The following is a 72089-nucleotide window of genomic DNA, read 5'->3' as shown; positions in this document are numbered from 1 at the left end:
CTACAAATCTCCCCTAACTGATCAAAAAAGAAAAAAAATCACTTCCTTCGAGCATCACACTATAGTACACACTACAGAAGCATCCTTAACAACGGGGTTAACACTTAAAACTCTGACCATTATATGCATTAAAGATATGAACTTTTACCAAGTATAAAACTACCACAATTCTAACACATTGAGCTCCTAATATGAGACTCGCAAAATGCATACATATATAAATAATACCCTCCATTTGAGCAAAAATGTAAGAGAAGTGCAAAAGATTATATAAATAATTCTTGCCAATCACGTAAGATATTAGCATAATGATTAAGAAATATGAAGATGATGATTGCAATCAAATTGATGAAGTTCACAAAATATGAAGAAATTCGTACTGCGCAATATTAAACGTTACTACCATTTGCACACAAATACATATAATTATACAAGTGTTGCGTAAGCTAAATGCTGAAAAAAAAAATGTTACACCAAACCTCTAAAGAACCCATAAGTACAGAGCCTTCATGTAAATAATCTCTTGCATTTCGATGATAAGAACTGCAGAATTTCCGTTAAATTCGTAGCTTGAAAATGATGACACATTGTAGTAGGTAATAATGTGTTGATCCAAATCCAAATGAAGCCACTTGTAACGGCAATTCTTAATGGACGAAATTATGTTCTCAAGAAAGACGTGAAACAAAAAATAATCCGAAATTAAAATGAGAAAGAGAAGAAGTAACAGGAAAGAATGAAAAAATTTTAATTTGTCTTTATAAGAAAGGAAAAGCAATGAGCAACTTTACATTAAGCACAATAAATTTGAAAAGTAGCAAGAAGGCATGTCTAATTAAAGGTTAATTGCTTTTAACACAGAAAATTTAGATATAAGCAAGATGTAAACATGAAGTCAAAAATTGTATTTCGAAATCAAGAATTTATAATTATAATTCAAAAGAATATCTAACACTTGAAAAGGTCAGAAAGACACAAGGAAATCATTTAATCACATCCAACAAACTTCAAGAATATACCATTTTTCAAACATTCAATATATATAACAGAGCATTATTTGCGCAAAAAAAAGCCAATTGAATATGATACACTTTGATATGAGTAAAAAATAGTATACACAGATTACATATAGATATATACTGAAAACAAAACTAATCTTTACACATACTCATCAAAATCATATCTGGATACCAATTTCTGCAGCTTAAGGGTGCGTACGCAATCTGGACAGTCTCTTTCTACAAAATCTGGCCAAATGTCCATCTATATGGCAAAAAGAACAGGTCATGTGGGGGGGGGGAGATATACGTTGATTTGATTGAGATTGTTCAACAAAAAGAGAAGCTAAGGAGATTGGAGAATCTACATACTTAGAATCTTGCCTCTTAGGGTCGTATTTTGTCTTGTGTGCGTTCCATGTTTTTTTGAAGATGGCGATAAGCCTGTGCCCAATCATTAGCACGTTCCGATGACGGAGGAGCACCTAGTTTTGAATCTGACTGCAACTCCCAATGGAAGTTCATAGGTCCATCTATATCACGACCAAACAATATCTGGGAGGGCGTTGTTTGAATACTGTCATGCATGGCAGTATTAAATGCAAATGAAATAGCCGAAACATGGGTATCCCACTTGGTATGGTCTTCAGAATATGCTATCAATGATGCTTTAAGATTGCGGATAAAACGCTCCGCCAGAGAAGGATTAGGATAATATGCACTGGTATAAAAGTGTTTGACCTCAGATTCAAAAATAAACTTATTAAGTAAACGTGAACGGAAATAGGTAGCATTGTCTGAAACAAGTTTGCAAGGAGCACCGAACATAAGAAATAGGGAACAAAGCATACTCATTACCTGATTGGAAGTAGTAGAACGCAAAGGATACAATGATACCCATTTTGAAAAGGCGTCCACAACTACTAAGATAAAGGAATTACCTTTTGATGATCCCACCAATGGTCCGACCAGATCAATATATAAACGGCACCAAGGATGTCTGATAACCTCAGAAGAAAGAAAACCCGGAGGTTTTCGTATGGCTAACTTTGCCTTTTGACAAATGTCACAAGATCTTATATATGACTTGATGTATTTACTTAAAGAAAGCCACCAAAATACAGACAAAATCTTTTTTTGACATTTACGAACTCCCAAATATGAACCGCCTAAAGGAGTATCATGGTAATATCTACAAATAAGGTGCTGAAGAGTTTGAGGTACTACGACCAAGGAAGTTATAGTGCGTGCGGGTTGCCACACCAATAAATCTTGAAAAAGGGAATAATTCTTGCAGGCTTGACCCGCGCGTAATTGTTGTATTATGGGCAACAAGGTAAAATCTTTCTGTTGAACATCAGAAATGTCAGATTTGCTAAAGGGGATTATCTGGAATTTGGGTGCAGCACAAGATATAGAGGTAATAGGAGGTGGAGACGTTTGGATTTCATCAGGAGAATACATGCGGGATAAACAGTCCGCCACAGGGTTATGTCAAGAAGCTATGTGTTCGACAGAATAAGAAAACCGAGAGAGGTAGAGTAAGTAACCACCGACCAAATTTACCGTATTGTTCTGGGTGGCGCTGAAGCCAAGAAAGAGCTTGATTGTCAGTTTGCAAGGTAAAATGCTTCTCAGTAAGATGAGTTTCAAATTTCTTAAATCCAAATACTATGGCACAACATTCTGCCTCGTAAATGGATTGACAACGTTCCAATTCAGTACGCTTACGTGAAGCAAAGGCAATTGGACGTAAGGATCCATCCTATTCTTGTTGATTGAGAGTAGCTCCCAGAGCAAGACCAGAAGCGTCACATTGAAGTACAAGATCCTTTGAAAAGTCAGCTAACGCTAACACAGTGTGTTTAAGAAAAATCTCCTTTAAATGATCGAATTGCTTTTGATCTTCAGAGGAACAAGTGAAAGAAAGACCTTCTTTCTTTTTGTCGGTGAGGAAACTAGTCAATGAAGCATAGGAGGGAATAAATTTCGAGTAGTAACCAAGTAAACCTAAGACCCTCTGGATAGCTTTCAATTTTTTTGGTGCTGGAATATCCTGGATAGCCGATATACGGTCTGTATCAAGAATAAGTTGTCCCTCACGTAGAATGTACCCTAGATACTTAATTTCACGTTGTAACCACTGAGCTTTTATGGAATTAACCTGAAATACTTGGTGGAGATGCTGAATGTGTGTTCGTTCATCAGGAATAAAGACCAGCAACTGCATAGTTAATGAGAAATTTATATTTAAACTTACCCAGAATCTTGTCCAGAGCTCTGGTGAGCAATTGGGTACCTAAATTTATGCCAAATGGCACCCTAGTATAACGGTATTGCCCAAATGAAGTTACAAATGCCGTTAAATCTTTGCTAGGTTCATCTAAACGTATCTGATGAAAACGTTTGCATAAATCAAGGCACGAGAAAACACGTGCTGATTGTTGGTGCTGAAATATAAGGTCTATACGCGGTTATGGAATGTTGTCATAGGCGATCAAATGATTCAGCTGCTTATAACTGCATACCAATCGATGACCACCATCCTTTTTATCTGCCAAAAAACATGGGCTGGAATACGGTAAGGAACACGCTTCTATAATATTTTGGTCCATAAGATCTTTTATTTGTTCTCAAAGAATTGCAGTTTGGATCGGGTTTAACTGAAAGGGTTTAGATTAGGGATGTGCCGAAGCCGATTACAGATGTATGAAAATCGGCAGAAATTGACATATCGGCATCGGTATCGGAATCGGCAAAAATCCGATATTTAAACCGGTACAGATAATACTAAAGTTTTAAATTCTAATAAGTTTTATATTATAGTTTTGTAAGGTTTATTGAAAATTTGGTTGATTCGTCATTATTGTAGTTTTTGTAATAAAATTATTGCAAACTCTCATTCAGAGGATCAACCTAACTATAAATCGGAAATAAAACAGTACATTGCTGAACCAGGATCTGCTGTTGTATTGTAAATTCAAAAATGAGTATTCAAACCTGAAGCAAGTGCTGAGAAAATACTTGATCATACCTGCTGCATCAGTATTCAGTGATTGAGTGTTCAGTGTTGCTGAACAGATTTGCGATAAGAGAAGTCTGTTACTTCCTGAAGTGCTTCCAAATCTCGTATTTCTGAAGTTGAATCTGGCAGAACAGGAATTCATTTTGCATTTCAAAGAACTGCTTGTGTACTAATGTTAAATCTCTAGGTTCACATAACCTTTTGTAGATGCAAATGTACATTTGCATCTCTTGAGAATATATATGTATATACATATGATACGCAATAGAAATGTACATACCATTTTTTTTTTTTGTCATGCAGAAAATAACATCCCATTTCTGTTTTATAATCTTCTGTATCGGAATCGGTTAAATATCGGTATCGGTTCCAAAAATTATCGGCGAGTACATCGGCATCGGTAAATTTTCAGCTTCGTCACATCCATAGTTTAGATCTAAACGGAACATCCGTAATGACTGGTATAGAAACAGGTTCAAGAGTACAAGAACCCACACGAGTAGTAACCACATCCTCATATTGGCGTAAAAGATTTTGAATATTGTTTGGAGGAGGAACTGGAGATAGATCCAAAGGCGGAGAATCAAGTTTAACCGGTTTAGGAAGGAAAGGAATAGGATGTGATCCATAAGGGAATGCCAACATCAAATTCTCAAAGCAAATAGTAGCTTTGGAATATGTAAGGAAATCGGAAGCTAATATAACTGGAAAGGGAAGTGAATCAACTATCCAAAAATGCCATTTCCAGGTAATTGAATCCAATTTTATAGATAGGAGTACCCTAGAATGTAAAGTAAAGGTTTACTATCTACAGTCTGAAGGGTCTGTGTAGTATTTGTTAAAATAGAGGGATGATTCCGAATAGTTGAAAGAAAACCACTACCGATCAAGGAAAACAAACTCCCGGAGTCTAAAAGTACACGAGAAGGTGTAGAATTCAACAAAACTTCCACTACAGGGACCGATTTTTTATGGATACGAAAAGGGTGTTCCACATGAATGAGATCAACAGGATGTGTTGGTGTGGCAAGAGTAGTATCAGAAACCTGTGAACTAGAAAGGGGAAGGGATAAGGAAGAGAGATACATTTGGGCACGAAACCTTGCGTTGAGCATCTTGAACATGCTCCATAAAGGGACAGGGTGATGCATCTTTATTATGAGATACCGAAACCTCATATTGAAGATCATCCTCAGAAATATTTGTCATCGAAGATTCGATATTAGGCACCATCATGGAATTCAATTCCATTGACCATATTTCATGCGGACGTTCATATCCTACTAAATGGAGCCGAGTTGATGATTGTAAACCAACCATTATTGAATACATTAGATTTTCCTCCTTCCAATCTATTGGTAAAATATTAAATGTTTCAAATACATTATGTAAATAAGTAGAAAGAAATTCACATGGATGTTGGCCATGTAATAAATGTTTGTCAATAAGTACTTTAATTAATTCTGGAGGTACCAATCTGTGCCATATAACACGAATAAAAATTGGCCAAGAAAATTTTTTTGTCATAGCTTGACACCAAACTTCTTTAAATGCACCAGTAGTGCAAGTAAAAGCCATCAGAAGTAAAGATTATAAATCCAAAAGATGTAAACTCATGGCCCGATGTAAAAGGAGCAAAACTTGAAGTAATAATTCAGGATCAGAACCATCTATAGAGGGCAAACTTCCCAATAACGATGATGCCGTTGCATATCTTATGTGGGTAGCCACAAAATTTTGATCCGGAGGCAAAAAAAAATAATCATTTGCATCACTGAACAAGGGCGAATGAACAAAGGGAGTTGGGGGATGAGAACAGGTTGTGGGGGAGAAAAATAATTGGGAAATGGAGAATGAGGGGGTAATAATGACTTCTCAAAATAAGGAAAGAGCTGAAAAAGGAAAGCAAAAAGCAAGCAAAAAAATCCTCCAATTTAAAGGGAATGCAGAAAATAAAAATGAGAACTATCTCAAAATTCATGAAAAGTAAAAAAATCGAAAATAAGAGAGAAAAGAAATTATGCAACTGAGTTGTATTTTACAGGAGAAGGGTATTGAAGTTCAAAGAAAATTAAAGAGGAAAAGGAATGAATGCAATACCCTTAAATGAATCCAAAAAAAAATGTAAGTATACCCAAAAAATTCTTAATTATACAGTCACAAGTTAAATTTAAGCAATATTGTCGAAAAACTAAGGTATAAATCAAGTTGGAAAAATTTCAATGTTCAAGTCCGAAAATTTCAGGAACAGCCCCGAAAATTTTGTTTTTGAAAAGTTTGGGTCTAATTAAAAAATTATAAATGTGGTAATTTAGTCACGAACCATGGTCTGCTGCCATGAATTTTGTAATTTTGATTTGATGTTAAAATTTTGGGTGCGTCAGCACTTAGGCTATTTTGCACCCATCACATTATACGGGGTCCAGCCCCTTAACTTTACAAAGAACAACTCTAACGTTGCATAAGTAAAATCTTAAAAGCTTAAAATGTTCCGACTTCCGTTAAAAGCTGGGGCTGTAAAGGGTCCTCAGCACACACAAGGACAAAAAAAACAGGACAACACACACAAAATTATACTGGCCAGAGTGCCAGGGCCTCGTTCGTCTGCAAAACGCAGTCCAGGGTGTACTAACGTGGAAGTGAGGTTGACAGTTGGGTGTACTACGTGGAAAATCACCCCTTACACCCCAATGAATTTCGTAATGTTCCGTTTGCTGTGACTATTAAATGGACAAAGTAATCTACCAAAATATAAATTTAGGGAGGTCCGGGATCTCAAAACTTTGGCAATAGCAACAGAAACGCACAAAACCGCTGATTGGAGACTTTAACCGTGTGGTTCACGATACCTCAGGATTTATCAAGGAATTAGTGGGAAATCGTGAGCAGGGCCCAAGTGTCACCCACCCCTCTTTTTCAATTTTTGGTGACCTTCACAAAAAGAATGCAACTTTACTCAACGTACGTCAAAGATCAGTTACCGTATCACTACCTGGAAAAGATATGTTTAAATCAGTAAACTCTCCAACTTGCGTAAAACGCAACAACAACAAGTATGCACATGCATACGCACAAAGTGCGTAATTTACATCTATCACAAAATGCTCTAACTTATTACTCTTAACTTACAGTTGGGAGGGGAGTTTATTACAAAAGTCAAATGAGGTACACATATATCTTCATTAATACTTTAACAATTTCTATTCAGTTAGGTGTTTTTAACACATCTCAATATTTATGCATTTTTTTTGTGTGTAACAATTTATAACGACCTAGTTGAAACAACGTGTCCTTAGACAAAGCGTGGTGTATGCTTAATTTAACTAGTGCCACATCATTATTAAAAAAAATAAAAATATATTACCAACAAGAAAGTCTTCGATTTCAATTTATGCTATCCAGCGTTCATTTAGGACCATGTGAAACTTTAACATTGGTATAAATACATGCATATATTAATATGTTTCAAGACGCGTCAACATGTCGTTTATGTAAAAATAGTTATAACAACATTTGATAAAACGTGAATATGTATATATTTCTTTTTGGCCAGCAAAATTTACAATAATAATAATACATGCATACATTTCCTGGTCAACTTTACGAGAACCTTGCGATTCGTTTTAGAATCTTTGTTAAGTTTGTTCATTCTTACAATAACATTCTACATATGCTTCTGATATCTTTTACGTTAATTTCTTAATCTTTATCAAGACAAAATAGTTGCTCGTGAAATGAAAGAATTCGTGGGTGTCTTAACAGACAAGGCTATTCTTGTATCACAACTTCGTGATTTCCGCGTTCAGATAAGTACAGTTGCATCAAATTATCATTGTATATTTATCACTTTTTAGAGCACTAAACATTGACAAGAACTTGTGTGATTGTCAATTTGTTTTCTTTGGTTCGTTCTCAGATGCAGTGTAATTACGTGAACAAAACCATTGCTTGCATTTTTACCTTTCTTATGCGGCACAAATGCACGCAAAAAGTACAGAGGAAAAATTATGCGCGAAGGTTTGCAATATTCTTTCTAATCACGATTCATTGGTAATTCAAAGTACATACGTTTGAAAACACTACTGTTCGTTTGTAACCAGCACTAACAACAAGTTCAATACCGTACCTTGTAATGCGAAGTTAGTAGAATTCTGATGACAGTAACACACAGTTACCTCCTCGTCCAAAAATGGAAATACTGCTTTCGTGCCGAGTCGTGGTAGAATCGTCACACAATCTGTCCTTGGTAATCTGGCGTTGTCCTTGAAGAATACGTATTCTTGGGCACTGGTGTTTGTATCTTTGGTTGATGGAATGATTAACTTGTCCCTTTTAATCCTTGCTCAATTGTAAAGTCAAAAACACTGGTCAAAACTTCGTGTTCCTTTTAACTTACAAGACATGAGCAGGTTATGCATGATCAAAAATGAATGGTATTGCACATGCTTGCAAGCAACAGAGTATTACGGGTATAACCGCATTACCGCTCGCTAATGCTAGGGACGTACTGTTGCAGGTGGATGAGCTGAGTCGAGACTGTCTGTCTGTTTCTGCTGGTATTTCGAAGAAACTTTGAGCACAGTGTCACAGGCCAGGTGGCATGATTAAGCCACGGAAAAGGTAGCGAAGTATGAACTGTCCTCTAGTGCGAATCCACATAACTAATCAGTAAATACTTTGCGAACTTAGAGCGAACAGCCCATATCAACACGTAGGTGTTGAGATTGTAGTATTTTATGTTATAATTTTGAATAATAAACCCAAAGTTAACAGAAAATGCTACAAATTGTAAAATATATCCTCAATATTATGTTTTGATCTACTTCGCTCTCAACAGCACCTCTAAATGTAAATTTCTATTACTGGTATTTTTAAGAATAGCTAAGGACTATTTACAGAATAATTGGCGACCAGTTGCTTGCGATCATTTGAGGTTTTTGCCTCAAAAAATGGAACCACCACTGCTATACACCAATGACAAGACTAAAAATGGTAATCCAAATCAAATGCTCCCCCCCCCCATGTTGTTGCCCATATGCATGGTAATTCATTCAAAACAGACATTTTTTTTTCTTTTTGACTGTGTATAAATCATGGCCATTATCGTTTCATGCCCTCTTACATTTTTGGCATTTTCAGACAGTTCTGATAAATGTGATAACTCAGAGAAATGATCAAGGGTAAGAAATTAAAGGGTCCTCGGTTGCCATGGTGTCTAAAAATTTTCACTGAGTGCCAGAGTTCTTTTATTCAGTTGTATGTTTTTACTATTTCTAATTCGCTTATTGAAATTTCCAATACCTACGCTTCATACAAAAATAGAGAGTACAGTATGTGTTTTCTGTATTAGGTGTAACATTAAATCAGAATAAGAAACATAAGGTAAACATATATGTTTGCGCTGTTTCTAGTGAAACTTTAAAATCTGCAAGTATGTGGTATAGTGTTTGTACCCAAAAGGGATGAAGAGATAGGTGACTGTAGAAGGTTACACAATTTAGAACTTCATAATTTGTATTCATCTCCAGATATTACAATAATTAAATCAAGTAGACTTAGGTAGGCAGGCCATACTGCATAATCTGTCTTATGTTAGAATGTATTCTTATTTATGCTGTTGTAACTTCTTTAGGTTGCTACTCCTGAGCAAGAATCAATTACTTTCTATCAAACCTTGTATTAATTAATACATTTCATGGCTTCCCTTAGTTGGTTTTATGGCTTTCATACCCGGAAAAAAAGTGGCTCCTGAGAATAAAAGGCTGGTGCCAGAATCATTTTTTTTAGTTTTGTCTACCTGTGAAAATGATAGAAAGTTGGTAAAAAACATTATTTCAGTACATTTCAAGCTACATTTTATGTCCTTTACCTGTGAATTTCCAAATTGATGTTTTTGGTCTGGAATGACCCAGGCATTTAATTGCATAATATCAAACAGATCTTCTGAAATTTTAGGTGATTGGAAGCATTCAGATCCAGCAATATTGCAACACTGGCTACTTCAGGTACTCTGCTTAATGCATGTCTTAACCTGTTCCGACAAAGCTCTGCCTTACACAATTTTCCACAATGGCATGAAGCCATGACAAATACATGTGTGTGAAGCTTCAATAAAAATGAATGGTTCTTTCCAGTTGAGGTCCTGTTGAGTACAGTGGATGTTCTAAAGTCATTGAATCTGAAAAAGGCTTAATACTACACCATTTCTTTAATTGTGTAAAAAAAAATTCATGAGACTTACCAGAAGGGACTTGAAATATCTAAAATGTTAAAAGGATACAAAATGCACAAAGTGGAGTTGGCATGCAATAACTCTAGAATCAAAAGTGCATGATCACCATACTTATTTATGAACAAAGGTAGGCAATAACAAAATTGAGGTGCCAGTGCTTTTTACTGAGAAGCCAGCATTTTTTTGTTTCAAATATGTCTTAAGATTAAACTGATCATACTGAAATGTGACAATAAAATATCTAATTTATTAATTAATGGAAGATTGTATTAAAAGCCATTCATTCTTGCTATAGAGTGGCCTTCCTAGAGAAGGCTCTGCCACCAACATCATAAATAGTACTAAGAAGTTGTTGAAATATATTTTGGAGGGAGGGGGGTCTTGAAGACGATGCTAAAACCACGAGTATCCAGTTTCCCTCCACTTACAACCAGGAAGCATTTGTTTGTATTTGGCATTTTTTGCACATTCAGGCCTTTTATGGATTTTTGGTAATTTATCAGTATTGTTGACATTTTATTTAGGTTTCTTTTTTCTCCATCCCTGTTTAGTGAATTTTAAATGCATTTGCTAGCGTAACTTCCATAGTTCAATTTCCCAACTTGGTCTTTTTAACAGACACGCCATTGGTCATCAAAATAGCACAACTGAAATATTTGGCAATGGATAAAAGAAGTAATTGTGCTGAATTTATTTTTCCTCCAGCAAACTGAAATTACAGAGAGTACAGCTTTCTTGTAGTTTTTGCTGCACACTGTCATAACTTTAATCTGTGCTTTCAAAATTAAAGTTAGCTGCAATGTACAAAAAATAATCTGATGCAAGCAAAATGCACCTCTTTTATGTAACCTTACAGTATAAACATAGAAGCTGTTTACACCACCGAACAACCGTTTTTATCAAATAATTCCACTACTCTTGTAATTTACCAAAAAAATACCATTGTTTGATGAGATAATTTTTTTCAGGCTGTTAAGAAAATATTGGTAATTTTTAATAATTTTGAGGTATTTTTGTGGGAGATTTTTTTAGGCCATCAATTTCCGAGCCCTAATCATAAATAACTGTAGAACCCATTCTAATAAATAGGGTAGCAACAGGGCAAAAAAATGTTATCATGGCATGATTATTATTCAGATTTAATAACACACATGGTACAGAAAACACACAAACATTTCAAAACATATATTGTACTCGTTTTTTTAAAAGAATTAACGTTAATTTCAATAAATGAACTTGAATTAGCAATATTATTTTAGAACTGGATAAAAAAAAATAATAAGGTTCCATGGTGAGTGGGTGACCTGTATTCTACCCCCACTTATCAATATGTGGCATCAGCAGATAGTAAACAAATGATGCTGCTGTTGCTTGCACCTGAAAATAATTCCCATTTATTTTAGATGACACTGATTGATCATGAAGGTTTTCTATTTCTACGCAAGAGAAGTTTCCAGTTTTGAAATATAAATCCATGGCCAGGGGCTTAGGTTATTTCTAACTGAAAGATTAAAAAAAAACTTTAACAAGTGATTTGAAATTACTTCCACCATATGTAAGAACATTAAGTTCAATTATGCATTTATATGCACTATAAAAATTTCAAAAGAGTATCCAAAATGAAAAGAAGTGAATTCATCTGTTGAAAGCACATGAATATTCCCAAAGGAAAAGAATTTGCAATAATCCTCCCCTTGTCATTACAGTTCAAATGGTCAAGAGTAAGAGTAAATTGTTGCTTCACTTTTCATATATTGTTTGATTGTGTGCTGGCCAAAATAGGCACCTTTTTTCAAATATTTTGTGCTAGTGAACATGGCATATGGCCATACTTGCTTCACCTTGTCTTTTGTCTTTATAAAAACAATGTAGAAATTAGACTATATCAGGTAATGTTGGTTGCAGCAATCTTGGGCCAAAATATTATTTACAAGGTACAGGCTTCAGTTTTAATACTATGTATCTATTGTTACTTTTATTAGTAATACTGCAATTTCAATTGGATATACCTTTTTCAGGAAGGGCACTTAAGACTACATTCCTACTGAAATGACAAGTGACATGCACATGTCAATTTAACCTGTAAGATTGCACATATGGGTAAAAATTGCCAACTGATTTGGAAATATATTTTATTTTCATGTCGAATGAGTGTCTGAGGGCACCCTACTCAGTTTCAGTGAACCTTTTTGAATGCAGGGCCTCCTCGATAGTGCAGTGGTATCATCATTGCCTTTTTATCAAGGGGTTCTGGATTTGATACCCAGTGCAGGCACATAGTGGTTCGAATCCCACTTTAAATTGTAGGTCCAGTCCCGATTAGCATACCTGTGCTTAAAACACCAATGCAACCAACCTTTTAGATGTAAGGACCTTGAATCGACTGTTAGTTCATTGGTTCTGCTTTCAGTGCAATAGAAATACTGCCGTGGCAAATTTCACCGAACTTGCTCTTACATGTTTCACGTTGCTATTTCAACATGTTATTTCTTTCTCATTTTTATCAATTGTGTGGATTCAATGCAGATGTTTCAAATTATTTAAATTACATTAAGCAATGAAGCTATTAATATTTACTTGTGTTAAAGCAATTAAAATGTTGGCTTAAGTGATTCTTCTTCTGAGTAATTCTTTCCCAGCATACATCCTTATGTACTATCGGAGAATGCACATCCTACCAGGTTGAGGAAAATTAATTGTTGAATTTAGTTATATTCAACATGATATGCCACTAAGGTGTTAGAACTTGTTAGTTTATTAGTTCATCAGGAAGCAATAAGCTTGTCAGGTCTATAGGGAACCAGACAAGTAGTGACAAGTTTTTAATTCTTGTTCATGGGAAATGTGAAATAGTGTGTTCAAATTGCAATAATTTGTATTTTTTTCCCTTTCGAAGCAACTTCATGACCACAGCATATTGTGATTTATTCCTAAGTATCTGTTGTTCATGGAAATGTAAAATAGTGTGTTCAAACTGCATTATTATTTTTTTCATTGCAAATCAAACAACACAAATATAGCATCTGATTAATTCCTCATTATGTCCTGTAAATTGCAAATATTTTAATAAACTTTATCAAAAGGATATTTAGCAGTTGATATTATTACTATGTCATAATAGTAAGATTAAAATTGAAAACGTATGAATTTGTATTGAATAGTATTCAAAGAGAAATTTCAAATATCAAAAAAGTATATTTTTAGAAATAAATGTGTAGTAGATATGCATGGTGAAGTGTAATTTGAAAATAGAAAATGTGTACACATTGATGCACATGTGGAATTGTGAAAAACTTACTTCTTTAACTTGATAAATTTATGTTATGCTGCTTAAGCAAGTGACTTCAGATTAATAACAACACTTTTAAGCCTTGTTTCCATGCTTAATAACATACTAAAATTGCTTACCAATGCAGAAATTTATTTAAGAAACACACTATACACGTGTACTTTATGTACTAGTGTACATTATGGTATTTTTGACAATTTGGTAGTGATATGCATGAAGTTCGAACTTATACAGGTTGGATGGTTTCAAGACAAAAAGACAAACCATTAAATATTTAACTGAAAAACATAATTTTGTTTAGCTAACATTTGCTCGTTCCTTCTCCCTTTCAATTTACATACTAATCAGTCTTTCTAAATTTATCATTTTGTGTGTGTGTGTGTGTGTGTGTGTGTGTGTGTGTGTGTGTGTGTGTGTGTGTGTGTGTGTGTGCATGTGCACATGCATTAACAGATTTTGTTCATGATGAAGATCAACCAAACAGCAGTCTTGCACATAATAGAACTTCATACGGTATTTCAGTTTCATTAAGCTTTGTTTCCATTTCGGAAGAGCATTAAAGCTGCTGACTCAAGTTTTAGAACTTGAGGTTTGCTGTGAACATTTAGTGATTTGATGTCAGATATTTATTTATTTTCCACTGTGCAAAACACCCTTAACAACACTAACCTGCCTAACCTATCAACATGCTAATTTCTGCTATTAGATGCAATCACGAGTAAGCTAGACATGTGACATTTGGTGCTGTTAGCATGATCTCCAAGTGGCTGTAGTTGTTACTAGCCAATTGTCTTAACATTTAGGTAAAAAATGATTTACATGTAATGTTTCAACCTTGTATAACTAAGAACTACACTAAAAAAGTATTTCAAGACCCTGATATAGGGACGCAACGTTATGTGTGAAGTATTTTTTTTTTTGGAAATAGTTTCGTAAAGGCATTTCAAGTGCCAGTTTATGGTTACACTGCAGGTGTACAAGTACAAAACAAAAGTAAAAACCTGAATTAAAAAATTCAATTAAAAACGAGAAAATTTTAATAAAATTATGTAGTATGTATGTACTGTATATTGTATTTTCCTTGCAGCCGACTGTTCAATTACTGTTAATGTATTTTTGTTCAATGGAGAAATTGAAATCTGCATGAAAATTTTAACTTTTCCCAACTAAGTACAAAGCTATAACCAATATATACGAGAATTGCTGCATTATTAGTCACAAATAGGAAACAACTATGATTCAAATTTATTGCATTATAAAGTACAGGTTTTCTTAGAAAAAATTTGAATCCATATGATTTATTTAAAATTGTGCTTATTGCCAATAACTTGATGAAGGTGCAAGGAGAAAAATAGAATATCGTATATATTGGTTGTGAAATTTCTCTGGTTAGAATTTCATGCAAGAGGTAATTTCTCCATACTAACAAATACTTTATTTACAGTAATTCTACACTCCTCTGTAAGGGTAATACAAAGTTGGCAACACAACCAGCAGCAACTGCAAGTAGTTCTGTTGGTAATACAGTTAGCGCCACTTGCAGGCAAAATTTAGTTTAACTGTTTAACATGGAGCTTTCCGATCTTTCCCCTAGGAGGACATATGATCTGTCCTGAAACTACATGAAGCAAAACTTTTGCTAGTGCAATGTAAACATGTTCCACCAACATGAATCTGGAAAACTATTGGACGAGACCTTCGTGAATCTGTCTAACCACCTGAACACAACCTACATGAATCTCATGCCATCTCAAATTATTATAAAGTAAATTATCTTCTGATTGGTATTTAGGTGTGCTTATGACAATGTGGCATACCACTTGTGGCCTCGCCGCGTTCAATCTCTCACACACGAAGACACCGAGTAACGTCATGCATATGTCGCATAATTCAAGTGGCAGTTGCACACTGTCATCTACAGAACTGAACAACCACTGTGAAACAGGGTTGACATGTTTAGCATTAGTGTTTAAAAAAAGCTTGTTTGAAAAATTTAAAACACACTACTTTGTTGTTTCTTTTACAAAAGTTTAGAAAGTTTAAAACAGCATTTTAAACATGTTTTTTAAACTAGTTTAAAACATATTTTGATACTTGGCAGTATGTGGAATTTTTGCATGTTTTGTAACTGCGTGAACTCATTCAATCAGAGTTTTTTTTTAATTTTAAACATGTTTTAAATATTTAAGAACAAAAATACATGTTTTAAACAAATAATACATTTTAAACATAATGTAAAGATGGTTTATATTCTGGGAGTAATGATGAATTTTGTATATTGTATATATTTATTATACAACCTATCGAGATTAATCAGACGAAACAGAAATAAAACACCAATGTAGCCATGCAACTAAAACAAAATCCGATAACTTCATATTTTCCTGCAATTTCCAAATTTTTCTACTTACCTAAAACTGGACCTACATTTCCCTGCACCAAGGAACGTTTTTCCCTCCCGACACAAGTGCAACACAGAAAGCAGGAAGAAACAAGATGTTTTCTATTGCCAATGCTCCTCTCAGCAGTGCAATTGACCCCAGAGGCCACATGTTTTTATAGTCACATGTTTGAGGTCCCTCACCCTCCCTGTGTACAAACGTGAAAGAAACCAAGTGGATGGAGAACAATCAGTGATGTACAAAAACCAGTCTAATATTTTTAAATGAGTTACTTAAATTCTGGTTTAGAACATTATTTTAAAAATTTGCATAATAAATAATAAGCAATTTCTAATATGTTAAAGCTAAATGTATAAATATGTATGAAGAAGTTGGTTTACCAGTGGTAGCATGGAGAATACACCACTGGCATAATGCAAGTGATGAGTGGCCACACAAAGTCTTGTGTAAAGATCAAGGAAAAATGATCAGTGTTTTGTATTCACAATACAGTTTGTCCGAAAAATAATGGTGGAGTTTTAAAGTCATAGTTTTGGAACAAAGCATGGTACAGAGATGAACGATACATCAAAGCAAAGAGAAACTCTCCAAGTTTCTGACCTGTTCAGTAGTCTTCGATGTGTGAACCCTTAGTTGCCCTTTAGATGTCAAGACGATATTCAGCTTCTTCCAATACATGGCAGAGAACATCCTTTGTGATGGACAAAACAGCTTCAGTGATCCTTGCTTTTAAATGATCCAGAATTTGAACTTGACAGGAAAATACTTATGTTTTGACATAACCCCACAAATAGAAATCCATGGGTGCATGCTCTGGAGACCATGGGGGACAGACAATCCACCATCCTCATCCGACCCATGGCTGAGTTTTTGTAAAACCTGAATTTTGTACCCAGTGAAACGTAACCATTCTTTAACACCTTGTGAACAGTTGTTTTCGGAATGCCCACCTCTGTATAACACTTCTGCACTGACTTCTTCGGGCTATGCAAGGAACTTGTTCGCAGAGCTTCAATTGTTTCATCAGTAACTGTTGGCCGTTCAGGACAAGTCTGCTTCACTATGCTGCCAGTTCCTCTGAGTTGTCTGTCCCATTGGCAAATGTTATTTTCATGTGGCGGGTCTTCATTGTATACATGCCTAACACATGTAACTTACTCAGACTTAGCAAGCCATAAATCACATCGAACCTTCCTCTGCACCGCAAACACGATGACTCAGCAGCATGGATGACTAACGAGCTTGTTTAGCTTGCGTGTCCTTGAAACACAATGTTAACACCATTAAGCCTTGTTTCCATGATATGAAAAACTCAATATGCTGACCAAGGCAGAAATTTATTTTATTATAAAACATAAACTAAAGGTAATAATTCAACCTTCTAGGAAGGTCCTCTTCAGACTCTGCACCAAGTACAAATGTAACAAGGTATAAAACAGGATGATATATACTCAAAAATTACTCCCCTCCAGACTATTAGAAAGTTATTCTGGAACATTCTAGCAGGTGACTTGCACTTGTCAACTGTACTTTCACCTGAACGGTGATTTAGCTGAACATTTTCTTTCATCTGGAATGTGGTTGGACTCTTTATCTCATGCTCTTTTAACTTCAATCTTCTTCCTTCTTCTCTCCTCTTTCTCTCTTGTCCTTTCCACTCTTCCTAACACCTTCTTCCATTCTTTGTTTATCTTCAGTCACCCATTCCACTTCATTGTGTCTTCTTCACCTTTCTTCTCTATTTTCTTGGCATCCTTCCATTTTCTCACTAGTATTTTCTTCTCCCTTCCTATCTGCTTAGCCTCATCCCACTCTATGTCGTGTCCTGTTTGTCTCGTGTGTTTAAATATTGTATTTCTCTCTCTCTTAAGTCGTACATCAACCCTATTCCCTTCTTGTGACAGCAGCTATACTCAAGAAAGAAATGGAAAAAAAAGAAAAGTAGAAAATTTGAGTCAAAAAGAAAGGGAAGGGATGAAGAAAATCAAGACAAAAAGGATGTGGTGATAGAAAAGGCAGATAAAGAAGAAGCAATTGTGGTGATGGAAAGAGAATGGTACAAGAGAACATATGAAGATCTAAAAGAGAATGGATATGAGGAGATTTGTGGAACAGAAGAACGAACTATAAGAGAAAGGGTCATACAAGACTGTAGGAGGAGAGGATTCAAGAAGTGCATAAAGAAGACAGGAAGACTATCAAGATTGAAAGGCTTTCGAAAGATACACAAAGAGGAGATAAGTTGAGATCAGTAATGGACTGCAGAAACAATATTTTGGAACCCTTGGAAAGGAAATTAAAGAAAGTTATTGAAGTGTTAGTAGCACAGCAAGAAAGCAGAGCAGTTAAGAACATTGAACAATTGGTGGACCTCATAAAAGGATTTAAGTTAAATGAGATGAAGACGATAATGTTTAGCTTAGATGTGAAAAGTATGTTCCCAAGCAACAAGAGGTGACACGTTTTGGAAATTGAATATAGGTTCAAGCCTAAGCCCAGCATTGGCTGAATTGGTTATGAATGAATGAGAAAAGATAGTGGTAGAAAAAGGAGGTGACAAAATGATTCTGCGATTCTGTTTTGCAGATATGTGGACGATTGTTTTGGCATATGGAAGGGAACGAAGTCAACATATTTCACAAAGAAATACAAGATGAAGTAAGAGGGATATTGTTGGAACTCGAAATAGGAGAAGAAGACAAAGTAAGCTACCTAGATATATTGATGAAAAGGAAGAGAGGACAAGAAATTGAAACCGCTTGGCATCAGAAGAAGTGTGCAGCAGGGGTATTCTGCCACAAAGAAGTGATGTAAGTGAGCTGAAAAAAAATAATTTTATAAAGAATATGGAGGACAGAATCAAGAAAATGTACACAAAAGAATGTGAAAATTAATTCAAAATAAATAGCCTATGGAAACAGCTGGAAAAGAATGGCTACAAGAAGGAGGATAGACTGGACATAAACAGAAGGAAGAAAAGTGGCAGGGGAGAATTGGAAGAGAAAGAAAAAGAGGAAGGGAAAGAAAAAAGAGGAGGCTTGGAATAAGGAGTATGGGGAAGACCACAGAAAAGAAATGCAAAGTGCTTAGGAAAGCGGGCATTAAAACTTACAGGAAGGGAGGGAGAAGTATCTTAAGAATAGCAAAGAATGCAGACAAGAAAAAGGAAAACAGAAGAGAAAGGGATTATCTACGAAGTGAAATGTAAAGAATGTCAGAGTGTGTACATAGGAGAAATGAAAAAGGGGCTGAAATACAGGTTGAAACAACATAGGGTTGATGTACGACTTAAGAGAGAGAGAAATGCAATATTTAAACACACGAGAGAAACAGGACATGACATAGAGCGGGATGAGGCTAAGCAGATAGGAAAGGAGAAGAGAATACTAGTGAGAAAATAGAAGGATGCCAAGAAAATAGAGAAGAAAGGTGAAGAAGACACAATGAACTGGAATGGGAGACTGAAGATAAACAAAGAATGGAAGAAGGTGTTAGAAAGAGTGGAAAGGATAAGAGAGAAAGAGGAGAGAAAAAAGAAGAATGAAGTTAAAAGAGCGTGAGATAAAGAGTCCAACCACATTCCAGATGTAAGAAAATGTTTAGCTAAATCGCCTTTCAGGTGAAAGTACAATTGACAAGGGAAAGCCACCTGTTAGAATATTCCAGAATTACTTTCCAATAGTCTGGAGGGTAGTAATTTTTGTGTATATATATTGTACTGTTTTGTACCTTGTTAAATTTGTACTTGGTGCAGAGTCTGAAGAAGACCTTGCTGGAAGATTGAAACGTTACATTTAGTTTATGTTTTATAATAAAATAAATTTCTGCCTTGGTCAGCATATTGATTTTTTCAAACACATTGTGTATGCACTGGCCCTTGCGCATGTAGGCGTTAGCATTTACATATGTAAACTTGGAGAGTTTCTCTTTTCTTTGTTGTATCATTCATCTCTCTACCATGCTTTGTCCCAAAATTATGACTGTTTAAAATTGCACCATTATATTACGGGCACATTGTACATCCATGTAACACATACACATGAGGTATTACAATATCTTAAAAGTTTCTTCTGTTATTTCATTCAAAACCTTGTAACAGTATCTGTAAGACTGAGTGTGTATGTGTACAGAACACTTTTGGCAAACAGAAGTTGAATATCAATTAATCAGATATGCAAAATGAACGTACACTGATGATTTTCACTGAGAATTTTGTATTTTTCAAATTACCTGAGATTTACAGGTTTTCCAAGTGTATGGGAACCCTGCCAAATCTTAACAATTTTTTTCCATAAAGAATTTTGGGACAGGTTGTCTTGTAGGAAAACTGATTGTTTACTAGCAATGCAGCAATTGTGAAGTGGATCTGCATAATCACATAAAACCATATGTGGTCCAAATATCTCAAAGACTTTTGACAACAAGATTTCGAGTTTCCTCTTTTGAAAAATGTAGTTTCAAAAAGCCAAGCAGTGGAACCTAGTCAACAACAAAATGCAGATTAAGTTGATTGACAGTTTCTACAAATGCTATGCCATTAACAGAGAACAACAAAGAGACAACTTCACAAGCTTTCTTTTCCTTTGAGGAATGAAGGCAGGAAGTGAAAATAAACCTAAATAACCTTATACTGCTTCTTGGAATCGTGTGCTTTATTATAATAACACATTTTCTTGGATTTTGAAGTAATTTGGAACTAATAGAATTACATGACTATAAAAAATAAAGATTTTCACAAAAAGGCTCATTTCCCACTTGAAAAGTGAGTCAAATTTAATTTTTTTTATAAATTCGTAAGTCTCCAGTTAGTTTTGTGGCCCATTAATATGTTCTCCAATATATTTACTTAGTGTTAATCTCAGTTTCGCAGTCTGAGTCTCAAGTGTCACGCCTGTGATATATTGCCTCCATTTATGCACATTTAACACAATTTTATGCATTCAGGAACATAACAAAGGTTGACCTATTGTCTTGTGAAGTTAGCGTTTTTACCAATCTACGAAATGTGTATTGTATAGTACAAAGGAACATCATGTCATCAGAAATAGGAAGGTATAGTAGGTACTTTTACTTGCCGATCATGATAATGTTTTATAGATATAAGCCCTTAGCCATGTGAATAAAACAAACTAATTGTAAACCAATGTTTAATCATTTACTGATTGGAAGTATTGAATTATAATGTAAACATAAAAAAAACACATTCATGGAAGCCTGCATGTTACTCACCTTATTTATCATTCACAAATTATGTAAATAAATAACAAACTATATAAGAATTGTAAACTTATGAGTTCACTTTTTTTATGCTTCCTGATCTGAAGATATCCAATTCTTAAGACATCATCATGTAGGTGTAATTACAGTTGTAGGTTCTACTCCTTACGCTAGATGGTGGATGCCCCCAAAATTCATCCTTCTAGGAAATTAATATCTATATGACGAAGTATGGATGATGACAGCCCAAGAACTAGAGGTTCTATGCTTAAGGTGACATAGTGACTGTTAATCCTTGAGTGGGCCCGGAAAAACAAGATAAATTTTGGTCTGATGAAAGAACCTTTCGATAAGGTGAAAGAACATTCGGTTTGTAACACAAACTTCCTTAAAATACAATTTTTTTAAAAAAGAATCACATTTTTCAAATTATTCAGTGCACATTAAATACATGACAGAACACCAAAGGCTACACAAGGATAAAACATCGAATATTTTGAATTAATTGGATTCTGTCAAAATAATTTCTTAAATGTTGAATAGAAAAGGTGTTTAAGTTATATGAATTTCTGAATGTCATCTAAGATGAATTCTCACATGTTGAACACAAAAAGAGCTCTCCAGTATGAATTCCAAAATGTTTTCTAAGATCTTCCTCCTGTGCAAATGATTTGTTACATGTTGAACACACATTGGGCTTCTCTGCAGAATGAATTATTAAATGCTTTCTAAGATGTTCCCTGCGTGCAAATGATTTGTTACATGTTGAACACACATGGGGCTTCTCTCCGGTATGAATTCTTAAATGCCTCCTAAGATCTTCCTTCCGTGCAAATGATTTGTTACATGCTGAACACAAATGGGGTTTCTCTCCAGTATGAATTCTTAAATGTTTTCTAACATCTTCCTTCCGTGCAAATGATTTGTTACATGTTGAACACACATGGGGCTTCTCTCCAGTATGAATTCTTAATTGCCTTCTAAGAATTTCCTTCTGTGCAAATGATATGTTACATGTTGAACACACATAGGGCTTCTCTCCAGTATGAATTTTTAAATGTTTTCGAAGATCTTTCTTCCATGCAAATGATTTGTTACATGTTGAACACAAATGTGGCTTCTCTCCAGTATGAATTCTTAAATGCCTTCTAAGAATTTCCTTTAGTGCAAATGATTTGTTACATGTTCAACACACATATGGCTTCTCTCCAGTATGAATTCTTAAATGATTTCTAAGATCACCCTCCTGTGCAAATGATTCGTTACATGTTGAACACACATGGGGCTGCTCTGTAGAATGAATTATTAAATGTTTTCGAAGATCTTTCTTCCATGCAAATGATTTGTTACATGTGGAACACACATAGGGCTTATCTCCAGTATGAATTCTTAAATGCTGTCTAAGAACTTCCTCCTGTGCAAATGATTTGTTACATGTTGAACACAAATGGGGCTTCTCTCCAGTATGAATTCTTAAATGCCTTCTAAGCTCTTCCTTCCGTGCAAATGATTTGTTACATGTTGAACACACATAAGGCTTCTCTCCAGTATGAATTCTTAAATGCCTTCTAAGATCTTCCATCCGTCCAAATGATTTGTTACATGTTGAACACAAATTGGGCTTCTCTCCAGTATGAATTCTTAAATGCTTTCTAAGATCTCCCTTCCATGCAAATGATTTGTTACATGTTGAACACACATAGGGCTTCTCTCCAGTATGAATTCTTAAATGCTGTCTAAGAACTTTCTCCTGTGCAAATGATTTGTTACATGTTGAACACAAATGGGGCTTCTCTCCAGTATGAATTCTTAAATGCCTTCTAAGCTCTTCCTTCCGTGCAAATGATTTGTTACATGTTGAACACACGTAAGGCTTCTCTCCAGTATGAATTCTTAAATGCCTTCTAAGATCTTCCTTCCGTCCAAATGATTTGTTACATGTTGAACACACATAGGGCTTCTCTCCAGTATGAATTCTTAAATGCTGTCTAAGAACTTCCTCCTGTGCAAATGATTTGTTACATGTTGAACACAAATGGGGCTTCTCTCCAGTACGAATTCTTAAATGCCTTCTAAGCTCTTCCTTCCGTGCAAATGATTTGTTACATGTTGAACACACATAAGGCTTCTCTCCAGTATGAATTCTTAAATGCCTTCTAAGATCTCCCTTCCGTCCAAATGATTTGTTACATGTTGAACACAAATAGGGCTTCTCTCCAGTATGAATTCTTAAATGATTTCTAAGATCTTCCTCCTGTGCAAATGATTTGTTACATGTTGAATGCACATGGCGCTGCTCTGTAGAATGAATTATTAAATGTTTTCGAAGATCGTCCTTCCATGCAAATGATTTGTTGCATGTAGAACACACATAGGGCTTCTCTCCAGTATGAATTCTTAAATGCTGTCTAAGAATTTCCTTACGTGCAAATGATTTGTTACATGTTGAACACAAATGGGGCTTCTCTCCAGTATGAATTCTTAAATGCCGTTTAAGAATTTCCTTCCGTGCAAATGATTTGTTACATGTTGAACACACATAAGGCTTCTCTCCAGAATGAATTATTAAATGTTTCCTAAGATATGACTTCAGTGCAAAAGCATTATTACACACTAAACATACAAAGGGCTTGTCTCCAGTGAGAGTTCTGGAATGTTTCGGTAGACCATCCTTGCTTGCAACACTATGAGTGTTCCAATGCTTTCTAAATTTTTGCTTCAATGCTACAGGTTTCATGCAGGTTGAATACAAAAAAGAATTTTCACCACTATGAACTCCTGTATATTCCATGAGACATTTTGTCTCCTTAAATGATTCCCTGCACATTGAGCACTCAAAAGATTTTGTTCTAGTATGATCTTGCACAGGAACCACAAGTTCACATTTATCATTAAACAAATTACTTCCATCATTCAAAATGACAAAACCTTCAGAGTTTGAAGATTTTGTAGATTCTCCTTCCCTTGTAGATTCAAGAGTAGTTCCAAAATCCTTTGTCACAGAGCAGAAAGTTGTCGCTTGTGTCAAGCTGCAAGAAAGAAATCCTATTGGAAGTGATTTGGGTCTGAAGTTTTGAGTTCTAACCTACGTCTAAGATGTGAATGTATATCATTGTATTTGGTACAGTCAATAAATAATCGGATTAATGCCATGAAAAAGCTGCTAAATAAAAGGACAGAGCGATGCAACTTATTCGATATGTATGCCAGGCTGGGGTGCGATATATGTCTGCACGACGAGTTCCAGACCACGTTGCAGCACTGGTAAAAAGGGAGGTTGTGTATGTGCAATTTGCCTCCAAGGTTCAAAAAGTGGAAACACCCCTCTTCCCCACAACCCAAAAAAAAAAAAAACAGACTTTGTTTCCAAGGTATTGTTCATGTTTCTCTTTGATCATCGTGGTCCACTTCTCGGTTGCTTCCTCTGGCAGGGTGAGAAAAGGATGCTGCTCTGTACTCCGACATCTTGCAAAACGAGGTGAGACATGTAATCAGGCACAAGCGGCATGGCTTCTTGTCATGAGGTGTCATCCTACTGCAAGACAATGCATGTCCCCACGTTGCTGGACACACTATGGACACGATCACACAAATGGGTTGGGAATGCTTAGATCATCCACCCTACATCATGTGTTTAGCCCACTGAAAGGTGCCCTATGTGAAATCTACTTTTTCCCGCATGCACAACTGCAGGAGGTGATCTTACTGGCCTACATATACCATAAGTTTCATCGCTCTTGTCACTTTATTTCACTTTTTCATGGCATTAATCACGTTATTTATTCACTTTACCATATACAAGTATTTTTATTAAAAAGCACATGTCATCAATATATACACCAGTAATAACCTGGAAAAAGATGTACATTATTAAAGACAATTTATGACAGAATATTTAAAAAAATGTGTGCTACTACCTCATATGGTTTTAAAGTTTCTAAGACGAATTTCACAATGGAAATTATTGATTAGTAGCTATAACACAATTATTCTACATTTCAAAATGGTAAGATCATGAAGGATGAAACATTATTTTAAAGTAAAAATACTATAATTGTGTAACACTAAGAATAACTTCTAGTACTGTGGAATACCTTATAGAGTGATTCAGGCTGGAATTCAGACCCAGGTCTTTTGGCATCATAAAATAAAATACTTCATTATTTTTAAAGTTACGACTAAATGAGATAAGAGTGAATAGTGATTTATTAAGAAATACAATTTGTAATTTATCAGTCTCCTTATACATTCTCGGTATTATATGTTGATATTTTCACTGAGGTTTGGAACACTCTGCTTGCAAGAACCATGAGTGCGGACTCATTTTTCCATGGATAAAGCTACTTCTCTATTCTCTGTAACGCAAACAACTTAACTCTTGCATATAAGTGAAACAACTGAATCGAACAAAATAAAGTGTCATATTTCCTTACATTATCAATAGGATTTCAGCTTCAGTACAGTATATCCAAGTGAAGTACTGTGAAACTGACAACATGCAGTTATACCATTAATGCTGACGAAAAGTGTATGTAGGTATTAGAAATTTAATGCAAGGAATTTATAGAATTGCCTTGTATAGGTACCTGATTTAGCTAACCACACATTAAAACAGAAACACTCTAATAATAAAAGCTTCTGAAAGCTCATATACGAGAGGCATCCTGAAAAAAGCTCCAAGGGTGCCTATACACAGCACTAGTGGTCAGAGATAGACACACACACATGCAGGCAGGAAGTAGTGGCATGTAGCTGTAATCTGGTACAGTTGCAATGCAGCCGTTTTAGGACAGTTCTAGGTTAAAGATTGAAGTTCTCAAACCGTGTCCCACCGACTGCGATGTAGCCTACATTGCACGCTCAGAATTTGGCACAGAGCCACAAGCAATCGTGTGAGGTGTGCAGACCGGACGTCATGAGACAGACGATGGTGCAGACAATACACCGAAGGCCAATCGAATGTGCACAACCCCATACAGCTGAGTACACACGGGCCCTTTGCATCACTTCAGGTGAGAGATCTTGGACCACTCGCTGTACAGCCCTGGCCTTGGCCACATATACCATGGGCATACAAAATTTAGTGCCATGCTACGACAAATGCCAGAACAATGGTGGTGATTATGTCGAAAATTAGGTTAGGACTCACTGTTATTAATGCAATAAATTACAACTGACATTCATGTTTTATTTATGCCTAATCGGTAGGGACCTTGATATTTTTTTTACAAATTGGTGTATTTTCTTATTTTTTTTATTTTTTTACTACATTTTTCCCAAAATTCACATTTTCATTTTAGTGCATTTTCTGGCAAAAATATGAAAGTATAACTTCATTGTGTTTTTAAACTATTGTTTGAAATTGTAAGTCATATGACTTACACCTCTTCGTGAGAGTTTGATATCTTGAAAGTTATTTTCCATACCCCTTTTTTAATTTTAAGGTAAGGATTTTAGATAATGGAATTTTCCCAGTATATACTGAAGGGTGCATAATAGGGTGTATCGAAAAAATATTTTTTATGTTTCTTTCATTGAAATTCAATGGTCGCACCCCCAAACCCCCTTCCACAGTTCGGCATTCAAAATTGTACACGGTTGCATGCTCTTGATGTTTTAGCTGGAAAACAAAACGTATCCGAAGTAAATTGCTCCCATAGTGCCTGAGTTACAACAATTTTCCTCCAAAAATGCAAATTACCTATTTTTCGTTAAAAAAAATCACATTTTGGCTTATTATTCAACTTATATGGCACCCAAGAACATGAAACATGTTTCATTCTCTTGAGAAATGTCCATTCTTTGAAAAGAATACTAAAGTTCGCACCCTCTCCCCAAAATAGCGGGAGAAGAGGGGCAAACTCCAGATTTTTATGTTGTTGTTTTTTTTTTTCATTGAAATCCAGTGGTCGCGCTCCCAAACGCCCCTTCCTTGGTTTGGCATTCTGAATTGCACACAGTTGCATGCTATGATGTTTTAGCTGAAAAACAAAACTTATCCGAAGTAAATTGCTCCCATAGTGCCGGAGTTATGACAATTTTCCTCCAAAAATGCAAATTACCTATTTTTTCTTTAAAAACAGAGTTTCACATTTTGGCTTATTATTCAACTTGTATGGCACCCAAGAACATGAAACATGTTTCATTCCCTTGAGAAATGTCCATTCTTTGAAAAGAATACTAAAGTTCGCATCTTCTCCTCAAAATAGCGGGAGAAGAGGGGGCAAACTCCAGTTTTTTATGTTTTCCCATTGAAATTCGGGGGACTGTGCCCCCCCTCTCGAATTTAAAATTCCCGCCGAGAAGCCCGGGCGAAAGAAATTTCTCTCTCTCTCTCTCTCTCTCTCTCTCTCTCTCTCTCTCTCTCTCTCCTCCTGCCATCACTGGTTTATGGTGCCGTGGTTGTGTTGCACATAAAAGGGACCTAAAAGTTGAGGCCAAAACTTGTGGACGAGATTTCCTGTTCCCGTGCAGAGTTCCATAACGATATCTTTAAATAAATAAATAATTTTTTTAAAAAAAGTCAATGAAGACGAAATTCCGTGACATTTTTTTACACCTCAAATTCCCCTGACTTTTCCCGGTTTCCCAGGTTTTCCAGGTCTGTCGCCACCTTGTTGTAGCATCTTGGACATGGAAAGGGTTTCTCTCGAGTATGATATCCAGGATGGGAGATCCTCCTGGATAGCCAAATAATCTCCTGTCCTGTATATCCAGAGAAACTCCCATTTTAGATATATATTGGATATGAGGTATTAAGTCCACATGCTAATCAAAAATTGGCGTAAACGTCTTGATTTAAGTGGATAGTCTCAATTTAGTAATGTTAGGACTCGAATTTTGTGATCCAGTGACTCGCAAACATGGCACAAAGCATTTGCACTGTACATAGGCTATTGTTTGACCAAGCAAGTGACCCATGCGCACAAGGCCAGGAGAAAGTTCCTGGAGTTACAAGACTTTGTCTCACTCACTATGCATGGTTGTACTGAGGGAATAGTTGCAGTCCGGCATCGGACTTAAGCATGCAAATAATAGTTTATCGTATGTGTAGACGAGGTCTTCGAATTGCATAAATCTAGTCCAAGAATGTTCTTTTCATGTTCAAAGTACATGTGAAAAATATCAGGATAATTTCCAGATTGGGTGCAACTTTAGTCCAAAAAATATCCTTGCACACAATGAAATAAAAACATCCAGATAAGGCCGCAATCACGGGAACCAAAGTCACATTGATATCCGAAACATGTCCAAAAGTCATACATACAATGTCCAAAACATGTCCTTCCTGGATTTCTCCCGAGTCCACATATGGATGTTCAGAGGATATTCAATGGATGTCAACTGGACATTCCCAGATATCCAGAATTTTGGCATGAATATCCTAATGATATGAATTAGATGTCTTATGGATATTTGTGTGCTGCATGGGGAGCAGCATTTGATGGGTTTCGGGTTTGGCAATTATGCATGCTAAGTGAAAAAGAGCAATTTTAAGGCAATAATTTCTTAGCTGGCAACACTAGCAGGCCAAATTTTGTCAACAGATGCACGCAAGATGCATGTAAGTATTGGCCACACATTTTATGTGAAATCATAAATCTTATGTTAAGGGGAATAAACAATGCAGTTGATAATATAAGACGTAAGCGAGTTACTTAAGATATATCCGCGAAACTTACTTGTAAATGTTCTATGCATCGAGTTCCAAGTGGATGGTGGCAGAGGCCACCAAAATTAATAGAACATTTACAGGTAAGTATCGTGGATATATCTTTAGGAACTCACTTACGTCTTATACATAAATCTTAATTTTGCACCAAATTTGGCCTTCTGATACAATGCTACGCTACCCCTGGCTACACTGAATTTCTAATTCGTCTGTCAATACACACACACATATATTGTATTATTATATATGTGAATGACAATACAATAACTTTTGTGTTTATAAAAAAGCTTATATATATTTTTGTTTCAAGGGAAGGTCTTCAATGTTATTTAAATTGAGCTCTGGTATGGGACTTCAGGATGCTAATAGTTTAAAATCTGCAAGGTAATCAAGACAAAAGACCAGTATCTGACGTCATATTACTTACGTCCCAACATTTTGGAAAATAATGTTAAAAAACTCAGGAAATTTGGAAGTTGGGTACGTACCCCTATCTCTTAATTGACACAAATAACATATAATGATCCTGTCTCATAGTAGGAACATGTAAATACAATTCACCAAAATTTACTCAACACTTAAATAATAAGGGGGAGCAGTGAAAGAAGGAAAGCATTGTGGTTGGAATAAGTTTTCCGAAATGTCTGCTTTTATTACATGACTAGCTTAATGATTTAATTGAGACACTAACATCAAAACTGTGATTTTTTTAAAAAAAAAAAAAAACAAGAAAAAGTCATGCATTGGGATTAAAGGAATATACAATCTTGACAAAAGGGGACATCTACTAGGCGCATGATATTGCCATTCCACTGGCATGTTCCAAAAGTTGCACAAGTTTAACGCATGAAACGAGTTGTGACAACTGGCCATTCCAGAAGTGCTTCCTGCATTTCACATGACAATGAACTTCAAAAAACATATGAACTCTGAGGCAAGTTAATTGTGTTAAAATCGTCTGTTTGTTGCAGAAACGCAGGAAAACATGTGGAAACAAAAACACATCTTCAAGCTGAAGAAAGTGCTGGGTGGGTAGTGTGAAATGTGTAAGTGTGTAAATTGCAGAGTAATTAGAAAGATAAAAATAAATTATGCAGTATGCTAGTTCTTTCAGCAGGTATTGCAGTTTTGACTCTTCTTCTTCTTCCATTGTTTGTAGAAAGAGGTGGTAGATTATCAAAGATAGACCAAAGCAGGAAATTTTGTGGCAAAACGTAAATTCTTAGATAAGGCATTGTTTATCTAATTTTTCAAATCTCATAGCAAATTTGCTAAGAGAATGCACAGTAAACAACAATTTTCGATGATTTTTATATTGGAGACATGCACAGCAGTTGCTGGGCCAGAGCAAAGCATTTGAAACACGTGGTCATGTGCAAGTAGAACTCGTACAAGTATTCAAGTAAAGAATGAACATTTTTAAGAACTCTTAAAAAGAATGTATTTGAGTTGATCGAAATCTGGGTGTACAGAGATGTGCAGCTTATATATTATTTGTGTAGAAGCATGGACGTTCGCAGGATTTTTTCTAGGGAGGGGCAAATGAGACATATGTTACTGTCCCCATAACAGTGTTGACTCCTGAGGCATATGTCACTGCCCCTTAACAGTGTTGCCTCTTGAAGAAAAAAAACTTTTTCAGACTTATTGAGCTCTTACACTGAAAGGAGCGTTTCTGGGGGGGGGGATAATGCTGACTTACACTTGTTATTAAGATATAGAATATTCTGTGTGAAATAAACTGATAATGGCAAGCATTGGAACATGTCTCAATGGATTAGGCTTCAAAATGCAGAAAACCCCAAGTAAATACAGTCAACTCTCGGTACAATGACCTTTCACAGTTCCCAGGAAAAGCGTCATTATTTCGAAGGGGTCGTTATTGGAATTTGCACCAATTTTCAGCTTAAACAGAGATTAAATGGACACAAAGATGCCTAGGAGACGGTAACACAATTTATCCTTGTAGTTATACAACCTGTTATGCACATGATGTGTGTTGTGAGAAGGAAAATAGAACATGAAAACGTTTTCACAGATAAAGGATTTAAAATAATGTTAATTTCTTTCAACTGTGCACAGTCGTTGCTCTTCCAGGAAATTCTTACAATTCTAGTTCATGAGAAACCAGTTTGCACTGAGACCTACTGAAAGGAAAACAATCTCTCGCTTATTGCAAGCGAAACTCAAAGAATCTTGACACCAGTCACACTGTCATCAGCAAAAGTCAGGAAATAATCGGGCAGAATGAATGTTGGATTTTATACGAGTCTACTGGAGCATTGTCTGTTACAAGATTATCTGGTAAGATAAGATCTCTCAGGAGAAACAACACAACCTTTCTAGGCACCTGACAAAAAAAAAAAAGGCACGGCTGTACATTTTGTCCTGTTTCGGCTGTGTAAAATACAACGTAAAAAAAGTCACATTTTCTTTGCTTCAACCAACTTCATAGTCACCCCCTCCCCCATTCAAGGGAGCAGACAAACTCCTTCCTCGACTTGTATTGTAATCCAGCGTGAAAAAGGAAACAGACAACTTGCGACCTGTTGTCACCCAATACGTATTCTAGGACACGTCATTAAATAGCATCGCAGTCGATAATCATTCGGGTTTGGAATTGGATTTCACTTTAAACTCACAAACCCACCTCCCTCGCATGGCAGTCTACCAACTAGACCACATGAATCTCTGCACAATTTTGGTCCTATTTGGTATATTATAGTAGCAGTTGTACAGTTTCCTTTCATCTTACAATATTGTGATATAAACCAATAGATTTGCATGTCTTTTCTAACCTAACATTTGCTTCAAGGTACACAATTAACAGATATACTTGGTCCAAAATATGACCCCATAGGAGAAATGTAATCCTGAATATTTTCACCACTTTTTTATTCTGAAAACCAGGTTCTATACACACTCAAAAGTAAAAAAAAATAGTGTAACAGCCAATGGCACAAAACCAAAAATTATTAAACTAAGAAAAATATAAAATTAATCAAACCTAACACATCTAATCAAACATAATCTAAAATTATAATCAGCATCAAATGTAACAAAATGAATTTGTTAACTCGTTACCTGCCACATGAGTTGTATTTAACTCACCTAGTTTTATGCCCAGGGCCTAGTGAGGCATACTTTACTCAAATGTTTTTCACCTTGCGAGTCTCGTGGTGCACAGGCAACTCAAACTACCATGCTATTACATACATGTTACGTGAAGAGTAGACCCATGGACAAAACTTTGCAGATGGTTCATGAAAATCTTGTGAAAATCTTATTAAGTGATGCTGTTATTGTTACAATTAATACAAACAATTTAAAACATGTATAAAATGAATAGATGTACATTAACTTCTTTTATATTTATTTTTGCCTTTTGCAATTGTACATTTGGCTTTGATGAATTGCTGGCCAGTGCCTCGAAGTATAATGATAAAAGATATATCAAGTTACAAATAACCCAAGACTCAATGCTCAGAAAAAACAATAACAAAGCTCCAAAAAAAACAATAAAGATGCTGTGAGTGATATATAACACATCTAGAATCAATGTAATGACTCACTACCACCGCCTGAGTTGCATATGACCTCTCACATAAATGCCATGAAATAGTGAAATAAAGTGACAGAGATGAAATTTACTGGATATGTAGCCCAGGCCCCATATGCCACCAGTCTGCGGGATGAGTTCCAGACTGCAATGATAGGTGGCAGAACTGGTAGGAAAGGGAGGTTCTGTATGTGCAATTTGCCTTTAAGGTGCCAGCCAGTCATTCAGTGACATGAGTCATGACCTTCACAGTGTCAGGTGCCACGAAGAAGGCTCAGCGATCCGCCATACAGTGGCAATGGACGAGATCTTGCTCAGCTGGTATACGCCAAAGAGTAAACACCTCAGCAAGGAGTGGAAATTCCCCACGTCCCCACTGAGCCACACCATTTAATTTTAGTCCTTCGTTGATTTCTTTTACCTTCCTAACGGCATATTCTAAGGCAAAATTAAAGAGCAATGGAGATAATGCATCTCCTTGTTTTAACCTATCATGAATTGTAAATTTGTCAGACATATTAATACCCACACGAATTTTACTTTCTGTTTCACTGGTGCATACTTTTATCATACTAACAAGCTTCTTAGGTATTCCAAACTCTACTAATATATTATATAATTTATCTCTTTTGACCAAATCATATGCTTTTTTGAAATCAATGAATAGCTGATGGACATTTTGATTATATTCCCACTTTTTTTCATGTGCCTGTCTAATGTGAAAAATTTGATCTGTAGTTGATCTATTACGTTTAAATCCACATTGATAATCATCTATAATTTCATTAGCATATGGGGTTAGTCTTGTTAAAAGAATTTTAGATAATATTCTATATAGTTTTTCTTGTATGTACGCATTGCTTCCATTGTAGTTTTACTTTCTGTTTTACTGGTGCACACTTTTATCATACTAACAAGCTTCTTAAGTTAGATAACTTTGTTTAAAAAATTGCTAACCATTGCTGTAACTGTATCTTTAGTCAAAATGAAAATAAATGTCTGATGAAGGAAGCGTGTGTTCTCCTGAAACGTCACAACAAAAAACTGTTTTATTATGCTTGTAATAACCGTAAACTACAGGAAAATAATATTTTATATGTTGTTGAGAGTAGAGAAATTCCACGGTAATTATTGCAGTTCATTTTAACACCTTTTTTAAACACAGGAACAATTATGGATGCTTTCCACTGTTGAGGGATTTCTTCTTTATTCCATATAAAAACAAATTAATTTATGAATTTGAAATATTAACGAATTTTCAACATATTTAATTAACTCAGCTGATATTAAATCAATGCCAGGTGCTTTGTTATTCTTTAGCTATTTAATAGCATCTTTAACTTCAGTCAAGTTAGGTTCTGGAACTAAAGGTTCTGCAGTGTGCACTTCATTTACTTCTGATTTATCTCCTACATGAACATTTAAAAGGTAATTAAAGTAGTTCTTCCATCTATTTAGAATATCGTTTGGGTCAACTAGAAAATCACCATCTTTATCTTTTATCAAGTTTAATTTAGGTTGCCACCCCTTTCTAAATTCATTTACACCTTTATATAAATCTCTGATATTTTCATTTTTGTTTTAATTTCGTTAATTTTACTTTTCAAGTAATATATTTTTTTTACTTCTAAAGGTGCGATTATCTTCTCGCTTTATTATATTATAATTGCTTAGATTTGTATCATCACAGTTATTTAACCACCTAAGTCTAGCCTGATATCTTATTTCTATTAGATTATGACATTCATTATCAAACCATGCCTTACTTTTTCTAGGTTTATGGTATCCTATACTTTCTTTAGCTGCTGATTCTATTGCATTATGTATGTGTTCCCAATTCTTATTTATGTCTGTTACAATTATATTTTCATCATCATTTAAATCCTGCAAAACATCAAATCTATTTGACAGTTTACTTTGGTAATCTTTCTTAATTCTTTCATCAGCAAAAAAAAAGTGGGAATATAATCAAAATGTCCATCAGCTATTCATTGAATTTAAAAAAGCATACGATTCGGTCAAAAGAGATAAATCATATAATATAGTAGTAGAGTTTGGAATACCTAAGAAGCTTGTTAGTATGATGAAAGTATGCACCAGTAAAACAGAAAGTAAAATTCGTGTGGGTATTAATGTGTCTGACAAATTTACAATTCATGATGGGTTAAAACAAGGAGATGCATTATTATCTCCATTGCTCTTTAATTTTCCCTTAGAATATGCTGTTAGGAAGGTAAAAAAACTAACAAAGGACTAAAAATGCAATGGTGTGACTCAGTTAGCATATGCAGATGATGTAGACTTATTAGGGGATGATATAAATACAATTTTGAAAAATGCTAAAATATTTTTCAAAACTGCTAAAGAGATAGGTTTGGAAGTTAACAAAGAGAAAATTAATGTATGCTTACAGGCCGAAACGAAGTGTTAGGTAATAATCAAAATCTAATTATTGATAACAACTCGTTTGAACCAGTTTCCAAATTCAAATACTTAGGAGTAATATTAACAAGTGAAAATTATATTAAAGAGGAAATAAAAAGTAGGCTTAATTCAGGAAATGCATGTTACTTCTCTCTTCATAAACTTTTGTCTTCTCGTTTAATATCTAAGAAACTAAATGTTAAATATACAAAACAGTAATTTTGCCCATAGTATTATATGGGTGTGAAACTTGGTCCCTTATGTTGAAAGAGGAACATAAATTGAGAGTATTTGAAAATAAGATCTTCAGGAAAATATTTGGACTTTAGGGATGAGGGGATAGGTGAGTGGAGAAGGTTACATAATTTAGAACTACATAATTTGTATTCATGTCCACATATTATTAGAATGATTAAATCAAGAAGACTTAGGTGGGCAGGTCATGTGGCACGAATGAGAGAGGAAACAGGAATTTACAAGATTCTTGTTGGGAAACCTGATGGTAAGAGACCTGTGGAAGGCCAAGATGAAGATGGAGGGTCAACGTTGAGATATACCTAAAGGAAATTGGTAGGGATGGAAAAGAGTATAGAGATCTTGCTCAAGATAGGGACAGATGGAAAGCCTGTGTTGCTGCAGCCATGAACCTTCAGGTTTAAGAAGGCTAGAGCATCTTTAGTTAGCAAATTTTCCTGTGTTAAATTTTATAACTCTTAGATTTTATTCCTTATGATTTATCACTGCGAGTCTTTCTCTTAATTTAGCAATTACTAAATAATGGTCACTTGCACAGTCAGCACCTCTATGTGTACGAACATCAATTATACTAGTATGCCTTCTCTTATCAATGAGAATATGATCTATCTGATTATGATTACCATCTGGAGAAGACCAGGTATATTTATGGATATCTTTATGTTTAAAAGTGGTACTTTTCACAATTAAATTCTTTGAGGTTGCAAAAGTAATCAATCTTATACCATTATCATTACTTAATTCATGAAGACTTTCTTTAGCAATCGTGGGTTTAAATGTCTCTTCTTTGCCAATCTGTGCATTACAGTCACCTAACAGAATTTTCATATCATACTGAGAAAATTTATCAAAGACCTGTTTTAACTCTGTATAAAAATCATCTTTCATTGGTGCATGTATGTTTATTAAAATAATTTTACACCACCTACCCTATAAAACTGCATATGATATCCTATCATTAATAAATTCTACTGTTTTAAGAGCCGAGATAATTCTATTATTTATGAAAAAGCCTGTTCCAAAATTATGATTTTCAGGACCACCATAGAAAAAAGTATAATTTTTAAATTACAATTTTACAATTCCCTTCTCCTGGCCACCTAACTTCCTGGCCAGCTACTACATCTAATTTTACTTAACTATCTCATTAACTGTACACTGAAATGCCCCAGGCCGGTAAAGGCTCAGAACATTCCAGGTGCCTAATTTAATATCCTTATTCTTAATGTAAGTCTTATCCTTAGTCCAGGGACCTCCCAAAGTAGTCCCCGCCCGGAGATACGAATGGGGGACTATTTTACCTCCGGAATATTTTACCTTGGGAACATCCATGGCCTCATATTGCTATTTCTTGACATGTATTTTTACAGTGCAGAGTTGTCAGCTCTACGCCTAACACCCAATATGAATGGAGGACCGCACCTGTCATTGGTCAGCGGATCCTTCGGATCTAGCTGGGAGAATCACATTATAGTCCACCAACCATACCCCATTTCTGCTGATTGTGGGATGCTCATAGAGCCATGACAGGACAGCTCTGTAAATCCCAACAGAGCACAATGTTGACCATTTCACTCTGTTGGTTGACTAACTCCAGTGAACAAGTCACTGGGTGATGAGGTCGTCACATCCCTCAACTTGAGAAAATTTTGAGCAGGTATGATCAAAGTATTATGGTACTTTGTTTCATTAATGTGAAAATAACTTCATGCACTCACCTTTCTGTCTCTGCAGATGGACATTCATCTTCAATTGCAAGTTCAGTCTTCACATCTTCAGGCTCTACAGTCTCGTCACTTTTAATTGCAACAGAACCAAACTGTATAATGTCATCACTTGCATCAAGATCTTTACTATCCTCCTGAAAAAATTCAGTCATTCCAGCACCAGAGTTCAAGTATATGTGAAAGGCAACATCTCCTGGCTCTTCTACTTTCATTTGTTCCAACTTTGATTCAGATTTAATAACTGGTGATGAAGATGCTGGCTGCCAAGTGTTTCCGGCTGACTCTTCATTTGGCTCACTCTTGATTGAAGAATGCATGAGGTCAGGTTCTTCTTTCGGTAGGTTGGGCAGAGAGTGATCGTGAAAGTCCATCTGTGTTGATGAGGGTAAGGCACTTGCTATCTGAAAATGCATTTTACACACAAACATTAGATGGTGCTCAAATAAAAGACAAAATACAAGATACATGTATATACAAGTATGTGTGTGTAACAAGTATAAAAGGGGAAAGGAAAAGGTCACCAGACAATTGAAAAATCCAAATTCTTGCAGCCTCATCTCCAGTGGTAAAAGAAGATTGTGAAAATGGAATCTGTGTAAAGTTTAAAGTGATGATTATGGAGGTATGAGGGTGGAAATGTTTTGGTGGGGAAAGTTACTGGGTAGTTGTTTTCAGGCCAGAGGTTGGTTCCATTCATGGCTGATATTTAGGCCCTCTCCCATCTTTTACATACTAAGGTGTTGGCAGATTGGGTGATCTCTACTCAGAAGCAGTCATTGAAAGGGATGTTTTGATGGTTGGTAGTAACAGAAATGATTAAGTGGGTGATCTCTACTCAGAAGCAGTCATTGAAAGGAATGTTTTGATGGTTGGTATTAACAGAAATGATTAAGTCCAGGTTGTGGGTGGAGGAGGGGTGGTTGTTGATCCTGAGGTTAAGGGCATTGGATGTCCAACCCTCCTTCCTCTCGATATTGCAGGTGAAGGTATAGATAACACTGCCCAACTTTGTGTGTATGTGAGTCTTGGTTTTTAGGCCTGTTCCTGTGGTTTTTGGGGCTGATCCAGAAAATTCAGACTGCATGAGATCTGGTTAGATACAGATATGATATATTATATGAAAGCACAAAATTTAAGTCCATTCTTTAAAAGATCTCCTTTGCAAAATAGTGATATCGTAACAAGCTTTGCTAATTGATTTGGCAATTTATGTGTTTAAATTAGCCACAGTTGTTTATGTATAATTGACCTTTGTTTCACAACTATTATTCCCACCCATATCATTTCATTTATGCAGATCCAACACCATAGAGGTCATGGATACTTCATGACTACTGCCTGAATCATCCAAACATATTTTGCTATATTTGTGGAGAGTACACACTGAAAGCAGGTAGGAAACCTATTTCTGAGTTTGCAAAAAGAGCATATGTAACTTATTTTGGCGTCAATCTTGGAGATCAGGATAAGCCATGGGCTCTTCATACTGTATGACAAAACTGTATGGAGCATTTGCTGCAGTGGACAAATGGAAAGAGAAGTTACCTGAAATTTTGGAGTACCAATGGTTTGAAGGAAACAGAAAAACACTTATATGACTGTTATTTTTGTATTGATAATATCCCAGGCATCAATCTTCATAATCGTGACAAGTGGTCTTATCCTGATCTACCTTCAGCCACGAGACCTGTTCCACACTCGTATCTTGTACCCATTCCACCTATCCATGAACTACCACAGCTCTCAGCAGATGAGTCTTACATGTCTGATACTGCACAAAATTAAGACAGTGGGGTTAGTGTCACTGATTTTCAAACAATTTCACCTAGTGAACATTTTGACCAGAATGAATTGAGTGATCTGATCAAGGACTTAAATCTTTCCAAGGAGTCTTTGGAATTGCTTGTCTCCAGACTAAAGGAAATGAAAGTACTTCAGCCTGGAAACAAGAATTACATTTTATCATATGAGAAAAAAAAGGATTTGCTCTCATTCTTTACTGAACACAACTACTTAGTATTCTGCAACGACTTGAATACTGTAGACTTGAAGATGGTTAATTTTCTTCTTGGTCAACAAAGTGGCTACACAAAGCATCTTTTCTTGTTATGTCTTTCGAATAGTAGAGCCAAACATCAACATTGAGCGAGAAAAGATTGGCCTATGAGGGAATATATGGTTGTTGGAAAACAAAATGTTCTCAATGAATATTTGGGAGTACGAGATAAAATCATACTGCCACCACTACGCATAAAGCTAGGCCTGATTAAATACTTGGTAAAAATTTTGAAGAACCACACTGAATACATAACCTGGACTTACCATGGAAAAACTGTAGGCAGGAGTTTTGATGGTCCACTGATCAGACAACATAAGTGACCCACATTTCATATTATGAATGAAAGAAATTGAATCAAGTGCCTAGTCTTCATTTGTTCCTGATGTGATAAACGTTCTTGGCAACAAGAAGGCACACAACTACAAGCAATTACTACAGGATATCATCTTTTATTTCAAAGGCTTGGCTGTAACGTAAGTGTCAAACTCCATTATCTGCACTGTGACTTAGATAGCTTTCCAGGAAACCTTGGTGACTTAAGCGAAATACAAGGTGAAAGGTTTCATCAGGACATAAAAACAATGAATGCCAAATATCAAGGAAGATGGGATGCACACATGATGGCAGACTATTGTTGGAATCTCATGGGGGATCATCTTGGCACATTCCACTCTCGGAAATATTACAAAAGAAGCTTCTTGTGTGTCTAATGACTGGGAAGTTTGTATAATAAATCTGTGCTTTTGGTATGAAATAAGTAGATTTTCATGTAGTATTCATTTCTATTATTTCTTAATGTTTCCTTCATGCTTAAAAAATACATTAATTTGCTTAAAAAATACATTAATTTGAACACTTTATTAAAATATCCAGATTTTTTAAATCAGGTTGATTCAAATAGCGATGAAATCATGTGAAATCACTTTAAATAAAAAAAAAATATATATAGAATGATGTACACTTCTCCAAATGTTACTTGACCATCCTGAAAAAGTTTTCAAGAGTCCAGAAATCGTTAATTTGGCAACATAGCTCTTGAGAACCAGCAGAGAGTAGCCAACTTTACTGTAGGTCCCTCTATTAGGCAAGAAACCCTCTGGTGTAAGACTTACAATATTGTTTATAACATGAAGTCAGAAACTATATTCGGCCAACATGTTAATAGAGAACAATACGGAAAACTCAAGTATGAGGAATAATTGAAGAAAATACTTGCGATTCGGTACATTAAAATTGAAATCAGAGAAACTGTTGAGAGGTTGGAAGCACTGCATTTGCTCGTGGTACACCTGGAGGAAATCGCTGTCAAGTTTGAACACAAGAGGACATAATTATGAATAGCTTATGCAAATAAAATATAACAACACCTTGCAATGTACTGTGCAATGAGCGAAAATTAAAGAATCTTACAGTTTGCAGCGAAAATGTGTTCGTCACATAGAACACATGCTACTCGTTGGTAGCATGAGTAATCATCAATACGTTTCAAAGCATTTGCTACAAGCGATGTTGTAGAGTATTGGTATAGTACTCGTCTCACAAATATCTATTTCCTAAGAATTAAGGGTCACAGCCTCGAATCCAAGGTACTCCCAATATATATATCATTATCACTTTTCAATGGCTCATCAAAAAAACATTATCATTTGGGCCCCACGAATCAAATATTTTTCCAGGTCTCCTCTTTTCTCATCATTTGATCTAGCACACCTTGCTCAGATATGCTGTTCTTCACTCATAACGAGTATCAGATTTCAAAGTTCGTTTAGACAGAAATAGTAACCATAATAAGTCAACGGGGTCAAATAAAATAATTACCGAAGAATGAACAGTAAAACAGTGACACACCATGAAATCAGTGATCACAGAAATAAAATATGTTTGCAGAAAATGGTTACGCAGTTGGTATACAGAGCGACGTGCTACAAGACATGGACTGTCATCAAAATGACGTGTCTGTGTAGACTGAGAACAATGCCACAACCAAGGACGTCTACTCGAATAACCTATGGTAACACTTTCGTATAAAAGATTTTTTTGATTTGGTGTTTTAAGTCTACTTTATGCACAGTAAGGCTAATCGGGACTGGTCGTACAGTTTAAGGTGGGATCCAAACCACTTCTGCCTCCACCGGGTATCGAGCCTGGGACCCCTTGATTACAAGGGGACGACGCTACCACTGCACCATCTGGAGGCCCTCGTATAAAAGAAACGGATTTCTTACTTTTTACGTAAGAAAGTACTTAAGCAAATCATTTTCTTTAGCGTTGTTGAAGTTTGGGAATGTAGTTTTGATCCATTTTAATGCGAAATCATGTGTTTATCTCACGTTATTGCTGCTGCCGCGATTTGCTTTCTGCATGGGAGCACAATGTTCCATGTGTTACATGACGTAACCCCCAGTAAGTGTTTCGGTAAAACTTCGATAGCGTCCCAATGGATATCTTCATTTTTACACAGGAAACTACTTACCGAAATTAGTTTCTGTAGCATTTAGAAGTTCTTGTTGGTATTCTCTTTCATCGAGAAAAAACGATGTTGTCCGTATATGCTAAATGGAACGAAATAAGTGTTAATGGAACCTAACCTAACATCGTAGGCATACCTCGTCCCCGTGATTGTTCGTGGGGCTATCGTGAATTTTTGGGGCTAACGTCAATGGTTTAATAATTATAATAATTACTCTTTATGTCAAAAATTGAACTTTTTTTGTGAAAAAAGCAAAATAGCACCTTGAAGAATGACGAAATAAATGAGTGACAGGTGTTGGAACGCTATCGAAGTTTTACCAGTGTTTCAAACCTCGCCGTGTTTTCACTATAACATGACGTGTTGAGTATTTTTAATTTTTTTAAAAAAAATTTAAACTATGCTTGCCTAACTGCCTAACTTAACCAAACTTAACCTTACGTGAAATGGCTTGTGGGGCTAATGTGAATGGTGTGTGGGGCTAACGTCAATGGTTTGCGAGGTATTAGCATAATTTCAAATCTGGGCACCAAAGTAGGTATTTTTGGGTGAAAAAGGTTGCAACACTGCATAAATTGACAAAACACTCGCACAACGCGTGATCAACCAGTATGCTATCGCCATAATGTGTGTTATAGAAATTCATTATTAGACCTAAAAATGTTCCACAATGCAGAATAGTACATTAGCAATGTAAAAAAGTGTGAAATGGTAAACTTTAAGTATCCAGAAAACGGATTTCTTAAAATTTACAGAAGTTACTTACTAAATGCAGTTTCTTTAGACTTGTGGAACTTCGTGTTTTCTCGCATAGTTCATTGAATTTTGACGGTAAATCATGTATTTTTCGATATAAATGTGTGACCAATGCACGAAAGCTGTTGCATCCATTTCCTTCCAGCCAGATGTTGCCTGTGTGGGATGACGTAATCCCGGTCAGTGTTCCGAAACACGTGTTTTTGTAACTGAAGAAGGTACGTTTCCGCAAATGGTTTGTGGGGCTATGCGAGAATGGTGTGTGGGGGTACGCATTTTTTTTTCTAAACCAATTTTTAACTATTCTAACCTAAATGTGACACAACCTAACTTAACCAGAAATGGTTCATGTAGCTATGCGTCAATGGTTTGTGGCGCTAAATAGATATTTTTTCGGTGGAGTGGTGTGGAAACACTGCATGCTGACTATGGTAGTGAAACTGTGACCGCCATTTAGCATGTTACGGATGGGGAAAAGAAACCAACAAAATTTACTTCATACGCCGAAAATATAGATTATTTCAATGAAAAAAAGTGAAATGAAACCTTCAGCAATGTTTCTCAATGCACAATACATAAGTAGGAATATGGAAAGTGACATAAATAGCGAGTTTCAGGCATTTTCCGGATACTCTGTTTACCTGCGAAATAAATGATTTAGAGCTGTTTCACCTATACAAAAGTAGCACCTAAGCTACGTTTTCAATCATAATTTCTGCAGTAAATAATGCTTAGTAAACTTTTAACAGCAACAGTATGGTACAGTGAAAACACATTTCACTCGTTTATTTCTTAATTATTCACATTTTTACTTACCTGTTATGCATAGCGAAACATTTTTGAACGTGGGATTATGCTTTTCTCACTGAAAAAAAGCGTAATTTTTCAGATTACAAGTATTTATTGCTCGTTGCTAATTCGCTTTCGTTACACACAATATGGCGGCCTAATCCTGACTTACATTGTCTATCGTCAACTGATATGCAGTGTTTCCAAACTTATTAACCGAAGGTTAGATTAGGTTCAGTTAGGTTAGGCAAACATAGAAAATTAAATGGTGCTACTTTACTATACCAGAGACACCTATCAATGATTTATTTTGCAATTTCTTACATTGCTAACGTACTATTCTGCACTGTGGAACATTTATTTAGGTGAAATAATCAATTTATAACGAAAATAATGTATATTTCTTACATTAACGAGTACTTACTGTTGTTCCTTATTTCCCACAAACCATCCACGGGTAGCCCCAAAAACCATTGACATTATTCCAAAAATTCACTATAGCCCCACGAATCATCATGGGGACGAGGTATGCCTACTAGGTTAGGTTAGGCCTGTTAGGTTAGGTTCCATTAGCACTCCTTTCGTTCAATTTAGCATATACGGACATACGAGAGCGTATTGTGCTCTCGTGCAGAAAGCAAATGGCGCAGCAGCAATAGCGCATCGGAAATAGATTTTCGTAGAAAACCACATGCATTCGCATTACAATGGATCAAAATTACATTCCCGAACATCAACAACGCTACAGAAAATGATTTGCACAAGTACTTTCTCCTGTAAATTTGAAGAAATCCGTCTCTGGTATAGTAAAGTGTTACCAATTAAATTTGAAAGAAAAAAACCCGCTCACACGTCATCTTGTAAAACTACCGCATGGTTGCTACAGTAACACTTATTAACCGAAAAATGCCAGAGAAACTATTCACAAAAGGTTTTCAAGCTAAAATTGATCCATCCACAAACCATTCATGAAAGGTTAGGTTAGGTTCAGTTAGGTTAGGCAAACATAGACAATTAAATTAAAAAAAAAAAAACGCTCACATGTCATCTTGTAAAACTACTGCGTGGTTGCTACACTAACAGAGGGTTACATAATCGAACGCAAAAAACATTTGATTCACGTAGTCGATAGTAATGGTGGCAAGAACTATCATGCATCAGAGATACATTAATGTTGAAAAATACATGATTTACCAGCCAAATAATTTGAACGAAGGGAGAAAACACTTCCACGAGCTTCCAAAAGTCTACAGAAACTCAGTTCCGTAAGTAGTTTCTCCTGTAAATGGTATAGTGAAAACACATTTCTCTCTTTTATTTCCAAATTACTTACATTTGTATTGACCTGTTATGCATAGCGGAACATTTTTTAACATGGGATTTGCTTTTTCCACTGAAAAAAGCATAATTTTTCACATTACAAGTATTTATTGTTCGTTGCTAATTCGCTTTTGTTACACACAATATGGTGTGCAAATCTGGACTTACGTTGTCTATCATCAGCTGATATGCAGTGTTTCCAAACATAATAACCGAAAAATGCTGCACAAACTATTGTAAGAAGGTTATTAAGCGAAAATTGATCCACAAACCATTCAAGGACGTTTAGGTTAGGCAAACATAGAAATTTAAATTGAAAAAAAAAAAATGTTCACATGTCATCTTGTAAAACTACCGCATGGTTGCTACACTAACAGGGGGTTACATAAATGAATGCATGGAACATTTTATTCACGTAGTCGACGGTAATGGTGGCAAGAGCTATCCCGCATCGGAGATATATTAATGTCGAAAAATACATAATTTACCAGCCGAATAAGTTGAACGAAGGGAGAAAACACTTCCACAAGCTTCCAAAAGTCTACAGAAACTCAGTTCCATAAGCAGTTTCTCCTGTAAATTTGAAGAAATGTGTTTTCACTATACCATACTGTTACCCAACCTTCTTCACCGAAAAATACCTACTAATGTGTTTGTCACCGGTGGAAATTATACATTATGCACGGCTAGTTGATGAATAGCCTGGGTAGCTGACAGATAGCCTCACGAACCATACACCGATAGCCCCACAAGCATTCACAGATAGCCCCACGAACCATTCACAGATAGCTCCACAAACCATTATGCTTGGTAGCTGACCGATACTTACACGAACCATTTCCGATACGGGTAGGTTAGGTTTGGTTATGTTTGGCAAGCATAGTAAAAAAAAAAAGGGTTTGAAACACTGACTGACAGGGGCTTATATCATGAAACGTACACATCATCTGCTTGTCGTAGGGCAAGCAAATGAAAGCAATGACAATTGTGCGTCGGTGAGATATTTCTCTTGAAAAATACATGATATCCCGGTCAAATATATTCCACGATGAAAGAAAATACCTCGACAAACGTTGTATACCTTGGAGAAACTCATTTCTGTAAGTAGTTTCTTGTGTAAAATTGAAAAATGAAACTGTTACCAAATTTACAGCTGCTATTATTCACTATTCTGATGTTAAATTTAGCCAGAATTAATGCTATCTGCAGTACTACTTTACCATACCAGAGACACCTATCAATGATGTATTTCACAATTTTTTACATTGCTAACGTACTCTTCTGCATTGCGGAACATTTCTTTAAGTGAAATAATGAATTTCTAACGAAAATAATGTCTATTTCTTACATTAACGAGTACTTACTGTTGTTCCTTATTTCCCACAAACCATCCACGGGTAGCCCCAAAAACCATTGACGTTAGCCCAAAAATTCACGATAGCCCCACGAACCATCACGGGGACGAGGTATGCCTACTAGGTTAGGTTAGGTTCCATTAGCACTCCTTTCGTTCAATTTAGCATATACGGACAACATCATGGCGGCAGCAGCAATAGCGCATCGGAAATAGATTTTCGTAGAAAACCACATGCATTCGCATTAAAATGGATCAAAACTACATTCCCGAACATCAACAACACTACAGAAAATGATTTGCGTAAGTACTTTCTCCTGTAAATTTGAAGAAATCCGTCTCCGGTATAGTAAAGTGTTTCTCACTAATGAAATTATTATTACTCTACACAGGAATACATCCTAATATTACTTACAATTGATGACAGTTATGTATTTCTCTTCAATATCTTTGTAGTCCTTTCTCTCATAGGTTTCTATTTCCAAACATTCTTCAGCGTCCCCTTAATGTTCGGTAATAGGTGGTAATGTCCGTGAAGTTAGCCTGACGCGCCAGCCTGATCTGCGCATCTCTCAGTGAAGCTAGCCTCACATTGTCCTTCTTAGTCACCAATAGCGGGAAGGTAGCGTAATTGTTTCACCTATTTACGCTCATAAAGTAACGTCAAAAACCGTCAGGCTGAGCATGTACTTGGACTTTACGCCCAACAGCAGAAGCGCAGAACCGACTTCTAGGCGAGTCTATTTTTTCAAACGTAGACTTTCCTGCTACACCCCAGTGTTGCCAATCTCGGAATGTAGGATTTCCCTTTTACCAGTGTGAAATTTCCCTTTTTTGACCTAAATTTCCCTCAATTTTCAAAACACATCTGAAGCTGTATCTTTGTATTACTATAACTGTTAATCAGGACCGTATATAAGGGTGTTTAGTGGGTTCAAACCCCCCATTGAATAAAATACTAGAAACTGATCATAGTTTCATAATATAATTATCCTAAAATAAACATTTGAATTTTAAAATAAAACACTAATTTATTGAAAAAATCCCCAAACCAAATAAAATTTCGTCTGCGGCGCAATGATTGGCGGACTTTGAAACCCACCCATTGTCAAAGCTTAGCTAGGGGCCTGCTGTTAATATTTTTCTTTTGACGCCTGTTTTGCCTGAGGAACAAACTTTATTATTATTATTATTAAATTATTTATAAAAATCATAAAAGTGTGAAGTAAAGGGCAGATATTTTCGAACAAGAGAAGATAACAGGGGTGCACCGAAGTGGGGTCGGGTACTCTACGTTTCGCAGATATTCCTGGGGAAATAGAAAGAGAAAATTTTCCCACTCGCCTCACTTGGGATACAAACATTTCTATGATATTCAAGGATTTAGGAAACAATTATTATTACGCAATATGTTGCTAGTTTTAAAAGAAAAAAAAGTTACTCGCTTCGCTCACAGTGCAAATATTTCTAAGACAATCTCAAGTTCAGGAAACAGTGTTAGCTTTATGTTGCTAATTTAATTTTCATAACTAAAAAGCATTTATGTAACACACACATTTTTTAAATTTCTTATGAAGTTTCTCCATTTTTCTGTAGGAATAAAAGAAAAACAGTAATTCTCGGACAATTACAATTTAGTAAACGATTGTTAAAACCATAATTTAGGCACACATACAAACGAGGGCTGTTTCATGATTATGTTTCGTCTGTTGACTCCCTCTTATAAAAATCATGAGTGTGGATGTTGAAAACATGTTTCAGATAAATCCCCACTACGTTTTCTAACGTTTTTGGGAGTTGCAGGTAGCTTCCTATCAGTCAATTCTTCCATTCTCCTTGCAACGACACAGGACACACAAAGTCACACACACAGCCACTACTTTCTGAAATGATGGATGGAACAAGGAAAGAAATTTAAAATCGCCTCCAAAATTCTTTCCATGTGAGGCCTTTCTAGGAAAAGCGACAAATACGTATAAGACTGGCCGGTCTAGGTCCAGGCACGTATCCAGAGGGGGGCTTAGGGGGCTCGAGCCCCCCCGAAAGTTTTAGGTTTACACTAGATAAAATTAGGTTTTTTATTTCTTGTGGTGTGAAATAAAATAATGTGACAATAATTTAAGGAGAGAAATAATTATCGAGGCAAGGCGGAGAATGTTCAGTAACCTGTTATTGATAATAGCACGTATCCAACATGGGGCACAGGGGGCTCGACCCTCTCCCCAGGAAATTTTTTCAATTTACGTTAGATAAAATTAGGTTTTTGGCTTCTTAAATAATGTGAAAATAATGTAAGGAGAGAAATAATTATTGAGGCAAGACGAAGCATGTTTTATACCCCTGTTATTGTTAATGGCTCGAGCCCCCCCTCCCTCAGGAAATTTTTCAATTTACACTAGATAAAATTAGATTTTTGGTGTCTTGAATAATGTGAAGATAATAAATTTATAAATCTGAGAGAAATAATTATCGAGACAAAACTGAGAGTGTTCTATAACCCAATTATTGTCAATAGCACGTATCCAAGGTGGGAATCAGGAGGCTCGAGCCCCCTTCAGGATTTTTTTCTCTTTACACTAGATAAAATTAGGATTTTGGCTTCTTGAATAATGTGATGATAATTTGGGAGAAATAATTATCGAGACAAGATGGAGAATGTTCTATAACCCTGTTATTGTTAATAGCACGTATCCAAGCTGGGGTTGAGGTGGCTCGAGCCCCCCCCCCCCAAGGATTTTTTTTATTTTACACTAGATAAAATCAGGTTTTTGGCTTTTTGAATAATGTGACGACGATTTAAGGAGATAGACAATTATCGAGGCAAGACAGAGAATGTTCTATAACCCTGTTGTTGATAATATTGCACGTACACTTTTCTTGCGCTTTCGGTGTTTTGTCGCAGCGCACTTGAGCACTATGTAGAAACTTGTCAGCATTTGGAAGCTGCACAACAAAGGTAGCGCCACACGTAGGGCGATTCGTTGTAATTTCTAATCTCTGGAAGGCGGGAGAGGGCACGTTCTTGAATGAGAGGAGTCAACTACTGGCGATATTAACGAATCGTTTTATCTGCGGAACGTTCTAGAATATAATGAGGATATAAATACGCGGATTAAATTTTTCGGTTGATCTGTACAAAGAATCGGTTAATGAGATTTCAGAGATAAATGTGACAATTTATACAGTCGATTGGTGATCAGATCAGTCAGCATCCTCTGATTGCTTTATAAGATATAGTGATTCGAAAATGACGACAGAAGAACTTCCGGGGCCTCAGTGTAGTGCTACTTCGGTTCGAGGGCCGAAGAGATCAAAGGTCTCTCTCTAAAGTGAATATTTCAGCAGTACCGGATATTGGAGTGGTTTATTAAAACAGAAATAAACTGCATAGATCAACTGAAAAGCAAAGTTTTGAGTGATGATTTAGTTTTGCCAGAACTAAATTTCGTATATGCAGTCCGAGAATTTCATGGTATAAAAAAATACTTTTGTTTAAGCCTACTGGGTTCGAAACACATTCAAACACTTAACTACCATAAAGAGACAGCCGAAAATTTTATGAATGTCGAGAAGAGAAAGCAAGAAGATGTTGCATATGTAGACATTTTAGGCGGAAATTGCAGGCTCTACCAGAACCCAAATCAGGGCTCTACCAACTGAGCCACCTAGTCATCCTTGACTTCAACCGATTTTTCGTTAAAATGTCTACGTAGTACATGTCCTGTGTATATCAAATCGTAAGGTGTTGCCTGTATAGTGAACAAGCACAGAAAATATAGGAGAGAGAAGAAAACTGAGGAGCATTATCACCGGTTGAGGATATTTTTTTCTGTGGTCAACAAGAGCTACTACTTCGAGGTGACAATGACAGTGGCCTAATAAGGGAGATTTCACACCGTGTCGCCTGAAAATTAGGTTTGTGCTGCCTTTTGTGACGCTACGGTGTGAAACGCTGCTGTTGATTGGCCCATTCCAATCGACATGTATCAGGGACGTAGCTAGGTTGATCAGTTCGGGGGGGCCAAATCTGAAATTTGTTCCTATGTAAATATTTCCAGACAGTAAAGGTAAAAAGCTCTGTGTGTGTAATGTACACACACACACACACACACACACACACACACACACATATATATATATATTTATATATATATATATATATATTACATTATAATATTGCTACATATATAGTGCATTGGTATATTAAACTACTAAGAAGTGTATATAATATACGTATATGTGAATACTGGAGGTCAAATAAAAATTAGAGTTCAGCAATTTTCAGTAAGCAAATCAATTTATGTAATTACTATTAAACTATTACTTTACAGTTTTCCTTAATGTATTTTACTTTCTGCTTGTCTCAATGACAACCTCTTCTTTTTTATCGAAACTATATCCTCTGTGGAAGTGCTAAACTGATAAATTATTCTGTGTAGGATCTTTCCTATTCATTCTGGAGGATACCGGGATTTTTTTTCACCTGTTCGAGCGGCTCCGGTGCCCACCCAGCGTCGTACGTATGAAGTGGGTACATGGAGAAAACTCTGGCAGGTAAACAAGGCCAGGGACGTGGTGCTGATTGATCACATCACCTCCACCTTCGGCCGTGATCAATAAAGTGTGGAGCCCTAACTACACACCCCTATACGCTTTCATGGCATAGCGAAAAGCACAGGGGAGCACATTACTTTACTTTTTTCATTATTTGGTATCCAGTACGTCATCATTAACAAATCATATAACATACACGCACACGCACACATATACACAGTTTTTTGGGGTAACCATTATAACTTGTTACTCATTAGAAACGCTTATATTGAAAGCGAAGCGAACAAGAGAAATATTACTAATTTCATACCTTTCATTCTTTCAAACAGGCAATAACAAATACTTTCACGAGTCATCATGTAAGTAAACTGCTACATTTTCTTCGTCCTCTTGCATCTGCCCCTCATCTCTCCCCCAAGCCCTCCTACCTCCTCACTAAAGTTATTGCATGCTCGAAGGCAGCGAGGTCATTGGACTGTTCTGGTACTTGGCACCCTGGATAGAAGCAAAATCTACCAGAATGAACAAAATGAATCGAAAACAAAGGTTTACTGGGAAAGGGAAAATTTAACCGTATTTGCGTATTGCCTTACAGAAACGGTGCACTGAAACAGCAGGGGTACAATAACTCAACCCAGGGATAAGTCTTCCCTGCCATTTGAATGCCATTTCCTTCCCTTAATCCCTTAAAGCAAGAAAGACCGTTCCCTGCATTGTCAGGTTCGACACAAAGGGGTCTAGTCATACAGTGACGACCACAGATTAGAAATAGGTCTCGCAGGAACGTTTTATGACGGGCAGTTCAGAGAGTATTTGGGACGCAGCGCCGCCTTTGGTTGTCCGCAACCATCTCGCCAACATTTGTTGAACAAGCTTGTTGTATTGTCTCCATTCAAGCTTTGTGCTGGTCTTAGGGCCGCCTGTCAAGATTGCTATCCTGAAGAAAGAAGATCGCGTTTTATTCTAATTTCTGGGCCATCCCGATGGCGCAGTGGTACCGTCGTTCCCTTGTAATTAAGGGGTCCCGGGTTCGATACCAGGTGGAGGCACATAGTGGTTCGGATCCCACTTGAAACTGTAGGTCCAGTCCCGATTAACCTTACTGTGCACAAAGTGGACTTAAAACAACTCAATCAATCAATGAATCTTATTTCTGGCTGTGAATTTAGGGAGGGACGTAATTATAACAATAATAGGACGTTATAAAAACATTAATAATAATAATAATGATAATGACGCTTTTAACATTGAAATTATTGTCAAATTTAAATTCTAGCACATTTAGTAGTATTCCAGCGCAAACAGCACTTTAAATTATGCGAGTGATTTGTAACTCTCCTCTAGACACTAACGTGTGCAGGTTTTTTTTCAGAGGGGAGGGGGAGAGACAGTATAACATATTTCATAATTAACCACTTTTAAGCTTCCTTTTGAAAGTTGCTCAAAGACAGAAATTTCGGGGAGTTATAGCCGCATCAGCTCCCCCATGTCTACACCAGTGCCTCGAGATGTAGTAGGAAAAATAGATGCGTGCCACTTTTTTTGCGGCAATTTCGAAAATTGTGCACCTCTTAACTTGCACCCTGCATTCTCCCAAAACGACGTTGATGGTTTGTGCAAGTATCATGCACAAAGACACTGAAGTAGGTGTTTTCACACTTTGTTTATTTCTGTCTTGAGTTCGTGTTATCAGTAGGGAGCGGGTTTATAATAGTCACAAAGCATGCTAAATAGACAGGTAAATTGACGCCAAAAATGACAAATTTTGACAACTTCAAAAAGCACAAAAAATAGGTAGTAAATATCAACTTCTTATTACCTTTCTTTTTCAGTTTCACACCTATTTTTTTTATTCTACGTATATTATATTTTTTTTTTAATGTTGTGCCGCTTTTCTGTTACTTTTAGTTAATCGCAATGTTGACGATCATGAATGGCAATTAATGAAGGAAAACTCACAAATCGCCATCACAATTATGATATGTAATATGCAGAATATTACTGGCGACTCAAGTGTTCTGTTTCTTGTTGTTGTTTTTTAACATTCTTAAGAATAAATTCATGTTTTTGCTTTATATTGCATATTTATTATAACGTCACGTTTACCACGGCGGACCTCCTCAGTGTGGTTTACCACGTTGCCTTGTAACCACAGAGTGCCAGGTTCAAGTCCCGATGGAGACGCATTGCACAATGGGTCGGAGTCAAATTTAAATTATAAATCCAGTTCCAATTAATCTATTTGAGCATAAAATGGACTTTAAACTATTTTTGATTACGACGACAATGGGATCAGTTATTGTAATAGTGAAAGAAAATAATATCTCCTTCAGGATTCAAACCTCGGACTCAGTTTTACAGAAATTGTAATCTCTAGACCAGTGGTTCCCAAAGTGTGCGTCGCGGCGCCCTGGGACGCCCTGGTAGGCGTACGGGGCCGCCGCAAGATGTTCCAATATTTTCATTGAAATTCAGTCATTGATATGATTGTTCCAAATACATGTTCTTATTTAGAACATTTTACATAAAAAATGTTTTGGAATTTGAAATATATGTTTATTTTTTAACTTAAGGAAAGCAACCTATGCACACTAACAGAGCGTTACAAGTGTTAGATAGGGCCTCCCCGGTGGCGTAGTGTTAGAGTCGCCACCTTGTAATAAAGGGGTCACGGGTTCGTTACCCGGTGTAGGCACATAGTGGTTCGGATCCCATTTTAAACTGTAGGTCCAGTTCCGATTAGCCTTATTGTGCATGAAATGGACTTAAAACATCAATTCAATCAATCAATCAATCAAAGCAAGTATTAGATAGGCCTACATTCTGATTTGGACGCCGTGAAAAAATCTTGAAACAGGCGCGGCGAAACGAAAAAGTTTGGAAATTCCTGCTCTAGACCATAGAGATTAGCTTTGTTTCTTCGTTCGTCAGTGCCATATATATTTTTTAAAACAATGCAAATATAGGTAAATATTATTTCTCCGTTGTGTGAGGTATCAGTAGACCGTTAACATCTGCTAGCAATGTCAACAATGCATTATTAGTGTACATTGTTATTAGCTAGGCTTCCACTCTCCCCGACATCCATTCTAAACAATGGCATTACTTATTTCATTTATTCCAGTGTTCGTGGCGGAGTGGTAAGCGTAAAGGGCTACGGAATCAGAGATCCCATGTTCAAACCTCCACCAGCCATTGGTGACTCATTCTGTTTGTCTATGCTCCCATCACCTTTCCATCCGTCCATCATTCATCCATCCACATCGACTTGTAAAAATTAACCTACGAGGTAGGAAAAAAGGTAAAATAGCCAAAATGAAAACCTATTGAATTCTAGCCGCCTCAGTGGCTGAGCACGTTAGCTACCGAATTACGATTTTGTCCCAAATTGATTTAAGTTCGAGTCCGTGAGTTTTTGTATTAAGTCCTCTTCATGCACAGATAGGCCAATCGGGACTGGACGTACAGTTTAAAGTTGGATTCAAACCACTATGTGCGTCCACTAGATATCGAACCCAGGCCAGGACCTCTTAATTATATGGTGACGACATTACCGCTACGCGATGTCCTCGCCTGGAGAGGCAGGCGCTTCTTTTGTTACTGTCCATGCATTAATTTATTGTATCACCGTTGCAAATCTTTGACATTAGCCAGAAGTGTCAGTAAAGTAATGTAAAATCAGGAAACGAAAATCAAAGTACATCCAGTGTTCAAATTGAAATTTTTAATTTAACTCCTGACCAGGTAAAGAATTTTCCTCTTAAATATTCTCGATCATATTTTGCTATTGCTAAGAATTTGACGTAATCATTTCTTTCAACTTCAAGTAAATATTACATTAATATCAGCATATAAATTGTCAGTTTCTGTACTGAATTTTACATTAAAATTAATACTGTTGTTGGTTTGCAAATTACAATATGTATTTGATGAGAAAATATTTCCTGATTAATTTGCCTTCCTCTAAGAAAAATAATTCTGATATGAAATAAAAGTCCACTGAGACGACATCTGTGATTACTGAACTCTTGTACACTAATTGGAAAATTTGTGTTATTTACTTTGAACCACCAGTCCGTATGTTTTAGGTACAAATCTCAAAATTTGAAAAGGGAAGCTGATATGACTTTTCTCCTCGGCATTTTTTCAATTTGAACACTCGATATACAGACATATACATATTTCATTATTTAAGTTAAACTACGAACACACACACACACACACATATAATTGTTTTACAAAACTGATTGGTACTCACTTTGTAATTCGCCCACAGTTCCATGTATTTTAGATGATAGGACGTTCCTCGTTTTCCTTAATTTTTTCACATGGTTTCTTCCAGTTGCGAATCCCTATTTTCCTGAAACTTGATTCTGCATATCTTGAATCTGTGCCAAATTTACGGCATGGAAAACAAAAGCATGTGTCAAGTTCCACACTATATTCTAGCCACGGCGCAGATGCAAACCAGTGTTTTTGAAATGACCGCTTTCGCTTTCCGAACGTAGTATTTGGATAGTTTTGCAAAAGTGGTTGCCTAGGATTATCTACCCCAAGATCAGTAATTGTTTTCACATTAGTACATTCACTTGTTTTGTCTAACTTTGGAACGTCAGAACTTGGACCAACACCCTCTTCATTGCCGTCATCTTCCACATGTTTTGAGATAGTTTTAAAATATCCGGTTTTGATAAATTTATCCATTCAAGATGAAAATGCACAACAAAGCTAGAACTCTTCCCACACACGAACAAATACACAGTGACCGTAGGAACCCGATAGCAGACCTTCCTCGCAAGCAAGAACACAAAGCTAATCTGTGGCTCTGAATCTGAAGCATACAGCAATTTTAAATCTCAGAACAATGTCAGTACTGGAGAACTCTCTCCATAGCCTATGTCGCTCGACCACCTACTGTTGACCGCTCGGACACGGCGGAGTCTTTGATTCCATCTGTATTGGAAGGGTCATTTGCAACAAAAGGGTCGGATCTCTGGTTTCCAGGAACTTAGGGCAAGGGTAATAACATCGAAGCAGGCAGATTTTATGACCTTGGTTATAATCTGGTAAGCAAGGAAAGGGTGGAATTTTGCTGTCCTACATTTGCTTCCGAAGATTTTCTTCGGAACAGTGTTTCCAACTCTGCTACAAATTTACCAGAAAATAATATGTAGTATTAATTTAGGATAATTTTTAATCGATCAAAATTTTGTTTGCGGGGGCCAGAGTTACAACTGCCGGGGCCAAAGCCCCCCCAGGCCCCCCCCTAACGACGTCCCTGACATGTATCGCGTGTCCCTTCGGTCTGAAACCTTCCTAAGTCTTCAAAATCCAAGTCACAAGGATGGAAAATTAGGGCCTTGTTAAGGTTAGATGTGAAGGCAGGCCGTCCTGATTTTGCCATTTTTTCCCTGTCTTTGACGTTCCTCTTCTTAATCTTCTTTTTTTTTTTTTTTTTAAAAAAAAAAAGGAATACTGGGTCAATACCTCACCAAACCTCCCTTGGGCACGTCACTGGAGATAAATGAGTAAGCATTTCATCATACTGGGAGACGAAACATTAGATGTGTTGGGAATGGAAGGGTTTTCACTGTGCATTAATTGTTTCGTGATCCACATCTATTCGAGAAGACTTCCTTTGTTTCGTGCCGATATATGACAAGACAGCGGAAGCTGTGACAGGCATTTTTGAACACTTGTGAGTGCTAAGGCCTGAATCTGAACAATTTGGTGGGTTTCGGCTTTTATAAGAGCTGAAAAAATGGGAGGACAAGACACGTTAGTGGTGTTCAGGCTCGAATCAGAGAAATATTCGAGAGCTGTCTGCGTCCAGTTTGCAGGCCAACAATTTGAATCTCGCGTTGTCGAGTGGATTGTCCATCCCGTGCATGTGTAACAGCTTCGTAAAAACACTCAAACACACCATAGATGTTTTTATGCCTGATGAGAAAAAATGGACAAACCCACATACTGAGATGGTTCCGGCACACAATATTAATGCATGGAAACAAGAGGAGTGGAGTGGTAAAAAATGTTCCGATTTCACGTTCTGATTAAAATGATAGCCTTACAGTGGCAACGATTTAAGGGATAGTTGCTCCCCAATTTATTTATTTCCTTTGCCTCAACATTATGACCTCTTAATGTTAAGCCTTGGCTACCAAGAGAAAGTAAACTTTCTTTGCAACGCCCCTCGCACCCCCCCCCCCATTTTGGAACCCAATTGCCACCTCTGGTCTTAAACACACAATTGTGAGGTTCTTACTATACCCCTTAACAAAATGGTGTTGAGCCCCCCCCGAAAGGAATTCCTGGATACGTGCCTGTCTAGGTCATCTATAACAGGGAGAAAGAAAGCTTACTGAAAAGTGTCACTGTTGCTAACTATTCATTTGGAAAAAGTACACGCTGAAATAAAATATTTTCGAACTTTTAAAAGAATGAAACGAAAATGTGAGTTTAAATTTCCCTGTTTTTTAGCTATTTTTCATTAAATTTCCCTTTTCCCTTTTCACCCTCAAATTTCCCTGTGCCGAGGGAAATTTCCCTGCCTTTGGCATCACTGCTACACCCCTAAAACCGGAAGTAAACAATGTCGTGACGTCATCGATGGGAACATGGCCGCAGTGGTGACGTTGTGTAACTGTAATGACGTTGGAGGATAAGGAGTAAGGAGTGCGGAGGAAAGTTTAAACGCCCGGCATCCAGATCCATATTGTTCTTTCTTGTCGTGTTTGTGAAAGGAAGCTGCATTTCTTGGTGTCATAGAAGACCTTATTTAGCAGTAGTTTCAGCTATATATTGTAAGTACAAGCTTCGTTATGCTTTCGAACTGCATATGTGTGTGTGTATGTGCCAAATTCGTATTAAATTAATCAATCCATGCACGTCAGGATTGGCGTATATGCGAGAATTGCAATCTCAGTATCGTGATGGCTTTCAAATTCAGATTGTTTATAGATACAGAATTCTTGCGTAAAACGTTCCTCTACGGCTTTTTTGCGGCATATTTTATACTCATAAATGTCCGATGGGTTATTAAAAGCTCATTACAATTAAAAACGATGGTTGGCTTGACCTGCGATACAACCCTCCATCCTAGATTTTTTGTCGTTTTTTGTTGTATCTCTTTGTTGGCAGTTTTCAAAACTAATTTTCATAGAACCCGGGAACAAGGAAACGTGTATTTACCTAGTTGCATAGGTTGTACGAGGTATCGTTCAGTAATGGCTATTCCAGACTTCAAAGGCGGTCTTATTTTTGCTTTTTTCTCTCTCACTTTTCAGATGCATTGTCGATTAATTTCATTCCGTTGTTAATTTTTAATTCAACGCTTGAATTATGCATAGCATTTTTTGTCAGTTGTTCGATATTTCTCCCATACCATATTTAATAGGTAGCTCTTTGGGGGTCGTTGACCCACTGTACTCCCTCGAGAATTATGTTGAATTTGTTTTTAATCTATAGATTTCGATGTTTTACGTAATATAAATTTGGTTCCAGCACGGAAAAAGCAAATAATGGAGATATTTGACCCCAAAGTATGACCCACGTAAGTTAAAACCTGCAATTTCAGAGTACTGTCGCCGCTTTTTGTTAGTAAGAACTGGTGGTATGCACAGTAAAATAGCGTAAAAACACGTCAAAAATAACTTTTCAGTACCAAACCTTGCAATCCTAACCTAACTATGCAAAATTAGGTATAATTTAACAATACAGGGAATTTCTCCAATTTGTTTGAATTTTCGGTTACTTACTAATTTGGGTCTCCTAATCACGAATCTGCACTTAAAATTTGGCGCTCACGTATAAATTTGGCGCTTATTTGGGGGCAGGTGAATCGGCCACTTTCTAACATGCCCTTAACAGGGAGTCTATAGATATAGGCGGGAAGCCGGAGCGGAGCGGAGGCGGGGCCGCGATAGCGGTTGGGGGCGGTAGGTCGATTACCCCAGGGGCGGAGCCCGGAACCGGCGGGAAATTCGGAAATCGAGGGTGTGGAAATAAGAACTTAATTTCGATTATTTTGCTATTTCCACGTGTGAGCGCCAAATTTTGACTGCAGATTCGTGATTAGGGGGCCAAAATTAGTGAGTATGCCGAATTTCAAACAAAATGGAGAAATTCCCTGTATTGTAAAATCGCTCCCAAAATTATATCTGCTGTTGTGGAAAGTCGTTTTGGGTGCTATATTCACTTGTGCGAAGCTTTCGGACTGTTCTGCTACACGTTAAAGTAACAAGATAACAGCTGTACTTTACTTCACAATAACACATTTTGGCGAGCTAAAATCAACTGAAAACGTTCATAAACAACAAAATCTTCATCAACCAAGTAAGATATTTCAGTTTCTCAAGAGGGTACAGAGGGTCAAGGGTACAGCTATTTGTCGATCAGGTCCGGAAACAGGTTGTGTGATAATTTTCGCAAGTTTTACTAGGAGTGAAGGGTCATTTAGTGGATCGATATTTATGGGCATTATTTGGAAGTTTATGCTGTCAGGAATTATGCTGTGGAAAAAAAGTTCTCAAGCTATCATGCTTCTAAGGTCCAAGTTCCGATTGTTAAATTCCGAATAAATCATGGTATATGGGAATTTTTACATTTTTTTTTTTTTTTTTTTCAGATCACATTTTGGAGCTGTCCAATTGTCCACAATCCTATATTCTGCTTGTGCAATTATTCAATTTTACACTTGTCATTTTCTGTGTGAATACAATGTCTAGAATGACCACAACGGTAAATGTTTACTATCCTTCGGACACCTGTAACTTCTGAGTTTCGTCAATTATTGACATTTCTACTTACCTATCTGCTTCGCGGATCATTTTTTAACGTGTATTCACATTTTTTTGATCATTTTTTTGTAAAAAAAAGTTTTTTTGTAACTGAAGAACGTACGTTTCCGCAAATGGTTTGTGGGGCTATGTGTCAATGGTTCGTGGGGCTATGCGAGAATGGTGTGTGGGGCTACGGATATTTTTTTCGAAACCAATTTTTAACTATTCTGACCTAACCTAACCTTACCACAAATGGTTGATGGGGCTATGCGTCAATGGTTGAATTTCCGCTATGAAACATTCCCACATCACACAAAACACCTTCCAGATGTTAGACAATACTACAGGAACTTATTACGGTAAGTAGTTTCTTCTGTAGAAATGAAGAGATCTGTCCGAAGGATAGTAAACTAGTACCGATTAAGCTCTTGTGTTTTGCCAAACCTTATGTTGAAAAACCCATTATATGACTTCAGCATTGCAACGATCCCTACAAATGCTTACTTGATTGTTCTGCAAAGTAAATTAAATTGTTACTAACTTGGGCATATTTCTCAGTACTGCTACGTAACCATAGGAAAATATTTTAACTAATTAAGATGGAAACCGAGTAAATATGACCCACAAGCAAGATTGGTTTTAAAGTCTCAATTATAATTGTTTTAAAGAGCAGCCTATTTTGCTTTGTCCAGTATGGACTGCTGCTTGCCCCATAGCTACACATAAGATACCTCTGTGACTAAAAGAAATATGGTACATATGTTCCCTTGCTTGTCGTTGGTTGGTCTGCCTTTGATGTGAGCTTCATTTCTTTTCCTTTGTAAATATTGATTTTGCAAATCCTGCTGTGGTGACCTTTTTAACTCAACTTTTTAATACACAACATTAATCTAAAGTTATTAATTGAGAATGGAATTACATTGTGTTTTTTCTCCGGAACTGCATACAGGTACTGCTGGAAGAGGGCGGAACACTGCAGGAGACTCGTCGAGGGATCTATTCCAACATCCATTGTGCATAGGAAGGTATGTGCTCTCGATTCTCGAAGAGTTTATTGTTTATTAAAATTTTGCATGTGCAATCTAATGAAGGCTCAACTGGTAACAGCATGAATAATTATGCAATACATTCTAATGTACGGCAGGCACTATGATATCACTGCAGATTTTAGAATTTGGCTAGCAACTGTGCATAAATATTTAATTGTATGTTATTCTGATTTAATGGTACACATGATACAGAAAACGCACAACTAAAAAAAACCTGCTGCACTCATTATATGAAAAAAGTAATTGCAATTTCCACAAGCGACTCAAACTTTTTTTAGAAGTGAATTTTGAAAATTCAGGCACCATGGAAACTGGGGACCCTGGTTTTTAACTATGTCGCACAAATATTCACATTCAACCAGATCAAAAAACCTGTGTGTGTAATATGTTGCTTTTTACACACTTTCCTTTCTATCCTGCATCTTCTATGATGAAATGAATTTCACAGCAACTTTCAAGCCTTAACTGAAACAATCTACTTTCCACGACAAAAACTGATAATTAAATTAATCAATCTTGCATTTTTGAAAGGTACAGGTGAGTTCTCCAAAGTGGAAACTTGTCTCTACACTGAGTTTTGGGTCTTCTGAACACCTTTATCTTGTGTTGTATGAAAATTTCATCGGAGCTCAGATAAATATTAATTTTCCAGTTTTAGCCATAAATATTTTTAAAATCTTGTATTTAATTCATTTTAAGTGTATATTCTATTATACATTCAAACATTCTATCCATCATATATTTCACATACATATTTGAAATCAGTCTCGTCTTATAAGATCACAGACACTTCTGGGATGTAGCAACTTCCAATAGGGTAATTTAAATGTAGAAGTGTCCACAATCGTAGAAGCCAAATTGATATTCATGTAAAATAGCTTCACCATTGTGAATAAACTCTGATGTTTTTCAGTATATAATATTTCATTCACTTCTACTCACATGAGACTTTTCTAATTACAGATGTTTCTTATCGTTGGACACAGCCAGGTTAAGTACCTGCACACATGTGAAGGTGAAGGGAATGACTACCATTCCCTGGCTTTTCCTGGGTCAAAAGTGTACCAGTTGTGGGAACACATTGAGGACCTTGTGCCTTATTTCGATGTTATTGTGATCCACACTGGAGCAAATGACCTGTCAGAGAGAAGTGGGAGACCATTGACAAACGTTGCAGCTGTATTGCACAACTTTGAGGTCTTGCTGTCGAACATCAGGTCGCTTCACCCAACAGGAAATGTTGTTTCAGGTATTGCATTATTTCTTTTCTTTCTTAGTTTTGGGTTTTTTTTTTCTTTTTCACATTTGCATGGTACTGTTGGGGATCACAAATGCATAAATTCTTTGCACCACACTCATAAATCTAGACTAATCTCATACTTATTAACTGATTTCTTTGTATAGACTTCATGATGAAAGTTGTGCAAATTACTCACAAATTTAATATAAAAATATAAATAACTTACGTTTTGCGAGTATCTAGTTAACTCCTGCAACGTTTCAGGATGCAACTGCTCCCTTCCTCAGGCTGCTCACATTTAGGTTATCAGGGAAACAGCATGGTAGTATGACGTGCACCTGTAATGGCTTTTAGATTTTTATTATTTTTTAACCACGCACCTTTTACCAATCCTATATCCTGTACCTGTGGTGAGTTCGACGTGGTTATGATTTATACATAACCTAAATGTGAGCAGCCTGAGGAAGGGAGCAGTTGCGTCCAGAAACATCGCAGAAGTTACCTAGATACTTGCAAAACTTAAGTTATTTATATTTTGTATAGACATTCAATCACAAGCCATCTGCCTATAAGTATGAACTTAAACTCTGTAGAATGAAATGTACGTTGTTTTTTTAAATGTTTGTCTGTTGTTTTTTTTTGTGCAGATAATTGCTAACTTTATATTTGATTTGTCTTATTTTCAGGGATTTTGCCCAGAAATGTGAACACCTTTGACCTCAACAGCAAGAAGTCTCTCTATCCAGAAGAAATTTCTCGGGCTGGGCTGATCAACGCTTGGTAAATCCATTTCTTAACCTCTTTAATCTGTTTTCTTTATTATTATTGTATGTGGGCCATTCTCAAAATATAAGGTTATAAATTATATGATTTCACAAAGCCATAAAATTGTTTTAAAATTTGTAGAAATAATTAAATGTTGTTCTCAAAGAACCTAGTCCAATTCTAACCTTGGCCAAGATCATTTGCTCCTAGTTAATCTAAAAATTATAAATTGGTAATAATTGGCTTGTCCACAGAGTGAACTTCCATCTCCATAGTGGGTTTTTGGGTCGTCGATGTGGATTTGTGTTCTATTGCTATTATTTAGTAACATTACTAATAAAATTACTATTAAAAATGAAAATATAAAATAAGTATTAAAATAATTAGGTATCGTTCAGCTATCAGCAGGACCATTAATGACAATATGAAAACAACAAAATGTGCTTGCTAGCAATAACCTTTTCATTATATTGCTACCTAACATGGTTATGAGACACCTGTTGCAAATATAAGAATATAATCAGACATAATATTGAAGCAGATATCAAATAAAATATTCTAGCTAGCAAGAACATTTTTATTCTATTACTAAGCCAAGCGTCAGGTTAACCTTGCAGCAGGTTTTATGTATCAATCCGCGCAGGAACTGAGCACAGAATCTTCCGTGCCAGTCTTGCCTCAACCGCCGAGCTGCTTACATCGCAGACACTGAGAAAATCCACAGTATTGCCAACCGCACAACACATCAAAACCCGCATGCATGTCAAGCAGAATATATTTGTTTCTTTTTGTCAACATTTTAGAAGTACTTTCGGCGCATAAATTATTTAAAAAAATGTGTCATTACTTAATATAAATGCGAAATATCTTCGAAACATGAGAGTATTTTTCCCAGGGGGGGCAAACAAGTCACATTTCCCCCAAAAGAGTGTAGTTCCCTAATAACATTGCTTAAATTAGAATTTATTGTGTTAATGCAATAATTAACACATATTATTGTGGCTAAAATGAAATTATATGTGTGAAATACATAATTTTTGGTTGACTTTCATTTTCCAGGGAGGGAACGGCCCCCTTCCCCCCCCTTCCGGACGCCCATGAGCATGTGTGTATATTTCGAGCACGCAAAAATAAAAATAAAAAAATATATAAGTAAACAACGACAGGCCCTCTTGAATTTAATGACAAATTATTGTTTTTGGTTTATAAAAAAATACGTTTATGAAAACCTTTGTTACTGTAAGACACACGCACTTCAAGTTATACCAGCAAAAAAAAAAGGATGATTTGTTATTGTGGATATATACAATCAGGTGCATTGTCTGCTGCTATTATTCTGGTTACAATTTATGAATCACTTCACTAAACCAGGATTCAAATCTTGGTCTGTCCATTTCTTGCTAATCATCCATCCCTTTCCTTGCACGGAACAGTAAATATATGCGCCTTCAACAAAGACGTCATTGCCGTCAGTGGGTGAAACAATAAGCCTCCCCCTTCCCCTCTCTCTTTCTCGTCGGTTTCTTCAGCCCTGGCGGTGGTTTTGCACGGTGTTATATAAAAAAAATCAATGTACGCCCCCGCTCCGCCCCTCCCCTCACCGAGTTAAAGCACGTCTGGTCCAAATAATAAACAATGTTTCTTCTCATGGGGATATCTTTTAATACCGGGGACATTCTTTTGTCGTCAAACAACAAAAAATCGTTTCCTCTTCCTAAACTCAAACCGCAAATCATTCAACACCCGGGATACAGTTCGTGCGCACATTGACGGCAAATCACCTCACGCCCTGTTTTACTTTGATCTTGTTTCCGTAAGGAGGATTATGCGTTTTAAACAACTTGCTTGATTTGAAGAGCTTTTCCCTTCGGATGAAGCCCACAATAACACTCGCTGAACAGGAGACCTTGCTTGATTCAGCCATTCTCGCCGCTGTATAGCACGATTATTAATCACAATAAACATAGGGTTAAAATAGTGGGATGTGCAACACTGGTATCACGGATTCCACGCACTCTGCAACGTATTCAGTCTTGCTTGACTCGCACTTGGGCTTCAGGGATTCCTCAGCTCAATACAAACTCCAGTTGGCGAATCTGCGGATCCAAGTTCGTCTGCACAGTGATTGCAACCGATCAAGTCCACACCTGCTAATGGATTTATTATTTTCTCTGTATTTTACAAATTAAATAACTGTTTTCTTGCAAGTATGCAGTTGTGTCGGAATAGAACCCATCTCAGTGGAACTATATTCTTGCGCGCACGTTTGGATCTACATATGCGAAAACCTGCTGCAAGGTTAACCTGACGCTTGGCTTATGTCTATTTCACATTGCACTGGCAGATCTGTAACGAAATATGTATAATACGTAGTAGCTTGCATATGTAGTTTTTGGTGAAAACATGCAATGTAAAGTAACACACTGTAATGTTAATTTTTCATGTTTGAGCGGCGTGGGGTGCATTTTGCTACCATCTTTTGTTTCGAAATGAATTGCAAAATAAACTCTTAAACTCATTTACTGACTCAGCGCTTTCTGAGGTCTGAATTAGGTCAAATAATGATGTTAGCATCATGGTAGCACCTCCATTTTTCAAATTTCGTTGATCTTTTTTGGTTCTCAACATTACTTTTTGTTTGTTATGTGAATACATATATGCTCAGTTCCGCAGTTGGTCGACATGTGGGCATTACACTAACATCTCACAATGTGTTGACGGTGATCACTGCATATCTCCTAATAAGTTAATGGAACAGCTCCACCCTATTACATTTTACTACCTGTAAGAAAACAGTTAGACTGCATCTCAGGGAGCTTTCGTATTTTACAACAGATATATAAACATAAATTTCAATGTTAGTGGAGCGCTAACATGTCGAACAGCAGGTTAACAGTGTGCACCATAATGTTACTTATTTAGCATTTGGGGGGAGGGTGCTATATGAAATCTGAACGTGGTAACTTTTCTTTACTAATTTTAACATTCTGCTAGTGGTTTTTGCTTTTCCAGTGCAAGAAAGCTGAACAACGAGCTGCAGGATCTTTGTTCCAGAACTGGTGCATCATTTCTGGACTGGGGAAGTTTTCCAGGGAAATACCTATCAAAGGATGGACTTCATCTGAATTTTGATGGTGTTTCATACTTGGAGCAGAGGATTCTGGAGCATGTGCAACAGATAAGTACTTGTTTCAATATCTCAAGCATGGCTCCTGATCCTGTCCCCTCACTTTCAGTGTCCAACTTACCTGCTATTCCCGTTCAGTCTCCTCAACCTTCTTCTTTCTGCATCCAAAACCTGCCTCTGACTGATCCTCATACCCTACATAAGTCACTGTATTCCTCAATCGTAAAGTTGCATTCTTCTACCATTCCTCAGAACTTCATTACTACACTATCTTCAAATGCCCTTCATACTCCTTCTTCCTCTCCAGAAATACCTCTTCCTTGCCCCCCACCAGCAAAATCTGGCCCTTCAAAGCCACATCTTTCACAGCCTGTTACTCCTACTTTTGTCCCACCAAAGTCTCCTTCTCATCCTGCTCCACTTAAATCTGCCCCACCAAAGTCTCCTCAGTCTCATCCTGCTCCACCAAAGTCTCCTTCTTGTCCCAATCCACTAAAGTCTGCCCCACCAAAGTCTTCTTGTCCCACTCCACTAAAGTCTGTCCCACCAAAGTATCCTCCATCTCATCCTGCTCCGTTTAAATCTGCCCCATCAAAGTCTGATCCTGCTCCACCAAAGTCTCCTCCATCCCATCCTGCCCCATCAAAGTTTCCTTCTTGTCCCACTTCACTAAAGTCTGTTCCACCAAAGTCTCCTCCATCTCATCCTTATCTGCTTAAATCTGCCCCATCAAAGTCTGATCCTGCTCCACCAAAGTCTCCTCCATCTCATCCTGCCCCATCAAAGTCTCCTTCTTGTCCCACTTCACTAAAGTCTGTTCCACCAAAGTCTCCTCCATCTCATCCTGCTCCATTTAAATCTGCTCCACCAAAGTCTCCTCCATCCCATCCTGCCTCACCAAAGTCTCGTCAGTCTCATTCTGCCCCACCAAAGTCTCATCCTGCTCCACCAAAGTCTCCTTCTTGTCCCACTTCACTAAAGTCTGTTCCACCAAAGTCTCCTATATCTCATCCTGCTCCACTGAAATCTGCTCCACCAAAGTCTCCTCCATCTCATCCTGCTCCGTTTAAATCTGCTCCACCAAAGTCTCCTCCATCCCATCCTGCCCCACCAAAGTCTCCTACATCTCATCCTGCTCCACAAAAGTCTCCTTGTCCCACTCCACTAAAGTCTGCCCCACCAAAGTCTTGTCCATCTCATTTTGCTCCACTTAAATCTGCCCCACCAATTTCTCCTCCATCTCATCCTTCTCTGCTTAAATCTGCCCCATCAAAGTTTCATCCTGCTCCACCAAGGTCTCCTCCATCCTATCCTGCCCCATCAAAGTCTCCTTCTTGTCCCACTCCACTAAAGTCTGTTCCACCAAAGTCTCCTATATCTCATCCTGCTCCACTGAAATCTTCTCCACCACAGTCTCCTCCATCCCATCCTGCCCCACCAAAGTCTCCTACATCTCATCCTGCTCCACAAAAGTCTCCTTGTCACACTCTTCTAAAGTCTGCCCCACCAAAGTCTCGTCCATCTCATTCTGCTCTGCTTAAGTCTGCCCCACCAAAGTCTCCTTGTCCCACTGCACTAAAGTCTACGCCACCTAAGTCTCCTCCTGCTCTTCCAAAGTCTCCTCTTTCTTGCCGTACTCCAAAATCTATCCATTTTGATCTGTCTTCAACCTCCCACAAACCACTCCAAATTTCAGATGTCAGACACAGTACTTTCAGTAAATTTGTTTTGCTTATCTCCTCCCTATCCGCATCCTTTGTGACCACACATATAATTGTAAAGTAATTGTTTTTGCATTTATATGCTGTACTTTGCTTCTTTTACCTCCATCTATATTTTATAACACCTTTCAATGTCCTGCATTTCCAACCTTTTTCTCAGCATCAGAATATTGTAGCCATTCTATTAGCCGTGGATTGTCTCCTAACCCATCTTCAATTTTCTCATGCTTCTTCTCTCACTGTTGTCCCATACACGTGATTACGTGATTTCTTTAATGTTTCCTTTAACTCATAAGGTATTTTCTCTGTTTTGTTCTGACTTGTTACCAACCTGTCCAATCTTGAATGTGTGTCCAGAGTGTGTGTGTTTCCTATTTTCTTTCTTTCCAGTAATTCTTATTTCACTGTTTTTCACAGCAAGCTCTTTCATCAAACTATTTGGAATTTGTTGCAAAGTTCAGGAATGTCATTCGTACAGGCAATATATTTTCGAGTCAAAAAACTGTTTAAACCATTGTTCTTCATGTACGCACACCAAACTGTGGGGAGGGGGTGATCTTCATACTGGCATGGAGTTTGGATCATTTCAAGATTTTATCATTGCATTCAATCAATGGTCTTGCGAGAACTTTCAGCCAATGGTTGTCCGAAAGTCTGAAAAACATGTTGGTGATGATTGTACAGAAGAAATTTTGTTGAATTTCCCTATTAGAAAAGCTAAATATTACTGTACCCATTTTGGTAAGCCAAAGCCACGGGGCAAAAATATTAGGAGAACACAATCATTTCATGCTTTAGGTTGCACAACACTTGTTAATGTCAATTTGGTGACCAAACCATTCAGATACAGAATTAGGAAAGTTGATACCAATCACTGCCATGAAATTGGAGAGTCTCTGTTTGCATCGTATAATAGAAATCGGTTATTGACAAAAGAAGAGAAGGGTAGATATGCACATCTCTTAGAGTATAGTGTTAGTACCAGGGAGTTCAAACGTTACATTTTGAATATTACCGGGAAGAAGTTAACCTCTCAGGATGTTAGAAATATTCGCAGGGATTTACGAAGAGACAACAATGAAGGTAAGACTGAATCTGAGCTCTTCATTGATGTTGTGCAGAACTTTCAATCCAGAAACCCTAATGGTAATGTTGTTGTTGGAAAAAATGATGATGATACGTTTTCGTATGTTTTTTTCCAAACTGAAACAATGAAGGAGCTTGCTGAAAAGTACAGTGATGTTCTGTTTGTTGATGGAACCTACAAAGTTAACATTGAAGGTTTTCCTCTATATACAATTTTATGCGAGGATGGGAATGGCAAGGGGAGACCTTTGGGGTATATCTTTGTTGAAAATGAATCAAGGGATGTTCTCTCTGCTGCAATGTCCTCTTTCATTGATGCAAATAAATGTATTTGTACAAAGTGTAAAGTTTTAGTAGTTGATAAGGACCTCAATGAAATCCATGTACTGAAATGTCTTTTGCCTGATACATGGATAATACTGTGTATTTTCCATGTTATTAAGGCATTCAAGAAGAAAATACAAAGCATTGTTAGTGCTGAAGTACGGGATGTATTGATGTCTCTTATCAATAAGATGGTTTATTCCCCTCATGAGGAAGATTATAATGAATGTCTACAGTTGTTGGAGAAAACAGATACAGATTTTCATAAATATTTTTTACAGAACTGGCATTCATGCAAGGAAATGTGGGCCCCTTGCTTCCAAAAGGGCTTGTGTCATTTGAGCAACAGAACAAACAACAGAATGGAGAGACATAACAAGCTCCTGAAAGAAGTCTTAAAACCACATGATCACCTTTCTTCGGCTCTTGTAATCCTTATGTATTGTATTTTTAATATGTAATTTCTGTGTCTTGTAATACTTATTTATTGTTTTTTTTTAATGTGTAATTTTTATATACAGGGTGGCCCAAAAGTAGGTATACAGTACCAGTGACTTTATTCATCAACAATTAATGAACAATTTTTAGTGGGTAGTAGGATGACTGTGTACTTTCAAATTACTAGCCATCATTCATAGTATCAAGATATCTTAAAAGGATAATGAACTTACAAAGAACAATGTCAGGCCGACAGTCGTATATACTGTGTACCTATTTTTGGGCCACAGTGTATTATATGATCAATATAAACTTCCTTTACTTATGCATTGTTTTTTTTAATATGTAATTTTTATATATTATATGATCAATATAAACTTCCTGTACTTATGTATTGTTTTTTAATATGTAATTTTTATATATCATCCATATATACTTCCTATGCTTTCAATAAATTAAATATTTGACACATTGTCCTTTCACTTTCTTGGAGAATTCCCTTCATCATTCTGTGATGCCGCATGTATGTTGTAAGTTGCTTTACGTGCCATGAAGTAAATATTAGGTTGTAGTGTCTAGAGCAGCTGTTCTCAAACCATACCTTTTTTTTTGTTTGTTTGTTTGTTGTGGGATACGATTTCACCATGCATAATGTGTGTTCATGTTTTCCCATTTTTATAATGTTTCATATAGGTTTTCATGGTTCACTCTTTGAGAACTGCTGGTCTGTCAAGCAACTTAGACTGATGCCTCTTTGGCTTCAGCAGTAGATTTTCTTCCATTACTGTGTCTGATACATGGTGTATATGATAAGGTAACAGTATTGAGTTTTTATTCATTATTCCACATCTTGCAGTGTTTTATGGAATGGTATTGAGGTGAGACTGCAGCAAGTTTCCTCTGCATTTAGGCATTGCCATTTTACTTAGGTTTTCACATTGTCTGAAACTGAGAGAGCATCATAATAGAAATCAAACTTTTAACTTTACCATCAGCTGTGAATGTCTAGTAAATCATTTGTCTGTGACATTCCAAATTTGAGCAGTTATGCTTTATAGTAACTTCATTCCTGTAAGAAAATGAACCACGTGTATGTTAATACAAAATACAGGAGTCTGGACATTTTGAGATATTAAAACATTTGATTAATTAATACAATATTGAATTAAAGGTCTTGAATTATTGCTGCTGGAGTGGCATTCAAAAAGACTCAACTGGTAACAGCATGAATAACTTCGCAATACATTTTAATATGCAGCAAATCCAAATATTTTAAAATTCAGCTAGCAACAGTAAAACAATTTAATGTTTATTATTCTGATTTATTGATGCACGTGATACAGAAAACACACCACCATAAAAAACATACTGTATTTGTTCTTTTTAAAAAAAGGTAGTGGAAATTTCCATATTTTTTTTTAATAGAAAAAGAAAATTCAGACACCATTTGAAAATTTCCAAATCTCATGGCAACCATAATTTTTCTACCCCTGCTGATGATGAATATACCAATTTCGTTACTAGATTCATTGATTGAAATTAAAATTTTGGTGACATCAGCACAGGTTCTTTACTGAAGTGTATGTGGATATGCATTTCTCACAAAGGATGCATGATGGGATCCATGTGTAGTTGGGTCTACACAGCATGTGAACAGTAAACCTCTATTGGTGTTTGGTATTCTCTTTGAGAATGAGCTATGAATGTACGTATGTAATATAATATATTTGTGTGTGTAATGCCATGAATTATTTTGCTGAGAAAAGAAACAAGGAGTAAATGCTAGTACTCTTTGGCAGTTGAACCCTCAGGACTAAGATAACACCTTGCTTACAAAATAAGTTCCTTCAACAAAACACAAGGAATTAGACTACACTGTGACACCATTGTCTCGGTAAGCACTTCTCTTCTTGGTTCTATCCGCTTGATTTGCTTTTTTCTCACTTCTCATTGTCGAGCAATTGCTAGCGTGGGAAGTGTGAAAGGGTTTACCACAAACCAGTTATGAAAGAAAGATCTGTTGCATTTATTGTAATTTTCAGCTTCTGCTGCCTCTGTAAGGTAATTGTGATGATTGATAATGAAATGTTAAGTAGGAAAATTTGCTAACACCTCAAGGAAACACCCGTGCTAACATCAGGACTCGAAGATTGCATCTGTGGTGGTCAATCAGTCAACATGTTTAGCCACAACAGTTGTAAGTGAAAATGTATGAACAAATGGGAACAACTAAGGATGGTATTTTTCTATACGCGGAACTGCAATTTAATTTACTCTTTGATTTGGCTATGAGGATACAAAATTTGTTTATTTTACCCTAGATGGAGAGATAAATTATTTTCTGTTTGAAACATTTCAATCTCGTTCAACAAGACATTCTAAAGGAGGGCTATGTGTGTGTGGTTATATTCTAAACATACAAAAATTTCAAATTCATGTAAGTTAAAATTCTTTCATTGTGGCCTGACTACACTCTATACCAGCATTTGATATACTATTTCAAAAGAATTTCACCCAACCGATGCATATTGGTAATGTTGTCACCATGTAACCCAGGATGGGTTCGATACCCAGTGGAGGCCCATTGCACAGTGGTTCAGATCCCACTTTAAATTGTAATTTCAGTCCCAACTAGCCTATCTGCATAAAGTGCACTTAAAACAAGAATTCAAACAAAAGAATTTCATTCTAATTCAACTGCAATACATTGATATGTGCTAAGGGAAAAACACCTCATCTAAAAACTTTGATATTCAGAACTGTTTTAAATATCTCAAAAGCAGATAAGCTGGTAATATATAGGGTGAGGCACTCAAGCGGGAAGATTTAATAAATTCACAAAAAATAGAGAGAGCAAATATATTTTCTTTTTAACATGCATGTACTGTACATGAGTGAAAATTACTAGTGTACCTGAAAAATGTTATTTTTTTAATATGATGTCAGCAAGATGGCATCCTTGGTTTTGCACACATTCTCATAGTCTCAGAGTAAATCCGTCTGTGAGGTTGCGAGAGGTGGGGTGCATTATCATCTTGTGGAATATGTGTGTGTGTTTATATATATATATATATATATATATATATATATATATATATATATATATATATATATATATATATTAAAAAAAAGTTATATCGATGAGTTTTCTATTTAACTTGGCAGCTGTGTTTTAGCTCCATAAAGCAATCAACAGTACAGAGGAATGTGCATTGTAGTCACCGGCCCTTTCGGGTTGTATCAGTTCCGATAAGATTCAATCAAATCATTCCAACACATAAATATTTTTGATCATAACACCAATTATTCAGTACTTTTTTCAGGGGTACGTTTCCTACAATTTACCATCAAAATAAATGACAATCGCGAATATTTTGTTATCTTTTGTATCCATGGTCTACAGGAATGCTCTAAGTCGAATTTCATGATGTTCAGACAATAAATCTAGACTCTAGTG

General features: G+C 36.5%; 2 protein-coding genes across 3 annotated transcripts; one reads left to right on the top strand and one right to left on the bottom strand.

Moving 5' to 3' along the window:
• Positions 1-21056: 21056 nt before the first annotated feature.
• Positions 21057-46128, bottom strand: LOC146001321 (uncharacterized). Of its 2 annotated transcripts, XM_083138632.1 has the most exons (4): positions 43299-43313; positions 41333-41411; positions 36792-37201; positions 21057-24192 (listed from the first exon to the last, which is right to left on the bottom strand). In XM_083138632.1, the coding sequence occupies exons 2-4, from the start codon at positions 41351-41353 to the stop codon at positions 22350-22352; spliced, it is 2274 nt and encodes a 757-aa protein (XP_082994758.1). In that variant the 5' UTR covers positions 41354-41411; positions 43299-43313; the 3' UTR covers positions 21057-22349. The 2 variants fall into 2 exon arrangements, with proteins under 2 accessions (XP_082994758.1, XP_082994759.1); XM_083138633.1 differs by lacking the exons at positions 41333-41411; positions 43299-43313 and adding an exon at positions 45964-46128.
• Positions 46129-57645: 11517 nt separating this feature from the next.
• Positions 57646-69008, top strand: LOC146001441 (uncharacterized). Its single transcript, XM_083138761.1, has 4 exons — positions 57646-57654; positions 60895-61180; positions 61858-61951; positions 64949-69008. Exons 1-4 carry the CDS (start codon positions 57646-57648, stop codon positions 66846-66848), a joined length of 2289 nt encoding a protein of 762 aa, XP_082994887.1. The 3' UTR covers positions 66849-69008.
• Positions 69009-72089: the final 3081 nt, after the last annotated feature.

Source organism: Lepisma saccharinum, chromosome 17 (genome assembly GCF_977018435.1).
Source record: "Lepisma saccharinum chromosome 17, izLepSacc3.1, whole genome shotgun sequence".
Classification (NCBI taxonomy): Eukaryota; Metazoa; Arthropoda; class Insecta; order Zygentoma; family Lepismatidae; genus Lepisma; species Lepisma saccharinum.
The sequence above is the reverse complement of the archived record's forward strand: the minus strand, read 5'-3'. Positions and strand labels throughout refer to the sequence as shown.

Coding starts and splice junctions, on each gene's coding strand:
- LOC146001321 (XM_083138632.1), bottom strand. CDS start 41,353: ATGCTACAGAAACTAATTTCG. Junction 37,202..41,332: donor TGCTACAGAAACTAATTTCG/GTAAGTAGTTTC, acceptor ATGCATTTTCAG/ATAGCAAGTGCCTTACCCTC. Junction 24,193..36,791: donor CCATCTGCAGAGACAGAAAG/GTGAGTGCATGA, acceptor TCTTTCTTGCAG/CTTGACACAAGCGACAACTT.
- LOC146001441 (XM_083138761.1), top strand. Junction 61,181..61,857: donor AACAGGAAATGTTGTTTCAG/GTATTGCATTAT, acceptor TCTTATTTTCAG/GGATTTTGCCCAGAAATGTG. Junction 61,952..64,948: donor GCTGGGCTGATCAACGCTTG/GTAAATCCATTT, acceptor TTGCTTTTCCAG/TGCAAGAAAGCTGAACAACG.